Source organism: Harmonia axyridis, chromosome 3 (assembly GCF_914767665.1).
Source record: "Harmonia axyridis chromosome 3, icHarAxyr1.1, whole genome shotgun sequence".
NCBI classification, from domain to species: domain Eukaryota; kingdom Metazoa; phylum Arthropoda; class Insecta; order Coleoptera; family Coccinellidae; genus Harmonia; species Harmonia axyridis.
The window spans coordinates 35,146,463-35,218,551 of NC_059503.1; the positions used below are offsets into that span (position 1 = coordinate 35,146,463).

The 72,089-nt window shown below is 33.4% G+C and overlaps 1 long non-coding RNA gene across 1 annotated transcript; it reads right to left on the bottom strand.

The window, feature by feature from the left end:
* Nucleotides 1-6,281: 6,281 nt before the first annotated feature.
* LOC123674904 lies at nt 6,282-52,628 on the bottom strand. Its single transcript, XR_006746720.1, has 3 exons — nt 52,241-52,628; nt 18,657-19,064; nt 6,282-6,416 (listed from the first exon to the last, which is right to left on the bottom strand). It is a non-coding gene; the product is annotated as an uncharacterized LOC123674904 (long non-coding RNA).
* Between the last annotated feature and the right edge of the window lie 19,461 nt (nt 52,629-72,089).

Consider the following 72,089-nt stretch of genomic DNA (forward strand, 5'->3'; position numbering starts at 1 on the left):
CTGGAAAAAGTGAAAAATAAAAATAACTTAAGGACTAACTTAATATGTACCAGATGTTATCTTAAAATTAGAAATATCATTCCTACTATATGCCTAAAACAAAAACAACAAAAAGTTCACAATTGTACACAGTAATAATGTCTTTGTTCATCGTAATATGTTTTCAATAATTGGATAGGATTTTCAAGAATAATTTTTCACCAAAATTGTCCAGTTAGTCCAATACTGATGGTAAAGGTCTTCCAGATTGAAATTAAAGGTTTACATTCAGGTGAAATCAGAATATTGTAGTGGTACAAATTTTTAAAGATATCAGTTTTATAAGGGTATCAAAGAACACAAGTGGTTTGATAATATAAGCAATTTTTGAATCAATTTCTATTTCATTAATGTTGAGCAGCAAAATACAGAATACCTGAATTGATTGACAGTGGGAATACCTACAATGATTATTTTGTTTTCTTCATAGAATAAGTTTTTGTTATCGCATTTGAATTGTCTTAATGGAAGAAGTTTTTGATCGATACTCACATTTCTAGAACGGAATTTTTAGGTCAATTTACGACGGAAATAAATCATAATTATGATCTTCTACAATATATTTCATAATTTAAGTATTGACATGAAAAATCTATTGAATTTATCAGACTTTTGAAAGAAAGGATTTTGAGGTACCTACTGTCTGTATGAAATAGAAAGCTAGTTTGGTCGATCTGATGGGTTATGCTTAATCGTCAAATTTTGATGACTTAATAAATTGAATATTCATTTCCTCTCATAAATTTGGGTTATGATCGAAATGGACCATTTTCAAGTTTTTCCTGTTTATGATTCATATTTCATTTTCTATATTTCCCTCCGATATGATTCCTAAGCGATTTTCAACCAAATTCAATTTCAACATATTTAATTCCAACCATTTAAACGATGAGAAGTCTTTTAAACTGTTTTTTCAATACTGTAATGGAAAATGTAATGACTAAAATATATATAATTCTCAATTGATTATTTAAAGGAGAAGTTTGATATCAGTAATGTCTTTGAATCTTTTCATTCAAATGAGTCTATCCATATCAATTCAAAACTTTTGGATATTAAGGAAATAATATAAGAGATGTAAAAACAGGATAAATATATGGATCAAAATATTATTAATCAATAAAATATTTCACAATTAAATTGGAAACTTGGAATTGAAGAGAAAATCGACGATTAAAATAAAAAATGATTGAAATTTGAAACATGAGATTTGAAGTAATAGAATTAAAAATGAATTCATTTCAATATTCCTGAATTCTCTACAAATTGTTTTTCTAACACCGTCTTCAAAATTTCAATACTTAAAACAAAGGAAGGGAACGGCAGAAGGTTCTCAAACCAAAATCCTTATACTTTAGAATTTGTATCAGTGATGGATGAAAAACTCTTATTATTAAAGGATTCGAAAAATGGTTTTTGGAAACGAAAATGATAATATCTGAGCAAAGATATCAGTTGTGTTTGTTACTCACGAAATTAATAATAATGAAAGCCCTTTTAGTTGATTAACGTTAATTCAGCATCTTGAAATTTTCAATTTATTTTAATTGAGAGAGTTACTGCGAACTGTAGCTGTAACAAAAAATTTAAATTTGGAAAAATCAGATATATCATAACAAAATATGAATTGTACGAAATAAAAAATAATTGTGGTTGAAATGAAATGATACTTCGCTGTCGAAATCACGATACAATATATCCCTCTGGATTAGTCAAGATAAAAAAAGGGTGAAAAAGAAAATCGCGAAAACGCAAATATGAAAGCGTCAAAGCAGAATCACTTTAAACAGCATCAATATTAATCCAGATCTGTATCAACTGGAATAAAGACCGCATTAAGGGCGTCCCTTCAATCTGTTATCCTGCGTTTTTCACATCGTGAGGGTGTATTTAAAACGACGATGAAAAAGTTCATTATTCGCCTTTTTCCACGCAACAAGTAGCAGTCTCGTTTTCAACCCCCTCTTGGAGGGTTTTTTTCCCGAAGATAAATTGGTTTTCACGTTGATTTTTAGACGGCTTTCCGCAAAAATCCACTGAAATCTGTTAGGGAGGCGAGTGAAAATTGGGTTGTTAGCGCCCTTTTTCAGTTTGACTGGATAAAACGGGTTTTGTAATCAATTTGTGTCGGTTTTTGTTGAGGGGTTGAAGTGATTCTGTGGTGTTGGTGATTGTTTCTGTGTTTTTCAGCGGAAATTAAGTTTTTAACGGGTTTTTCAGGGCTGTTGAGTTAATGATAGGGTAGTGTTGATTGATTTAGCTTCATGGTTCTTCTTCAATATCATTGTTTCGATGGTTTTGGTTATATTTGTAATATTTTTTCTAGAATGAAAATATTTTAGCTTAGTGGATGAATTAGAATGCACCGTTTTTTGAATACCAGATATGTTATCAATGTCTAATTATTCAAAATTATAATCGCTCGAAAATTCCTACTGAAGTCAAACAAGAAATATTTTTTATTCCAATTATTTTTTTCGATTTATTCATAAAACTACATTTTATTGGGGGAAGCTTTCGTATATTTTCCATGGCAATAATTTTAAAGATTGGCTTGAAATTTTGTGACTTGCATAAAAAAGTCCAGTTAATGAATTCTCGAAATTTGTTTAAAATATCGTGATACGAAATTATTGGACCTTATAATACTTCTTATGTTACGTTTTTTTCATTTTTTTTTACTTTGATTGTGTTATCTTTTGAAACAAAATAGTGAAAAGAGAGAATGTCCTCTAGGTACATCTCAAATATTCTTCTCGAAGTAAAGAAGAATTTGAAATGTGAAAGATTGTCCTTCAGTTGGTTTGAGCTTATTTACCAGCTACTTTATGTCCGTTATCATTTTATAGTTTTGCTTTCAAGAATATAAATTTTGTATTTTTCTCAACATTGATAAGGAGTGAGTTCTTGTCCAGAATTGTTTTTTGTAAGTGTTGGTCGAAAAATAAATCATGCTATCACAATTAGTGAATACATCTATTTAATATGTCAATTTGATTTCTGTCAGAACCTATAAGCGTATTGATTATCCGAACTAATTTGATTGAATCCAAAGTAATAAACTTCAATGTACTAATTTTTCACTAGCAAAGAATTTTCTTCAACTTTAAAGATTAAATAAAAAAAAAACTTTTAATGCCTTCACTAAATTATTTACTGTAACTTATCTATATTAAGAATTTGGGATCTCCATCAAAACTGACATTTCTATTATTTGTACGTTGGTTATAGTTAGTTCATCCTCTTTTCGTATTATTGATTTGAATGTCGAAGGTTCAATTGGAAAAAAGACCGTAAAAAATATTTCTGCTTTGAATTTGTTATAATTATAATATGTTGCTAAGATTTGTATGTAATTGGATGTGAATCTCAACATTTCTTTTAATTAAAAAATAAAGTAAAATTATTTGGTCAAAATAACGATAAGTAACCTGACTGACATCATACTATAGACAATATATTTTTTTGAATTTTATCAAATTGTGATGAAAATTTGATTTTTCATTGAAAACTATTGATGTGGCGAATATTGAATTAATTAAGATAAGAGTTAATTTTGTTCCTTATTATTAAAACCCCATAGTGAATTTATTTATTATGTAGTGAATGTATTTTAAATATGGTCCTTATGTGCACCTGAAAATATTTCAACATCGAAATATTCTTACAATTTATTATTTTGTTTTTTTTCAATTAAAGTATTTTGTGGTATTTTCTGGTTGTGAATTCATGTGTTATCGATGCGATAAATAAATATTTCTAATTTAATATCGAATATTAAGTGAGAAAGGTGAAGTTGCAAAATGGTGAATGCGCCGATATCCAAAATCAAATAAATTTTAATAATATTCAATCGCTGTCATGTAAATATTTTTCGTTTTCCCGAACCAACTTCTGCTATCATTATTCATGAACAAATCCTGAACGATGCTTGAAATTAGCCGTGTGAAATTCAATTAGTATCGTTGCGAGTTACCAACGTTTCACGAATCACCCTCAATATGGAAGGAAACCGCACTAAATACTTGCCGAAATTGAGCATTTTTTCCCCCGACTGGTGGGTTAATCCTAAATTCTGCCGGACCTTTTTAAATTGCAACTGAGGACCGCTTGAGGCCCAATTAGGGATCGTTTACGGATTTTTGCGGCTTGAATCTGACGTTTAATTGACAGGAAAATTTGTTTGGTTTTAGGGGAGAAGTTTCGATAACTTGTCCCATTTAGTGAAATCAATTTTATAAACCGGATGTCTGAGTTAAATATTATTGAAAAAAAAAATTATAAATTTTTCTGTGAAATTAAATATAATTTTCTCAAAACCTGCAATCAGAGTTTATACCCAAAATCTATTTAGAGTTGAATCGTAATTTTCAAAATATTACTGGATATGTCTTTATAAATAAAGTTGGGAAATATCGGTCTCAGGAACAAAAAATCCAATAAGTCTTACTCCATTCTTTCACAACGGTTTTTTTTATCCATGTCTTGATGAAAATTTTTCAATCATAAATTCCTCTTGGTGTTTTGAATATCAGACAAAAAGAGATTATCATCATTGATGATGAAATATTATGCATTTAATTTATCGAAACAATGAAAATTTCGTGGAAGGAATTTTATTGTTAACGAGAAGTATTAAAAGAAAGAGAAAATTCTAATAATTAGTCCATCAAAATTAATCCACGAAGTACCATTTTTTATATGAAAATAAGGTCCCATTTGTTATTTTTCAATTTTTCGGAATTTCTGCATTTAAATTAGTTTTATTCCATCAGTTACTGAAGGGTCATGAAAAAGCATACGTTTTTCCCAATAGAAATTACAATTATTTTGATATCGATCTAAAAAACAGTCTAGATAATCAATATGAATTCTTATTTTCTTTATTGATTGACTTTAACGAAAAGAACTTTCTGGCGTAAATATCGCGTTTTATTATATTCTCAAATTATGTCCCTTCTAGTCGAAAAATATATTGATGGGAAATTATTTTTATCAGTATGCTGAACTACTCGAAATGTTCGAGTTCGTGTAATAATAATTTTGTGGCAACAAAAGTATTGCAACAGATATACATGTTCACAGTTTATATGTGTTTTTTTTGGAGGTAGATATCTTTTAAAACATGTATTTCGAAAATATTCCTGGCGTCAATTGAAACGTCATAATAAGAAATTACTTAAGAGTCAAAAAGGGGATTTAGATTAATAAAGTTGAGAATTATATTTTTTCATGAAGCCTTGTGATTATTGTCATTTCACCAATAAAACAATATTTGGATCTTAGTCGATTTAAAAGATATGATAGAAGAAAATGTACAAATATTCACTGTATTTTGAAGAAAACTTTGAATTTTCCGGTTTTTTCATTGAATTAATTTTGTTTTCAAGTAGTGGGCATTCTGTTTCAGTGGATGTAAGAGTTTTAGGTATATTTTTGGAACAGAGGGACACTTCAAATAATATTTTCTCAATAAGCGTTGAATAAATATGTTATTAAGATGGTTGGAAGAAAATATTATTTTCATGAAGAATTGATAAGATGTAACGATGATTATTTTTGAGTATAAAATTATCAATTTTGCTTTATTTTTTTTCTTTACATTCGTAATCTTGTTATCAATTCATTATTGAAAAAAAATTGAAATATTAGACTATCAACTTGTTTTAATCGGAATGGAAATATATGAAATTGAAATTTTCCTCATCAAAAATGAATGGATGAATGATTCACGTGAATTCTCGACAATTTTGAGAATGAGGATATTTCCTATAGACTTAATTCAAATTCGTTCAAGAATCGATTTGGATATGTCAACGAAGAAAAAATGTTTTTTAGGTTTGTTGTGAAGATGTTATAAGAAATATATTTCATTTCAGTTTATATGTAATCACAGTTGTCATTTGCTACTTGATGACATGGGACGAATAATGCATTTTAATTTTGTCAGTACTTTACATTACCTACTCAAACATTGGCAGGGCAATATGGACGATTCAAAGACATTAAAATTTTGTTTTATCGTTTACGTTTGTGTTCAGATATTATTATGTTGTCACTTAAATCTTGAATCAGCTGGAACAGGTTAAAACTCGAAAATGATGTTCCATTTCAAGGGAATGTTGTTGTATTCCTCAGTACCGAGTATGGAGAGTTGCTCAATGTGTCCATTTATGGTATGGTGAGTTATAGTTCATAATGGCTCATCCTGTAAGTGCATGTTTTTGATGGTAAGTAGAATCGGGGATGTTGTTGTATTCCTCAGTACCGAGTATGGAGAGTTGCTCAATGTGTCCATTTATGGTATGGTGAGTTATAGTTCATAATGGCTCATCCTGTAAGTGCATGTTTTTGATGGTAAGTAGAATCGGGGATACCTGAAAAATAAATATGTATGAGTGAACTGAAAAACTGTTCAATTATTTGGGGATATATTTTGTGTAAGGAATGATTTTGGTTGAGAACAAATATTAAATCTACCGACATGAAAGGTTGTAATGAAATAGAAAACAGTAGATGAAAATCTTTCACATTGAGGAATTAATATAGCAAATTCATGATTCATAAAAAAAATCCCACAATTTCATGAAATAAAAAATCGAGAAAATCTCTGGCTTAGCATCTGGAGCTACAGAAAAGAATACAGAATTGTTTTGTTGGTTTATTTCATAGAGATGAGAGGTTCTACTGATATACAGCGAGTAATTTCGAGTGATTAATTTACATACATGTACCTATATAAACTAAATGTCAACCTAGTCGAATCTGTGGTTATTTTTTAATTATTTGCATGAATTATTCTTGGTTCTTATAAGCATGAATTTTTGCAATTTTTTGCAACCTGAAATTGTTATTTTTCATCATTATTTATTTATTATTATTAATTAATTCAACACACAAAATTTCAACTATGTAGAGACGGTATAGGAGCTGATCTACAATTCTGACTATGTGATTGGCTCAAAATTTTGAGAGTTGCTTGAAATTTTCAGTTGATAAACAAAAGCGGAACCTCAATCCCATCGAATATTTTGTGAAGCAATGGGTATTGGGTATAATTGTTGGACATTCTTCTTCTCTCATTCAAATAATAAGAATTATTCATATTATAATATTTATTCATACATCTACAGTACAAAGATGATATACAGTGTGGTCTAAGAAAAACTTAACATCTCGATTTTCCGGCTTTGAAAAGGAAATTTGGAGAATCACTCGCATCCGTCAATTTCTGATTTGAATGAGAACAACTTTTCTGCTCTTAGCATCCCCGCAACTGAAACCCTCAAATTGGGGTGGGAACAACCCCTTGATTTTGAATGAGGATAAGTGGTGTTGCGATACTTCATTTTGAAGATCTTGTCGAGTACTATCTAATCCTGAATGACAGGTAAAATTGTGGAAGAGCACCAAATATTAAGGGACATATTGTACTCAATACGACCTTCAAAATTAGTTATCGCAATAACACTCATCCCTATACTAAATCAAGAGGTTGCGCTCACCCCTGTTAGGGAATTGAAATTACAGAGATGAAAAAAAACGCTCAAATCAGTCTGAGCGATTTTCCACAATTTCATTTCAAAGTCGGAAAATCGAGGTGCAAAGTTTGCGTTGTTTAATCAGGTGTACAGGGTGGGCAAATAAGCGAGTTGAGCGGCTATATCTCAGGATCCATCGTAGAGACTTGCGGTAAAAAATTTTAACACTAAAGTGAACAAGAAAACACACTGGAAATTGCTTTGAAGTTCATACCTCTACCGCAAGGGGGCGTTATAGCTACCGTCGAGTATAAAAATGAATTTTACTCCAAAATGTTTCATATGAAGCTGTAGAAAAAATATCATCACAGTAATCCTTGGAAAGTTCTCTATCTTTTTAAATTGTCACTTTCGATTTTACGACATCAAATAAGGATAGGTGAAAGGCAGAAATCTGACTGACTGAAACGCCTGTAACTTCAGTTTGGCTCAACATTTTTGAGCAAATTAGATCTCGTCTGGAAGATAATATCTTGTTGATTGAGGACAAAATATACTCATGATAAATTTGTTTTTGCTGCTTTCGATAGGGGGCGCTAAGTCAGAAGTTCATTGTTTTGTTCATTTAACTCCGAAATTTCAAATGTAATGATAGGATTTTCTTAACAGAAACAGAAGTTCCATCAAATTTGCATGAAAAAACCTGCAGGTCGCAAAGCGATAATTTCAGGCGTTCTGAAGTTATGGCCGAAAGAAGATATTCTTCAACTGGTGCACTGCGAAAAACCGAATTGTGTCTTTCGGTTCTGACAGAAACAGAAATCCCATAAAATTTGTATGAAAAAACCGGAAGGTCGCAAACCGATAGCTTCAGGCATTCTGGAGTTATGGCGGAAAGAAGATATTCTTCAACTGATGCACTGAAAAACCAAATTGTGTCTTCTTTCGGCCATAACTCCAGAATGCTTGAAGCTATCGCTTTACGACCAGAACAGAACCAGGAACAGAAAAATGGGTGGTGTAAATATCGATCAAACCATAAGGTATCTGTTCATTTCATTCGAATTTTTTTTCTTAAAACTATGACTATTTCTGTGAAATCTAAACCCATCTCCGTTCCCATTCAAAGAGTGCAAAAAAGATTAAATATTTTGTCAAGTCAGTGAATAAAAACTATGAAAACTCATATCAGAAGGAGAAAAAGAAATACGACAATTTACTAAGGTAGATTGAAAAAGAAATATCATAAAAATTATAAATCCAGATGATAAATCAAAATGGTCAATTTTCAGAGAGATAAAAGCACAAAATAAATAATCAGATATTAAAATATCGGATGACCTTAATGTTTTTGCCAGACATCAATTTGCTACTTCAGCCTGTAATCCCCTACTCTGTCAACCAAAGCAAAAACTTCAGCACAATACATATAACGTCTACGGACAAATCGGTACTCTTTGGCCGTACCAATGAAGTAGAATTCAATGAAATTATAAAATCAATGAGGCATAAAATTAGTTTTGGATTGGATGATATTTCCAGAACTATTATTAAAGTCATAGTTGAAGAAATTATCACACCACTTACATTAATTGTCAATAATTCAATAAAATCCAAAATCTTCCCAAATGGTCTGAAGCTGGCATTGGTAAAGAACATTCTCAAAAAAAGAAATAGAGCTGCAGTTGAAAACTACATACCAATCTCATTGCTACCAAATATTTAAGATGGTGTTTGCAAAAAGACTGACTATTTTTCTGAAAGAGGTAAGGACCAATTTTCAACTTGATTTCATGTAGGGTGAATCAACAAAGACAGCCATACAAAAAATTTTTCGCAATATATACCAATACCTCGAGAATGGCAATGTTATCATTAGTCTATTTCTGGATTTATCTAGAGCCTTCGATTCACTAACACATCAATAGATATACCCTAACTAAACTAGATGATTATCTTATCGATTATTATCGAATAAGATTGGATTGCTTCTGATTTTACTCGGAAAACATGAGACAGATGACCACACCTACAAAAAATGGAGAGACTGAAATGTTTGAAACAATAAGTGTAACTCTCGGAATATCCCAAAATAGCATATAAGGACCAATACTCTTCGACCTGTGCACAGTGCACAAATGATTGTGAAATAAGAGAAATTGTTAAATATGCTAACAAAAATATTACTTTTAAGACCGAATCATACCCTGATGCTGTCGCAAAAAAAAATGGTTATCTGTCAAGCAAATCACTGTGGGACAAATGGATTATTACTGAACAAGGGGAAAACAGTAGATGTTCTCTCTTCAAATCGACGTATTTAGTTTAAATTAATTAGTTAATTACACCTGAAAAAAATCAACTTGAAATCGACCACCATAAAATTGTGACCATCAATTTTTTCTTGGAATCTACTTGGACGATACCTTGAGCTGCTTCTACAGAAAGAAGTGTAAAAATATAGTAGTGTTGAATACTTCAATAAATTGCCATTCACTCTCGGAGGAGCACTGAATTTTGCGATACATAGGTATTCAAAGAGAATCTGTTTTCACTATTAGTGGAATTGGAACCATATCCATTTGAAGAACTCATGTACATTAATTTGTTATTTATTTTACGTTATTTCGTTACATTGATATTTTACTTTGTGAAATACTATTATTTTGAAATAGAGGTGAATAGCTAATAACGCTTGCTTTGGCCTCATTTTCATCTACTCTCCAACCCTGTCCAAGCTCGTTGATCCCAAGTGTGCGCGAGTGAAAAACCCTCTTCTTAGAAGTTATCTCCACGTTACAGTTCGAAACTCCCTGTTATTTACCCTCTATTCTATGGGCCCAACGTTCATTTATCTTAGCTTTTCCTAGGCAGAAATGTTGAATAATGCATCCCCTCATCTTTAATTCTGCGAATACCGAATTTTGAAACCCTCTAGCAAGGATCCTATATTGGGGTGGATGTTCGTGATTTCAGTTTGAATCATCGTTATTTTCTCTAGGGGGTTGCTGCTATATGAGGGTAATGCTTCATTTTGTTTTGAAATATCGAATTACAAATTTTTGATATTCTTTAAGGAAAATAAGTTTTATTGATTTTGGGTTCATCTTGTGTTTAATATGGGGGGATTAATGGAAATTGGCCTAAATTTCTGATATCCTGAAAATCAGCATTCCGATTTTGTTCAAATTTTGTGGTCTTGTTCACTTCATACAATTCCTCGAAACATTTAGTGTAATTTTAAAATTTTCAGGTCAGCAATCATATTATTGACTTTTTTCCATTAGACTTCGAAATTTTTTTACACCTTTCAGAGATATGTCATTATTGCCAAGAAAAAATAGATAATTCAGTCTAATGGATCCAATTTTTACTTTGAACTTTCAAACTTCAACCTGTATCTCGGAAACGAAGCAACTCCAGATATATGTTCATATATAGGACCTTTTTTCTTGAAAGGATTTAACGAATCGTATCGTAGTTATAAGTCACCAATCACCATGTGTAGGACATGCAGGATGGTCCTCCATTGGAGTAACAAAGAAAAATGTGTGATTCCTTGAATAATTTCAATAAAAAAAGTCCAATAACATAAGTCGAAAAAGGCTTTGTTTTTGAGATACAAGATGTTTTTTGTAGTCCTACTTTTTTGTGATGATTATACCAGTTTATCGCATCTCCATTAATCTTCGCTACATATCAGTTAAATAAGTAACAAAACATATAATTAATTCATTCATCACAGCTTACTAACTGGATCTTTATGATTATTTGGATTTTCCTGAGGATTACTAGAGAATTGTTTGAGTTTTTTGTCTCAAAATCGGTAGCAGGAACGACAAAATTCTAAGATGCTAAGTACATAGTAGTACTGGACCGAAGTTTATTTTCACATTTTTCTGCCAGTAGTTCACCAAAAAAGAGTTCTGGAGGAATGGAGCGGGCGCTGTTCCAGAATAAATATCAACCTGTAGATTTGCTTTCTTAATTAGCATATCACATCATGAACTACCAATTTCAAGTCAAATATATTATGAAGGGAAGGTGCTATAAAAAAAACTTGAATAAAAATCAAACTTTAACACCTTATATCTCAAAAAAAAAGCGTTTGCGAGCTCAGTCATGTTTATAGGATTTTGTTTTCTAAAATGATCTCAATTTGGGAACACTCTGTATTTTCATTTGGAGTTGAAAGAAATAAACTACTTATCCTTTTTGGAGTATTCGCTGAGAGGCGAATGAAAATAATGTTACGTACGAAAGAAGGTGTTAATAATCGACAACTGAACACGAAATAATATTGAAAAAGTGACATTTCTTAACTAAATAATGATCGAATCAATAACCTCGGGAATATCGTAGAAAATCGATCAAACTTTTTCGCCCTCATAACTCAAATTGGACGTGTTTCTCCTAGCATTCAAACCGTCCAAGTTACCCCCGTTTCAAGACAACAGGCCGCGATATATCTCTGTTTATCTTGAACCACGCAAACCGACAATTCTTCACCACCCTTCCTAAAACTCGCGAGTTGAGCAAATTTTAGAAATTCCACCCCGAGCAGTCGTGTTCCGAACCCTTTCGGAACAACAATTTAATATTTCACGTACACAATATAGGCGAACTAAGAAACTCACCCCCAACCCCGTATAATTCATAACTGAAATTGCGAAAATGCCCCATTAATTTCTGCAGTGATTTCTGGCGCTTCGGAGGGGGTGAATGTGCGTTAAGAAATATTCGCCACCTAAGGATAAAGTTCCGGACAAAAGCGGTTTGGGAATGGCCTTCTGCCCTAATTTATGCTCGAATTATTATCAGTTATTTCTTTATTAGAAATAATAAAATTGTTGTTCATTTTTCGTTGAACAAATGACTTAATATAGTTATATATAGGCTGATTTCGAAAAAAATTGCGTCATTTTTGTGTTTTTAAGATTGCTCCTTTTTTGAAATTTTATTAACTTCGTTCTGACTATCAGAAAAAGTCAATGAGTCTTTTCAACAGTTTGAAATTTATAGCACAGTTAGATATATAGTTCCTAATCAGCTAGATCAAAATGATTATATTTTCAATTTTCATAAGGAAATGTCAATTTCAATGATAATAATGAAAAAAATGTGAGAGTTTTCATGAAAATTGAAAAAATTGTATCATAACAAAAAACTTTCTTTATTATTGATGAATATAAAAATTTTTGCAATTAATATTCTAAACATTCGACGGAAAAGAAAAGCTTTTTAGCTGCAGAAAGAGACATAATACTCATTTTAAATTAAAATGAATAGTACTCAAATATTAAATTGAAATCACCTTCAACATTTTTTGTTACTTCTTCATCTATCAAAGCCACTTAAAAACAATATTCCTTTCTGATGCGATTATATCTCTCATTTAGCCTCAAAAAATCACGATTTCCATAAGTCACATTTGAATACCTTTATAGTATAGTACCAAAACTTATTATAGAAAAAACTCTGTAGGTGAATTCTTCATTTGAAATTCATTTAAAATTCGTCACAAAATACTGCAAAACACTGTTGAAGAATTTCAATGAAATATTCGAAATTATTATTATTCATAACTAACAAAATTTTGAAACAAGGAGATATAAACTAAAAATTAAAAGTGCTTTAAATTCGCTGATTCTCATACTTTTCAAATTACTAGATGGCATTCTGAAGTTAAAAATATCGATGGTATATAGCTACCGATATAGGTATTTCATTTCAAATATTCTTTAATGTGCCTGACAAAAGATATGGGTTGCTAACAAACAGATTTTTTATGATTTGATTATCCAGATTCTAAACATTTGAACACGTGAAATAGATGTGTTTATTTTGAAGGAATGAAGTGGTTTTTCTCCCCTGAACGATAACAAAGTTTGGAAAAACTGAACAAAATTCAGGGTACGAAATTACCGTGAAAGTATTATTCAAGAACGCTTCAATGAATTTTTAATTATGAGAAATAAATATTTTTAGCCGCCAAATACCACACTTAAACATCCTTTGAAATTTGCAGTGTATTTCAATAGAGAAAAATATAAAGGATGAAATATTCCATCCTAAAATATCATTCTTATTATTCCTAACCCTTCCAAAAAATCAATCCCCAGTCCAAGAACACTCCAAGCCAAAAAATCTCCCTTTCAACCCTTACGGAACGCAGCCGGCATGCGGGGGTAGGCGGAGGAGAATGCTCGCCACATTAGAAAACTAACTCACGTACATTCTTCAAGGGGTGCACTGGCAGCATCATTGATTTCTTACATGAGGCCACACCCTCCGACTGCTAGGATTTACCCCTCTTCACTTTCTCGGCGCTCGCACCCCTCGCCTCACCCCTCGTGGGCTTTAAGGAAGGTCCGACGCTCTTCCCCTTTCCTGGGACCCGCTTGGGTTGAATCCCCTCCAAGAGCAGAACGTGAGATCGGCGTAGTCTTGAGGAGAGTCGAGATGTTTGCTTTTTTTTTGAGTGTTTTTTTTTGGGAATTTGGATTGGGGGAGGAATAAGGGTTGAGCTCTCGGTGGCTTTTGATTCTATGGAAAATAATATGTATCTTCTTTTATATAACTGCATTTAAAGCAAACACTATCATAAATAGGACTATCCGAATAAAAATATCTATCGGAATGCGTATAGATATTCGAGATGTACTGAAATACTACTTCAAATTAGTCATAATTATATCTCCTTACTTTGATTCATCAGTACAAATATAGTTTATAGTGTGTTTTATTCACCAGGTCTTTCAATTTTAAATTTAATTTTTCCAATCTTTTGTTCAGTGAGTCGTCTTTTCGATACGATAGGTACCTCTGAAATGATGAATAAATTTATTTCGAAATAAAGATACATTCCAGTATTCAACAAATAATTTCCAATGAATTGTGATTCAGTACTAGGTACAGTTGTAAGGTTATAAGTGTGCACAGTTGTCCTTTGCACTGAAATGTCTCAGTGAGCAACTTATTAGAATGGCGTCGTCAGAAGCTAACGACATCAGTTTCTGCCGGGAGGAGGAAAAAACTCCTGATCTCCTGATATCAGAAGCCATCCCAGATGACAGAGTTCAGTTGAATTGTAGAACTGAAGTCGAGCTATAGATGGTACAGTGTTGACAACAACTCTGATGGGAGCAAAATAGATACTAAGCTAGCAGTGCAATGTTACCCATTACACAGTAATCAGTAGCCAAAATAAAAAATACGTCAACTCGATGATGATCATCTCAATGTTGTTTACACCCCTGAGATTGAGTGGTGAGACAGTAAAAAAAAAATTATTTCAACGGTATTTGGGGTTTGGAAGAGCGTATTGATCGAAAAGAAAATTTTTTGAAAGAAAGGATAGTAGACATCTTGCAAGAATGTCGGTGTGAAATAATTTCTGGCTGAAAACTCAACAAATCCTGAAGAAAACTACCGTATTCCATCGATAGGATGCCATCTACATATTCCAGAATTGAAAGAAGATAAGGATTTCGGGCTCGCATTCGCAGTAGATACTGATGACGAATTCTAGGTGAAATTTAAGAATGTCGGTCCGTCCTGAACCCCCTCCCGAACGAAACTTTTGAACGGAATGACGTAGGTTCTAGATCCTTAGTGAATTAAACCAACACGGTAAATCAAAATTCCAATCAATTTTTCCAGAATTTATCCATATTGAAATATATGAAATATTGGACTCGAAAGAATAAAGCTTATTACACCGGTTAGCGGTTATTACTGCAAAATCAGATTTTTTCAACGATTTAATATTTCAATCTGTATAAGCTGAATCTGAAAGCATCCAATTGAGTATCAGGAACGTACCCAAGGAAGGCGAATATTAAGGGGTAAATTCCCTGATAAACCAAGAACTGAAGATATTCAAAATAATAGTTAGTGATAATAGAAAGTGAAGGAAATGTTTATAATCAAATTTTACCGAAGAATTTGTGGAGGAACTTTTTATGATACTTATATTTCATGATGTTCGGATAGATATAGTGATTTTCTATACCTATACACCCTTGTTTTCATGGGCATACTAACTCAACTCATTCGAAACAATAAAAAACCTTCCTCTCTGGCAGCTTCTAAGAGTCCAGGTGCTGCTTTGACTCTCATCAATTTGATAAAAAACAAACTGTTGTCAAGTGAGATCTATGTCGTTTTATACCTCGATAAATCATTATAAATCTACCATTCTTCGTTTCTTCATTGTTTGCTAATTTAAAACCTCGTTTAGCACTCATGTTCCAAATAAAAACATGTGTCGTTTTTACACAATGGGCGTTGAGTCTTCAGGTGTTGAGAATTTATGTTCGTATCGGCAGGATATTTATGGGCGATGCAGGAAAAGAAGAATTGTATCGCATGTAATCTGATGAATTGGTTCGCGTCGAGGTATTTGAAGAGACGTACTGTATTTTATGATGAAAAAACCACTAGAAATTCCACTCGAATATTTTTCATTCTGCTCCATTCCCACTAATGAAATATTATATCTTCAAAACTATCAGGAAAATGAAATACTTATATTTTTAATTTTAACATACCTACTGTACCATTTTTTTGAATATATTGCTATTTATTTCTTTGAAATTCGGACACCGTATCCTCAGAATATTCATTGAAATTTAGTTCTCATAATACCCATTGCAATAAAGCTAAGAAAAGTTAATTTTGAAATTGGATTCTCTGATAATTCTAGAATATCGAAAATTTGTCAAATTTCTCTATCATTTTCAGCTGAATGATAACGAATTCTTCGACAAATTCCATTCTGTCTTTCTCTCCTGCCATTCGGGAACACGATAACTCCCGAACGTAAAATTTTAAAAAATTAAAATTTTCAGGGAAGGTTCGGATTATTAAATATTTCACTGACCACAAAACCGACAGAAGTAGATGGTTGAGAATATATATATATATAAAATAACATTTCAAGCGTCGTGTTAAGTTACGGGTTCGTCATAGAGTAATAAACATAGATAGAGGGAGTATAGGCAATTTTTACATGTCCCCAACGGCCCAACATGGTTAGATTATGTTGTCGGATTGCGATATATTTTCAAATCCACAATGCTATATCATTATAAATGTATATTATATTGAATGAAATATTTTTATTTGGGTGATTCTCAATTAAATATGCAAATTTGAATATTTGGAATCCAAAATTTCCCAAATTGTCCAATTTATGGCATGCAGAATATTTATTATTTTCTGTATCCACCTGCTGAAATCCAAGGTTTGGCAACTATTGCTCTCCTAGTGTCATCCGTAATTTCACGTCGCTTGAAGTTTGTTTTCTGAATTTCTGATATATTTAGGTATTCATCTCAATTTATTTCGAGATGATATGAAACGTTGATTCAGTGTGGGACCTAAGAAGGGCGTTCTTTGTGGAGAAACTCGCGAACTGAGTGAAATATCGTATCACTGATATGTTTCCATCTTCGCGCGCTTCATGTCAAATTTGATAGTTCATGTTGGGGACAAAATTTGTTTACAGAAAATGACATATGCTTCCTCTATCTATGTTTATTACTCTTAGAGATCCGTCATCAGAACCACTGAAAATTCAAGCAGCAATTCGAAATAAAAAAATAGTTATTTATGTATCAAGGGAGTTATGAGGGTTTTAACCACAGAGGGCAACAGATTTCAATCCCGAGGGACGTAAGTCCCGAGGGATTGTTGCGTTGCCCGAGGTGGTTAAAATCCAATAACTCACAAGATAGATAATTAATTTTATTTCATACTGCATGAAATATAAAAACCAAATTGTTTTGGTTTTCAGAACAAAACGAATTATCTTCATTGAGAATTAAGTAGGCATGGTTGCCATGGAAATGTCACTGACAACATTTTAGATATTTGTCATATCGTGTTTCTTATCATATTCAAATTTGTGAAAATGAATGCAAACTCAGAGAGAATTGAGATTTCAAGAAATTTGTTGGAAAAGGCTGAAAAAGCTCGTTCCGTACTACTACCGACAAAGTCGGAACTTAAGTACCTACAAAAAGGAATATGACAAATTTCTGCAGTGGATGGAAGTTAACCGTATGGATAGTAAAAACACGAGTGAAACTGTAATGTTGGCGTATTTTCAAGAGATGGTATCTATTCATTCTTTTAGTCTAATATGTGAATTGGTTTATTTTTCTTACAGTCTGAATTGTATAGTCCTGATTCGCTGTGGACAAAGTGGTGAATGCTAAAATTGATGATGAGAATACATGATGACATAGATGAAAGTAAATTTCACGAATTGGAAGCGTTTCTCAAACGCAAAAGTAAAGGCTATGAGCCAAAAAAGTCTCAAGTGTTTAGTCGGGAAGATATTGTCAAATATGACAACATTGAAGAGACATGGTGGATGGCGAAGTTCAACGGTGGCAGAAGGGTATTTGGCCGACAGCATGGAATTGAAAAACAAAACTGCAAGAATGTTAGCTGGCATGTCAGATGAAAGAAGGGAAACAACTTCATGTTTGAATACAGTCATCAACAGTGACAACCGTTTAATAGAAAATCCTTGCAATTCGGGTAACAACTTTAGTGGTAAATTCGACAACTGTCGGTTTGTTTTTGTGAACACTTTAGAGGGAGTTAAAGACCTATAACTGCCCTGTTTAACTCCCAAGGGAGTTATGACAATGTTTATAGTTACGGTAACTAAGCATTTATTCCTTTGTAATGTATCAGTATGAAATAAAATAATTTTTCCGTATTAATCAATTCAAAGTTCTTCTTATAACGTTTTTGTGCGGATAACGTAGTCAGAATCATAAAAAATGCAAGAAGAATGTATTAAAAAAAAATGACGTGAATTCAGGAACTTTTAATAGCTCGTTCAATCATGAGCCAATTGCGCCGTTGGAGACCACAGAATTGGCGCATGAATAAACGATCGATCTAAAGATCCTGAATCCACGTCAATGCAATTTTTTTTCTTGAAACATTTCGCTAGGTAAATCATCATTTAAAATTGCGAATCGAGGATTCATTGAATGGTTATGGTAGTATTTTCTTTGCAGAAAAATAGCCATTTCCCTTGGCCTTATATGAGAATTTTCCACCTGTATCTACATAACTCACAACTTTAAATAGTAAAAAAAAATAATACGTTACCGTTTCATGATGTTTGAGTATCTGGATGCTAATAGCCAAGTTTGTTCATTTCTTCGGTCTTCAGTGTTAATTAATTTTTCTTTGGTATATATTATTTTTTTGGTATCAAATTGATCCTGCTTCCTTCAAGTGATGTTGGTGTGGTATATTGTCCTTAAATGGTGGGATATTTTTCTTTATAATGTGTTTACTCAGCAAAACGTCTTTTAGAATTTCGTCAACTCCGTGTAATTCTGATCTGATGGGAATTCCTGTCGAAAATGGTTTTTTCAGGTGTCATTCAAACTAATATCATTTAAACATGGAGTTTGTACATTTTAGTGCTCGAAAGATCGATATAATAATACTCCAAAAGAATTTTGGTTGAGTCCGACCCTATAACACCGTGGCATGATTGGATTTGGTTAGCTGGAAGAATAACTAGCATTAGTATGTTTATTTCTATGGATTGCAATGAGAGAACTGGCATAATATCATCAGTAGTATATTGAAAATAAGAAGAAGATAATATTTATTATATAAATGAAGCAACAAAGTCTTAACAAGTGAGCGACAAAGTCATCTGAGTATAATCACGGCTTGAGTACGATGTTCATTTCAGTTTTGGCACATTTTCTGTATTTATGAAAATATTCAAACTCTCATAGCAACAACATTATTATAATCATTTTTTTTAGACGAGTTTTTCTTCGATTTTTTCTTTTATTATCCAGTACATACCTACTCGTTCTCAAATTTCTTCTTAAAATCACAAATTGTTGCTGATCATCATAACTCACCCAAATAGGCGCTATGAGTCTGATGGATTTTAATTATATTCATTTGAATTTTTCATATTGTTTTGTAATAACTGAACCTGTACTGTAATAATTACAATTCTCATAACCAACTATATTGCCTATATTTCAAGTAAAAATCCAAAAACACTAATTGGATCTTGGATCACCCTAAGTTGATTTTCTTCATCATACCTACCAAATACTCCTAACCACAACAGACAACAATCTTCGTAGGACGCGTTCCAACGAACATAACCTTAGTCCCAAAAATAACCCCACTTTTTGTACCAGTCCAGACCTCCCATCTACATTTCCAGCATAATTCCGTCGAAACACATCTAGGTTTATGCCATAATAAAAGCGGGGCAGATTAGTTGGAGGGCTAGGAACTCCACATCCATCATACAACAGATATGAATAAGTAAAACTGACGTAAAACTTTCCGGCAGCTAGCTCGGAGTCTTGAAGCTCAAATTTTAATTAGTTTTCGACTAAGTTCAAGTTGATGTGCTGGAAACTTTGGTAATATTAAAACGGAAATTAAAAGATAAGAAAATAACGACGCTGGTTGTGCTGTTACGCCAGCGCCATCTTATCGAGAACTTTAAGGGGATCGACAAGGGGTATAATTCAGATGAGGAGATGCCCAAGTCGACAGAGATTTTGACGTTTCTTTATCGATATCGACAGGATTATATTCCACTCCATTCACTTCAGAGAAATGAATGATTTTCTCTTGAAAAACTCCCTTGTTTATTAATCATATTTGTATATTTACATGAAGGAGGTAACTATGATAACTGCTTCGAAAAAAGTTCTGAATAATATTTCCAGGGATAACTTTGTATGGGGAGATGGTCCCAATCGAATCCGTGAGTTCGATACGAATTTGTAAAGTTTTTCGAAGCACTGTAATAAGGAAATAAATTATTGCAAAAAGACCAAATTTATAGATTCAATTTAAAAAAATTTTTCTTCATTGTGGGTCTTGGGCTTGTTTTATGTTCAGTTTCATCCGAAGTCTCAAAATGAAATCATTTAATATACTTAGTGAATATCTTTCGATGGAAATCTCAAGAACTTGAAATATTATTTTGAAAATCAATTATTGAACATTTGGGCGGTATTTCGGAAGAAATAATTTCCTTTCATTTCTGAATAAATAAAATGATAACTTAATTCTCATAAAATCATAATACATAATACGACACTTTCTTCAGAACACTGTAGCTTCTTCAAGCAATTACGTTTGAACTGATAAATAATAATCAGTTAAAACCTCGGTTCAAACCGTATTTTCATATTAAAATTGTAAAATTCAGGTAATTGATATTATGTCTATTTGAAAGGAAATTTTGTAAGGGTCGAATTCATCACAATTTGTGAATAAATATTAATATTTTTTTGTGTTTGCTCGATATTCATCAGAAGTATTATAGAGATTTAAAAAATATTGTGCTAAAATGCCAAAAAAAAAATATGAAGCAATAAGAGATACTGCATGAAAATTATATATTTATTATGTATTATTGCTCTAAAATATTCTTATACAGGGAGTTTCGAAATTAGACGTGAACCCTGGAGGACGTGTTATTATTTAGTGATAACCAAAAATCAAGAGATAAGAAGGAGGGCACGTACTTGTTTAAAGAATGGTGGAGGTCATTTCAAAAATAATTTATGAATACATTTTCCATTGGAATTTTCAGTTTAATTGATATAAAAATATTCAAAGCATTACTTTCATTCATTCTTTGCTTCTTTCTCCTTTCAAATTAAAATCTGCTCCAACAAAACTATAGTGCCTGCATTCTAACTGAAGCTTTTCTAGAAAATGAAGAAGGAATTTGGGAAGTTTTTAAAATAATTTTGTCATACATAAATTGCGGAATTCGAAAGTTGCAGGCAAATTGATATTAGAGATTTACTTTTTTTTTTATATACCAACTTTCAAATCATACTAATTCTCATTTAAAATTCAATACAGCATCGTTTTACTTTTTTTATACATATCATATTGTTTCCGATGAAAATAATTTAAAAATAAAAATTTAAATCAAACATGGTAGAAAAAATTGACAAGAAATGAAGTAAGGTGAGACATTTTCAAAAAAGCACAAAAACCCAAATATCTCGGATACTGTTGATTTCCGGTCATCAATAAATATCACTCAATCGACAGCAAATGAGTGGTACTAAGACCTCCCTCAAGGTTCAGGTCTAATTTGGAAATATACCTACTATACTGAAGAACCAGTATTTTTTATTTACATCTGATCCTCATGAGATACAAATATTGCCGAATATGAAATGATTGCTCTTCTTTTATTTCAGGATAGTTTCCAACGATTACCATCCAACCCTGAAACCCTCTACTCATGATCTCAAACTACGTAACTGAAGTTTTTGACATCTCTTAGCCCCCTGTGGTTAACAACCGAAAGGAACTCAAGGCATCCAAGCACGCCATGCTCCAAACATGTCGCAGATTGCCTTTTGTTTTTCAGGACCTCCTTAGGGCTGCAGGAAATACGAAGTAGAATGCGATTGTTTGGTCTGATTAATTCATCTCGAGACTGAGGCGACTACCTTACTTGATTGAAATGGAAATGGAAGATTGGATTTCGTTGTTCGAAATGCTGCAAAAGACGTCCATCAGAAAACAATCAAGAGAAAATTCAGATGCATTCCGAGGAAAGTTATTCACTTGAAGCTCGGTAATATGATTTCTTCATAATGTCCTATTTGGTATAATTTCACGTTTAGTTGAGATATCTGAAAATACTGTTGTGTCTACTGATAAGATTTTTTATAAGATAATTTTGGCGACTAGAACTTTGGATTGCCGGTAGTTTCCTTTACTTCCGTAGACGCTATTTAAGAAATGGTCATATTTTCATTTCATGTCGACCACACATTTGATGGTTTTCATTGATGGAACACTTCAACAATTAATAAATTTAAAAAAAATCCTCTGACTAACAGAAATTTAGGTTGAGAGTCGAACATACAAAACATGCTGTGATCGATAGGAAGTATAGGGAGAGATAGGTTTCGTTTTTTTAATACCTACAGTTTCCTCATGATATTTGTATTTATTGAATTCGAAAATGCTCTCAACTAACCAGAATCGACACAATGATGATGAATTAATGCAAATTCAATTGGGTACCTCCTTAAACATGATGACTCTCGAACCAAATTACCTTAGAACTTGAATATATATTTCGGGGTATCTGTGGCACTGTACCTTTGAGAAATATTGTAATTTGATGTTTCGTTCCAATAGATGTTTGTCACTGGCTGTTCTTGACATATTGGGATAATAATTATCATAATAAGTGAAAAAAATTTGCCACATTATTTCAGATAACCATACAAAGAATACCGCACTCTTTATTAGGGGAAAATTCCTCCTGTCAATTGGCTGATATGTATGCTTGGTTAATCGATCGTCTAGAGGTATGATTCGATTACCTGGCCTTTCCTCTTTGATCTTGACTTTGTTCGGGTTCGTAATAATTAAACACTTTTAATTATTTATATATATTTATAAAGCCACAATTACATTACATACACAGTAGATACGATACTGAATTTCGTCTTTAACTCGAGTGTTAATAGTAATTAAGAAGACGTGATATTCCAAGACGTTTCGAGTACGAAACGTCTTGGATTATCACGTCTTCGTCTTTAATTCTAGTTTCGGTCGTCTCGTCTTTAACTCGTTCGCGACTCATCTTAATCTAGCCCGCGAACCGTATTTACGTCGTAAGTCATAAGTTGACCAACCGAACTTACTCTTGACTCGACTTGGACTTAAACTTTCTACTGACCGCAACTTACTCGTCCAAGTCATTCCGAACAAATAACCAAAACTTATGCTATAGTCTAGTTTGAAAGATAGAGGCACTTGCAAACTCTCATTTTCCCTCCATTGCTAAACAATACAAAACGTTATCCTGGATAATTATCACTATTTTGTATTCCAGATACTTGCAATTATTCAAGTTCAATTATTGGAAGATGATTATAAAAATCACCTTAGCGACCTACAATAAAAAAATATTAATTTGCTATTCTATACCTTGTTCTACATCACATTCGCAAAAATAAACGGAGAGTATTCCCTTGAAATTAATATGCTCGAAAAATATTTTTCAATACGGAACATTTCGAACATAACCTTGAATTTCCTTTGGAAGGAACACTCCGTATATTTTTTCGAGTGTGATTTGGAAGAAGATGTTCAAAATAGGATTCGGTAACATTTTTTGATTGTAGATCGCTAAGGCGATTTTGAAATAATTGAACTTTTTTTTTAAATTTTAATTAGCTGAAACACACTATAAAATTAACCAACGGTAACAACAACAAAAAACAATACTTTTAATAGTATATCATTTAATGACTGTTCACATTTTGATTACTCAGAGTAGTGATGATTATCCAGCAGAACGTTTTGTAGTGTTCAACACTGGCGACAATTCGTTCAATTTGAGCCTAAAAATGGCGAATCATGTGGCTTAACCATAGAACATAAGAATACAATTGACTGACCTGAACTGACACTTTGTCAAAATTAAAATTATTGGCCCTGATAGTATTAGATTGTATATTTATTCAACTTAAGAATACTACAGTGCCTCGATAAAATTGGCCTTGCATTTTGAATAAATCCCAAAAATCAGGTAAACAGAGAATATAAAAAAATGCCGCCATATTTAGGCTCAGAAACCGGCAGCCAATCAAAAACGAGATCACACGTATAGCGACTGTGGTTTATTAAGTCACTGTACAAATGAGAGTTTTCAGTGGCCTCTAGCGTCAGAACTAGCCTATAGAAAAACTTTTGCCTATTGATCTTTTGAGCCTTTTAGTTTGTAATGACTTGGACCATAAAATATCAAAAATTCAGCCAATTTGACAGGAGACCACTTTTCCTAATGAAGTGTGCGGTATCCTTTGTATTGTCATCTGAAACAGCGTGAATTTTTTTCTCTAATTATGGTTATTATCCCCTTATACATCAAGAACAGCCAATGACAAACGTCTATCAGAACGAAACATCAAATTGCAATATCTCCTAAAGATGCAACGCCACAATTTCCGGCCATTTCGAACATCTCATATATTTCAATTCCTCTTAGAAGATCTCCAATCTTGATATAAGTGCTACGATTCGCCAATTAAGTTTCGGAACGTAGCTTCCAGCCTGTCTAGTCTCGAACTGTTATTACCCAGGTAAACGATAATAATAATATATTTTATTTCCTCATATTCGGCATTCGGCCGCATTCCTTATCGGTAACGTTCTGTGCTCCCGTGGGGTATTTAAATCGGTAGACGTGAGTTTCCAGTTCTGCTAACCAGATAATGTCAAACGTTCCTATTACCCTCCGCGGATTCGGGAACTTCCCTAAGATGGGGCGTTTTGTGGCATGTTTCCTTCTATCTTTGGTTCTCTTTCAAAACAAAAAAAAACGAGCAATTCCGTTGAATATTTACTATTTAGGCACCTTACTATGTTTGAAAGACATATGGAGATTGACACCGGAATTCAAAACTTATATTCTTATTCAATTAGAATTTTCCGGCGGCCCTGCTGCCGATGAATAATGCTCAAATACGATATCTTATTCTCACATCCATATGACACTGCTTACGAACGAAGAATTATTTCCTATTACACCACAATATACAAAGGCGGTAGGGTATGCAGAGTTTCAGTATTGCTTCGACAACTAATTGGGATTACAAATATGCGTTCCGTTGAAAACATTTGGCATTTAACAGTATAGAATGTAAAATCGTAGTAATTTAGCATGTGTTTTGAATGTGTTAACATCAGCTTCCAAATGATTCGAAAGCGAAGGTAGTGTTGTTTTTCGTCTTTATGAAATAGGTATATCATGATATCATTCATCTATCAATGAGAGTATTAGGAAGTAATGTTTATATGGTTGGGCTTCTATGTGTTATTTATTATACAAGCGGCTTAGTAAAGGCAGTTTCGAGATTTTTATTGCAATGAATGTTGAAAAACGGAGCGGAACAACCTTCTGTTGTTTTTAAGAATTAAAAATGAAATAAGATTATGAAATGCGACTTAAAACTGGACCAAAATGCCACCCCTCAAATAGGATCGCCTGAAACAGTCGTATTTTGATATCAATAAAAATGAATGTATTTCAACAGAAAACAATGAACCTTTTGGCTGAATCGTCAGATGTAGCTACTATGTCAAAAAAAACCTATGGAGATTGAAACCAGAATTCAGAACATATTTTTTCATTTAATCAAGGCAAATAAAGGATTTTCCAATAGTTTTATTTTGATTAAACAAAAAAGAATATATTTAGAGAGAAATCAATGGATGTTTATTTCATTATAAATAGGATGGTATGCCTTTAAAGATGGAAACCGATAACAACCAAATGACCGTTATCGTTCTTTCATGAAATTTTTCCTATGACCAATTCGTGCATTTGCGGCATATATCCTCTATAATTTCATGAATTCCATCTTTGAGGTCTTGAATCCATTGTGGAGCATTGGCATAGTCCAAAGAATAAAATCTAAAATGCCACCATTTTTGTAGCGAATTTTAATAATTCAAAAGCGTTGATGAAGCTTGGATCATTCCAATTTAAGGATTAGCGTAGTTTTTTCCTTGTCAAATGCCGAAAGATGATAGCTTCAAAAGTGACCACTGCCCAGATAGTGAGCTATTAAAAATTAAACCTCTCATTGAAAAACCCTTTATTTTACATCAGGAAATATTCTGAAAATTGTATCTGTTCATGCCGAAATATGTATAACAGGGTGTCACTAAATAAGTGCAAACATTTTCAGGAAGAAAATCCTTTTTGAAAATCGAGGAGGGTCTTTCATGTAAACATTTTTCCTTCGAAAAGTTGACAAAAATGAAAACATAAATAATGCTGTTCTTGAAATTGATGGAGAGTAGAAGGTATGGTATTTTGTGGGAATTTTCCACCAATTTGAAGATAACCTATATAATTCCTTTCAAATTTGTTATTATCTTCCAAGTGCGTGCAACTCATATTGCATTTTTTAACAGAACTTTTTACCGAAACTAAATTTCTCTATTCGAAAATATTCGTTAAAAAAAACGATTCATTTGTAAAACAATTATTTTCCTGTTGTTGTGTTCGTAAAAAGTATAATTCCTCTGTTCCTGATAAAAAACTGAAATACAACCTTTGTACATGTGCGGATCTATTGAATAAGAAATCTCAAAAATATTGTAGGTAGCGGTCACGTTTCTTTTTTAAATAAATTTATTGGTACATAATGCCCACAAAGTACCATTCCTTCAACTCATAACAATTTCATGAAAAACGAAATAAAGAAAATGTTTTCTCATTTAACGAAGCATGACTGTTTCTATTACAATAAACTATTCTATATATCTATGTAACTTTTCAAGAACCAAAAGGATATTTTTATATGAAAGACTTGTTATTTTGTATAAAGATGCACCTCTTTAAAACTTTCGTATTTATTTCGTACACTTCACAATAGTGTCGATCTAGATATCCCAATTTTCTGAGTAAAGAATTTTGTAGTTATCGCTGAATTTCAGCTAAACTATTCAATTACATAGCACACATTATATAATATGTTGAATTTGGAAAATCATTTTCAATTCATTTGTGTTCTTTCTTTAATGATCGTTTGTTGTGAAAAAAACGTATATTGAAATACTGATAAGTCATAATAAGTTAACTGATATTTATTTATATCATTACTCATTTATTATCTTTATCGGTCTTATGTCTTAGTAGCTTTCCTACTACACTGAAATTAGAACTTTTCATCATAATATTCTTTTTCAATACTGAGTGTTCTGATTTCAACATAACTTTGAAACATCCACCGTTTCCAACAGTTTAATACCCAATCCCCCATCTTAAAGCCCCCCTCGTCCCAACGAAAACTTGGCATCCATGGGCGTTAATTTGTTTTAAGTTGGCGACGTATAATTTATATCAGCGAACACCTCTCGACGCAGGAGTAGTTCATAACGTCAAAGGAAAGTTTCATTCTGTCTGGTAGACGATGACGACGAGGGAAATATATAAGGATCTTAAAAGCGCCCGCTTTCCATACTCGTTCAGGCGGAAAAGCATTCAGGCGCCCCGGAGAACTTTACTCCACGCCCATTCAGTCTCTCATTCGATGCTGGGAAGCTTTGTGAGCGACAAGACAGACTGGATTTTTTTTGTTGTTGCTCGACGAGTCAGAAGAGATATGGAAGATTAGGGAAGGGGTGAGATGGATTTTTGCTAGGAATATGGCCGTTTGTTTATACAAGGTGTTTCATTTTTAGTAGATTGATATGAATGATATTTTTTTGAGAATTTGAGAACTTTAAATAAGAATACAAGACAGAAATATTGTTCGATTTTTTTTTTCTTATTATAATCTGGTAGCTAATTTTGTGACAGTTATTTTTTAAATATGATTTCCGGCATGTATCCTCCGGTTCTATACGAGTTAAATGGTCCATTCGATCAGTCCATTTTTTTAATACTTTTTCCAATAAACCTGACCGTATGGCACCAATACTTCAAGAGTTTCTGGTTTATAGGCATGAACCAATGACTTAACATCACTCCATAAAAATTATTCGAGGGGAGTTAAGTCGCACGAACAAGGGGGCCAGTTAGGAGGATCATTTCTGCCAAGAAAGCTATCACCAAATTGATTTCGCAATAAATTGCTGGTTAAGCGTGCTTTATGGATAGTCTTGTAGAAACCAAATGTCGTTGATATTCAGCTGATTAATTTTTGAAAAAAAAAATTAAGTCATCATGACTCGCTAGCGCTAGCCATTTACCGTAACTTCATTTCTGCCTTTTTTCACTACTTCGCACTGCAGCATCAATATTCTCTACGGTACGCACATATTTGTTTTTTTGCTGATAATTTTCAATCGAGAAAGGTAAGATTAGATCGAAAACGATCAATAACTGCACGAATTTCTTGATCTCTTGGCCGATTATGTTGATAGTAAACTGTGTTCGAACTTCGTGAGCCGATTCATTTTTTTCAAAGCAAATTTCCACAAATTTGGAAGCGTTGTTTTAGCGTTACATGATTCATCATGATGAATATTGAATTGTCAAACCCTACACAACTAATATGTCAATACAGTTTGATATTCTCAACCTCAACTGTCAAACCATTTTTCCTGATGCAGGTCCTATTCCGAATGTATTTCAATGTAAATATGTGGTTTGAAGCATCAATAGAAATTATTATTACTATTCACAACAACCGTCGAAACTTCTCATTCAGCTAAAAAACACCCGTTATAAATGTATATTTTATCATTTAATTCTTTTCGAATTACATCCTTTGTGAACTACAGTTCCAAGAAAAGTTTTCAAACATTTTTCTTCTCATGAACATGAAATTTGAGCAATAAAGTGAATAAATTGTAAAATATGGATATCCATTTTTTTCAATTTTAGTCATATTGACATATTAGGATGCATTTTAATCAATACTGCTACTACATCAGACTATATTAGAAGATCAAAATTTGAATTCCAGTGAGTGCCTCTTATTATATACCTCCATATAATAAAGTAGTATAGATTGATGTGTGGAATAAGGAAAGAGTAAAAACACAAAAAATATACTTAAAATTTTTTTTATCTTGCTGTCTGTATGCGCTAATCCTCGAAACATAGGTATAGATTTGATTGTGGTTTTTAGTTGTTATTTAATATGTGCTTAAAGCATCATTAAGGCTTGAGAATTTTTCCAATGAAATCTGATTAAATTAGGAAAAACTTTTTCATTTTGAGATATACACTTCTACGTGGTCGAAGTCGCAAGTTCGAACTACTTCCAACTATATTCCATAAATGATTGCTTTATTTAAGGGTTTACACTACCTTTCACACTAGGTCCTTGAGTGAATATTTCTTTGATTCTATGCGTCAATCGCTTCATCGATTTTTAAAATTTTTTAGACAAATATTCGTATTGTACGAGCTCGTAACTTAGATTCTTAGAATAAACAGACTGAGTTTTTCCCAAAAAAATGTATAGTTTTTGTTTTATATCACTTTGAAAAGTGAAAGGTCTTTCAATCGTTCTTTGAATATTTCAAAGGTGAATTTCAAAATTTTTGGAATTTTTATATTCAATGACAAAAAAAAGAAATAATCTATATAAGTTTTGAAAAAATTTTATACGTTCCCGTATATTTCAATTTGAAAATTTAGAAATTGGATAAATGGAAATAATACCAAATAAGAACAGACCAATGGAAATTTTACTCGAAGGAGTGTTTCAGCAAAATTGTTTATTCCATCGACTGAAAAAATTTTGAGATTCAATATTGAAATAATTATGATATGATTATGAATGGAAGAACATTCAATTTTCAAAGTGATAGGTAGGTATAAAACAAAAGCTATAAATTAGTTAAGTTTACTACCATACGAAGAATTACTACCCAAAATCTAAAGAATCTATTAAGAGACCATTAAAGCATGCTGAATATTATACGAATTCGTAAATGTTTTTCTACAATATAGAATATTGCATCTTCCTCTTCTAGCATTTGAAATTTTTTTCAGATGATTTTTCTTCGTTCATATTCCATTCGAGACCCATTCGGTATATGATGATTCTATTTAAAATACTCCACCCTCCAAAAGTGGAATCTAGAAACCATGTATTTCGAAGTTGAAAACCAATTACAACTTATAATCCTCCAAAATGCAACATCATCTAAATTCATTGAACATAAATAATTCCAGCCGTTCCCAAAAAACATCCTTATTTAACTTGGGAACTTCATCCCTTCATTTCTAACTTCAACCAACCCCCTTGAGCTCCGTATAATAAAACCACCCTATTTAACGAGAAACTCGGCTCCGCTCGAAAACCACCCTTCCGTCGCCTTTCTCTAGAGTTAAAATCCGTCTGCCCCCTCCAAAGCCTTGCACAAATAAACCCCGTAGAAAACTCACCCCTTCAGTCCTTAGTGTGCCTTAGATTTTATTTAAGAAAGGCGCCCTTATGTATGATGGTATAAGGGCGGGATTTGTATCGTTTTTAGGCCAAAATGGCGCGGTTCATTTAATATAAGGGTTTGTTGGATCGCATTAGCATTCGTAAAGTTTGGATTTCAGATTTCGAGTCTGTTTGGAAGTTCAAGAAAGTATTAGGGGAGGATATTAGAGTTTGCTTCTTATGAGGCCTGGAGGGTTTCGAAATTAGAAGTGCAGATGTTGCAGAACCCACCGCTGGTAATGGATGGAAAGCTCAGGTGTTACGACGGCGTCCTTTCCGTTTGATTCATTTCAATCCTCCAGGATGATCCTATTATTTATTTTATTTCCATGATTATATACAGCTATTGCCTTGAGACTGATTTATTTCGATTTTTTTTCAATTGATTTCCTAATCTTCAACATATTTTCTTCCATTAAGATATTTTCGTATAGAAGAATTGCAACTTTCATAAAAATATCGTTCTGGAAAACTATCAAATCATGATTCAGTGCTTATAGTTAGTGATATTGAATACAATAAAACTAAAAAACTTTCTCTCAATCATCATTTACCACAGAGGGTGAGGGCACTGAATAGGCGAGAGTTTGGGAAAACGGTGAAAGAAATATTGGCGAAAAAAGCCTATTACACTATAAATGAATATTTGATAGATACGAACTGGATGTAGATTTAATTTTAACATTGTATATCTGCATTTTTTAGACTTATCCTATACACTTTGTGTCAAAGAGGATCAATAAATCATTTCATTTCATTTCATAATTATTTTGAATATGCAACAAACAAATTTAGGTTAGCTTCGTATCTATGAGTGCATAGGTATCATAATGAAGGAAAATAGTAATACCTATCAATTTTTTTATTCACTGCTTTTGTAATCGGGGCTCATATATAGGAAAACATATAGATACCTATAAATTTCATTTAAGTATGTGTCAGGATAGGAAAAATTGAACGTTACATCATTTCCTTTTGTCTAGTTAAATATACCTACTTTTGGAATATTTTGTGACTGAAGCTTCGATGAATCTTAATGAGTCTGATTTGTTGGGAACTGATAGGTATACAGGGTATTCAATCTCGAATGATCCACTCTGTATACATCTGATATTGAAATTATTTATTAACACACATCTAAAGATTTGTTTTGCAGTCATGTCCTGACATATTTCGAAACTTGATTAAGCAGCCGCTCAAACAATTGACATCTTAATTAATCTCACTTGAAAAATTAGCGTTCAGGTGAAATGAAAGTTATTTCGAAGAATCATATTTCCAAAAAACCGTATTTCTATCTTAAATGAGGACTTTTCATTATCTGAACTATTTCTAAAATTATTTGAATGAATACCAAACAGGTAATTCAAAAAATTGGCTTGATTAGAGAATGGCTTGACTAGCAAATTTACGATCATGTGATTACAAATCAGAAAACTAATGTTATGGTACCTATATCTTACGGAATCACATTACTTCTTTATCGTACGAAATAAAATTTTTGACTTTAAATGAAAAATTTCTTGATGCGATAAGAAAATAATCAGTTGGTACTGTGAACATCTCTTTTTTCCTGTCATTTTTTCTTGATAATTTCGAGATATTCGGATTCTTTTGAAGTGGAATTATAAACTAACGATTTCAAGCTTCATGCAATATTTCATATTGAATGTGCAGCCAGAACTAAAGAAATTCAGTAATAATATCAAAGGAAATATAATACCCAATAGTTCTGTCTTTCTGTGATCGATTTGAAATTTTGTTTGTGAATATAAAATATCACTCTCTATATTTATACAAAATTTGATATATCCGACTATTCCTACAGTATCGAAATACGCAAGTGACGCTCAAAAACTCCAGACGCCATAGTCAGAACTTCTCCCTAAATTTTAATAACCTCACTGATTTGTTTTTCGAATGTATTAAAATCATGAATTCGTTTTATCCGAAAGGATTTGTCAGTTACAAAAAATATATTATCATATTTGATAATATATAATTCATTTCGTTCCCTTAAGATTGGTTAGTAATTAACAAAGATGTAACATATGGTTCTTCTTATTATTTCAAGTATAGGGTTTCCAATAAGATATTTTAATTGTTGTATTGAAGATGTAGGAGTATATTTCACTAGAAATCAATAGATGTTCATTCCATTGTAAGGAGAAAATAAATATGGAAAACGATATCAGCCAAATGGCCTACAACTACGGTTGTAGCACCATATCCTTTTGATGAAATTTTCCAATTCGCACATTTGCTGTAGTATGTCCTCGATGACTTAACGAATTCCATCTGTAAGGTCTTGAATTGTGAAACCTCATCTTTCACGTGGCCTCGAAGAAAAACATTTGTTGGTGTCAAATCACATGACCTTGGTGGCGTCCAGAGGATATTATCTACTTCTTCGTGAGGCCAGGAAACTTTTCTTGAAAAATTACGATAGCTTTATTGCTAGTGTGGCACGTAGCGTCGTCTTGTTCAAATTAAATGTCGTCCACAACAATATCCTCCAATTCCGGACATAAAAATCGACACTAATTTTTTCGACAGTTTCCACTATTGCCAACCGAGAAGATGTTTCACAACGACCCAAAAGTGCCTAGAATTTTCGAACTGAGGTTTATTGTAAAACTCTTCATTTTAATTTATGAAATGCTATCAATCAACTCTGGAAACTTCATTCATGAATCCGTTTTTTGAATTCCCAGATTTCATCATGTCTTCAAAGTTACAGTTACTATACGGTGGTGGTGGTGGTGGAATTGGTTTTTCTTCATGAACCCATCAGAAGATTCATCTCAGCATAGCTGATTGCCGATACATTCCCGCGTCGCCGTCACAAACGAATATTAGTCCTCAGAATAATGAGGAGAACACAGAGGAAATTCGGAGCGCACAGAACTCGTTTGAAAACGGAAAATAATTATTCAGCGAAATTTGCAATTCGTCTATAACTATCTTCATTGTGCTGAGTTATTCCTTTATAAATTATGTTCGCAGGAAGAAGAGACTGTACTAACGACTAGGCAACGGTTGATGGGAGGAAGTAACTAAATAAATGAGTTGGCTTTGATGAATAACTCCCAAGGAGGAAGGAGGCCTGGGCTTTGTTGCAAAGATTAATTTCGTAATGTAACCATTCGTCTTTGTTTTCGACGCGAGGACTGTTCGACGTTTCGGAATTTATTTGTCAATCTGCCTCGGGGAAAGACGCAATATTCTAATGGGATTTTCCCTCACCACGCAATTAGTAGGTATCGTTAGCAATGAAAAAGTAAAATTGAACGTATTATAGAAACTTGCATGTATTGTAAAACTGAAAATAACATTTGATTCTATGATGAAGGCTCACTCCAGTTAAATATTCATTTTGATGATCATCTGGAGGTACATATTTTTTTGATACCTTTAGTGTTCCAAAAGATAATTTATTTTCTAAAGATTATATTGTGTAAGACTTCAATGTGAATCATAATAACAATGAATAAAAACAATTCATGATAACAATAAAAGAGCACCGTGTTATTCAAGTATCTGCAAATAGTTGGCAGATCGAATAGTAGAAAAATAATCGGTTTGCTCTAAAAAATTTTATCGGTAGTTATAGAATCGGAGAATGTACCTACAGGGTGAACCAAATTCGATGCTGACTGAAAGCATCTCGAGAAGTATAAAACACGAACTCTCCTCTATAGATATCTCTGAAACGGTATGTACTCAATTTCTATGATCTGTTACGAGTATCATATAAACCACAAGAATTACTTAAAAAAAATTTTTTTTCCGAATATCTATGACAGAAACTAAGATACCTACTATTGAATATTTGAAACAATCCTTTTCAAGATACGCCCTGTAACTCGATATCTCATTATTTCGAAAATAGAGATCGGAAGTCCTTGAAGGTGCTTTCAGAGAGCATCGAATTTGGGACATCTTATACACACTTTCATACATACAGCATGTCAAAAAAGTAGGGCAATAAGCTTATATTGTACGAAAGAGTAGTAAAATTCTCGTACTCTCCGACTTTTATCTTCAAAAGGAAGTTAAGCTATGCATATTTCTGATTTGGTATTTCTCCTTTCTTTACACCTCACTTTTTCTTTAAATGCGATACATATAATTGTGAAATATCAAATGAAAAGGTATTCGATTATACATTCAGTAGTGTGATTAAAGGGAAAATTGATTTTCTGAACGAAAATTGCTTATTTCGTTTTTTTATTGGAACATGTGGAAGAAATGAACAATTTGTGATTGGAGAATAGTGCAATCAGGCCACAATCCTTGTACAAATAATAATTGACGAAAATCCTCCTACCACATCGATTTCATTTTTCGAAATTTAGTAAATCCGTGCATTTTTGAAATTGAAGTTATTAATTTTATTATTAGATCGTATGGAGTGAAACATGTCTATAAAGATTTACAACCCAATATTTAAAATCCTGTAACTTAAAACCTTCAGAATAAGAAATGCGCGTTGATATATTGTTTCACTTGGAAGCTATAGTTCGAATTCCAGGATATTGTTTCTCTTTATGTCTCCAGAAAAAGTGTGGATTTTTTAATTCTCGAATAACAAGAACCAAAGCCAAAATTTTTGTAAGAAACACAGAGTTCTGGAAGCATTAATAGCTTTGAATTTTTGTGATAGAATTTGATACTATCGTCAGTAGTGACAAGAAATTCTAAAACAAACTTCGTTTGTAATTTGGAAACATGTTTCTCTAATTCTGTGGTTATTCCGTTCATTCTTCCACATCTTGTAGAACAAAATCGTGCGAGAATATATCAGAAACGCACAGTTTTCATGGTTATATTTTATTATTCTATGTTGGCACTCCGAACTTTCCGCTACGGCTTTATCTGTCAATTCATCAAATCGCCTTAAAGAAATCAGTTCTGCCAACCAACATTTTTCAATGCAAAAATCACTAAATTATATTTATGGAAATATTTCATTAATTCCAATGAAAATGCAATGAATTAGAGAAAATAATGTATAATACTCGTACAGAAGGCTCATTCTACCACTCGTTCATTCCAAAACTCGCCACTTCGTGGCTCGTTTTTGAATTTTGAACTCGTGGAAGAATATCAATGCCTTCTGCACTTGTATTATAAATCACTATTCTCTAATTCTGTGGTTATTCCATTCATTCTTCCACATCTTGTAGAACAAAATCGTGCGAGAATATATCAGAAACGCACAGTTTTCATGGTTATATTTTATTATTCTATGTTGGCACTCCGAACTTTCCGCTACGGCTTTATCTGTCAATTCATCAAATCGCCTTAAAGAAATCAGTTCTGCCAACCAATATTTTTCAATGCGAAAAGCACTAAATGATATTTATGGAAGTATTTCATTAATTTCAATAAAAATGCAATGAATTAGAGAAAATAATGTATAATACTCGTACAGAAAGCTCATTCTACCACTCGTTCATTCCAAAACTCGCCACTTCGTGGCTCGTTTTTGAATTTTGAACTCGTGGAAGAATATCAATGCCTTCTGCACTTGTATTATAAATAACTATTCATCTTCTCTGACACAAAACAAATCATTTGTACGAAACCATGAAAATTCGAATCTAAAATACTACAGCACTAGATAAGGTACCAAACCAATATCCATGGGAATATTTTGTATATAAATGAACAAGTAGTCGGATTTTGGAGGTCATTTTTTAATGAAATTGTTGTTGACTGTTTTATGATTTTGGTTAGGCTATAATCATGAAATTTGCTCGAAACTGTATGTTGCTTTCTCACATACAAAGGAAACTTTTCAATCATCCGCGGAATTTGAGATTCAAACCTATACCATAACAATTTTAAGATCCTAGGTCTTCACATTCGGAAATTATTATCTTCGTGGTTGAACACAAATACTTGAATTTTACCACGGATTCATCATCAGTGAGTCTAATTTCATATTTTCAGACCATCCCCGGCTCAAAAATTACAGATATTGTTACGAAATGAAGAACACTTTGTTCTGCAAACGATCGATCGAAAATGAATCTCTAGTGACTATTGAGATCATAATCCACCAGATTGTCATCCATACCCACCCCCCTCTAATGCCCATTGCCCAATCAACCTCAAAATCATCCAACAATACATCTCAATATGTCCCAATGTCCGCACGTCCGTCCTACCCGCATTTTTCATCGGCGTCACAACACGGGAAAAGTCAGAAAATATGTCGGCGGATAAACAGGCCGTAACTCAGACGATATATCACATTTTCCGAGTGATTACGTCGCCAACTTTCGAGCGTTACAACGTAATAAAGTGGCAGAAAAACAGAGCGCAGCGCCGAGCAATTTGGTGCTGCTTAAAATTCACTTAAGTTGAAAGTATTCGGCTATTTTTCATCCGGAAATGAGGCGAGGGGGCGGAGGGGACGGCGTTTTGTTCTCTTCTGCTTTTTAAGCCGTCAGTGGCGTCCGCTAGGGTCAGGGTTGGACTTGGGCTCCTAAAGACGAGAATTAACCTTCAAAATGTAAGGTCATTGTTGATTCGATCTTTAGTTGCATGTCTGTTTGTCCTTTATTTATAACTGGGTCGGTTATCCTATTGAAACTTGGGGTAGTAGTATATAATAATTTCGTTAAGGTTCTTCATGTTCAGCAGTATTAGAACAAATTGTTTTGAAAATATACTCAAAGAAAGACCAACGCATTCACCATTTTGTCAAGTTTAGTCCATTTCGACATAGATAGAATTTGAAATGTTTTCCATCTCCATAGGTTCCAATAAAAACGACACAACGTAAATTTAATCTTCATAACCTTCACAACAATACTTAATGAATTCCAACGAATTTAGAATGATGGGAAAAATAGGTTTCCAATCCATTCACAATGTATTTGATTGACTTGGTTGGTACTTGGTGGAAATTCAGAAGCTACTGTGTTAACGAAACAATTGTTGTTTGCATAATAAAATAGAAGAAATTAGAATAACTCCTATTCAACACCTGGTATGTACTTTAACAAACCGAAGTGATTATTACAATCTCATTCAAATCAATGAGATAGTGAATAAATATTTACAATTATGTAAGAATGAATATGTTCAACAAAAATTAAATACCTCAAATTCAATTATAGTTATAGTTTTCAAGAAAGTTATTTCAATGGAAATTAAGTTCTCGTGGATTACTCACAATGAAAAACACATTCAAATCCTTTTATGAAATGCTTTTTTTTACTGTACAGAAACGTTGATATTTTATCTCAATTGAAAGATTCAAATCCATCTTTTTCTGAAATTCACATGTAAGGAACGAAATATAGGTAGCTTTTATATAACTTTCTGGATATGCAGTTTCGAGATAATTTTTTATGAACAGTGGGTATTAACTAAACCAACTATGTCCATCACAAATGGCAACATATAATATTGTAATATTATATTATAATAACCCTGTGTAATTTAATGGGAATAAGGTAGCGATAGAATAATTTTTGAATGAAAATAACCAAATATTTGAATTATTTGAGATTTTGCCAGATACCGAAATGTACAAAAAAAATAATTTGCAAAGGCTGAAAGACTTTTGTGTGCCCTTTTATGATAGACGAAAAATATATACGAGTAAAATGAATTTTTGGCAACGCAATATGCGAAAAATTTGCTCATTATCTGAAAAGAAAGTTTCATTGTAAGGTATCCTTAGAAAACGTTAATTGTTAATGTTTTCTAAGGATACCTTATAATGAAACTCTCTTCTATGGATGATCTCCATAAGATAAATGAAGATAATAAACCAGGAGTACTTTGTTGTATATGGATTGCCATATAGTTTGTTTTGATCAAACTGAAATATTCTTCAAATAGAGAATACATGAATACTGCAGGAATTATGTTATCAATCTTACAGAAAAAATCATTTAAAAGTATCTGAAGTTCAACTTTTTTCATCGAAAAGGAAAATCATGTGTTTGAGCTGATTCCGCCCCTGCCTATCCCTTCTTTCCTCGGCACGTAATTTTTCATACGTTGCGGCCAACCGCTAGAAAATTAGCACTTAGGTCCACTTTTATCAAATTTTCCTGTATTCTCCCCGAGGAGAGGAAATGAAAATATGCTCGGGAAAGGCTTGTTTTCAGGTTTATTTTCCCTTGTATCCTTCCAGTGGTTGTTATAAATACAGCTTGAGATGAATGAGACTGGTTTTTGTTATCGAGAGTTTTACTGTTTGTTTCAGTGTTATTCTTCATGTTGGAAACGATGAAGCAGAACTTGCGGGAGTCAACAGAAATATGAAATTGCAGAACAAGTTTTCCAGATTGCTCTGATCCTTTTCATTCGAGGCAACAGTTTTTGTAGGAGGATGTGTATATTTGATTTGATTTGAGTCCTACAGAGGAAATTTATTTTTAGGTACATATATTCTTTTCGAATATACTCTCGATTTGAACATAAATTCTCGATAACAATTAATTGGATCATTGAAGAATTCCTTGGATTTGATTTAGAAAATATTCAGCAACCTTTTAGTTTTTTAGTTTTTATAGAAAGTCAGTGGCATAGTATGTGATTCTCAAAATATTGAAAAATAGTTATACCAATCAATTTATTTTAATAATCGTATGAACGAATTGAAGAAAAATTTCTATGGTAGACCGACAGAACAATTTGTTTGGATTTTGATATTTTATTCCGAAAAATTTGTCTACTGGTAGATTGGTTATGTTATGGCCCATCCAAATTTTTATGAATTCAATATTTATATGAATGCTGATAACCATGAGTGCAGTAGATGAAAATTAGATCTAAAACAACCAATACCAATTCTTATTACGAATGAAATAAATACGCACAATCAAAATAAGTACAAAGGCACTATATCAAAGAGTTGACAACGCAAAGTTTATAAATTGCTCGATTATATGTGCATTTTCAAGGTGGATACACCATCCGCAAGGTTATGCCATTGCTAAACCCGTCATATGTTACAATGATTGAGAAAAAACATTCAAGGGAACTCATTGAGATATTGTCTGATCCATATCAATTTCCACAAATGCATTAGAAAAGATCTAATTCGTTCCAAAAAGCTAAATGAAACTAAATCTTCTGCTTCCTCTTTAGCAGCACCACATCCAGCACCCTTCTTGAGGTTCTTCCTCTTCACAGGGCGATTTCAAACTGAAATCGATGTGCTTTCGAGAGTCCAGCCTGACTACAATGTCAACTGTACCAGTTCGTTCAAGTTTATTATCATTACGGCATTGTTTTATGCCAAGAACCTTATCGAAAATGTAGTGAACAATTTCCTAGAGTTTCAATGGGATCAGTTAATTGATGTAATAATGTTATAAGGACAAACACATATATATTTTTTCTATACATATATATATATCGATTGTTGTTGAAATCCAAGTTTTTTTATCTCATTTTATCCTTCAAAATAGTTGCTTAAGCTTTGTCAATGAGATATACATGGCATAAATTCCCATTTGTGGAATTCTGAACACACCTCGTAAATCCAGAAAACAATGGTGACGAACTCCGGGTCCCTAGCGAGCCTTGAAAACCGTCAAAGTGTACGAAACGTATGTACGAATCAGTCGCAGGGAATTTCGTAGAAAGACAATCCCAAATTAGATTCGAAGACTCTCCAAAGGAACCGGCTAAGGACAGAAGACAGCTGAAGCTGGTTGCACGCCCGATCTAAGTTGGCTTGGCCCACAGCGGAGCCCCTCTGATTGAATTAAGCAATTTGTGAGAGCGTGTCTTGAATAAATTGACAATTGAAGTCGATGTAAATACTGGCAGGGCCTTGGGGTTCTATGAGCCTGGGAGATAAGAATTTTTAAGGAGGTATACATCTTGTTGATGGATGTCTTATTTTTGAGTTTTTTATTTGCAATAAATACCCACCATAACATTTTCCAAATTTTTTTTTTCATAATCTTCCCTGAAAAGTTCCGATTTACCGGAACTGGAAACGATTTCGGAGTTTTCGATTTGTTTATATAAATCGGAATCGAAATCGGAACTGAAATCGGAATCGGAGGCAAATGGAGGATGTCTTTCAAGTTTAAAAATAATATGAATCCAAATTACTCAAACCTTATTTTGTCTCTTCAATTTCAATAAAACATAAATTGAATTAATTATTCGAAATGATCTAAGAAAAAAACGATTTTAGGTGAGTTCTACGATATTTTGAATTTTCAAATGTCATTCAGCCCTATTCTGTAACTTCAAATCGAATAGAGATGGTATGGATCGAATAGAAATGCACCAGAATTGTTTCGAATTGGTATTCTGTAACTCAAATAGAATTACTATGGATATCACTTACGAATTACATTTGGCAATAGAAGAAGAACTGGATACAAAATACGAAATTTGGACGCGATTGAATCTGAAATATTCTGAATTCTCAGATTACGACCCGATTCGTCCGTTTCTATTCGAGTTACAGAGAGGGCTGATTATGTATTGATGATCTTTCATCAATCATGCCGCTGTTGTGTGTAGTTTTTAATAAATATTAAGATCAATTGTTGCAATCATAAATTCTGATTCAATGAATTTCACTGCTTCGAAAGTGGAGTTGAAAAAGAGAACCAAATTAAGTGGATTGGTTAGTTTCAAGGTAACTTCATTCACTGTTCCAAGACACATTTATTCTCGAAAGTATGCTTATCTACTGAGTTTACAGCTTTGGTTTTTCTTCTCACAGACTCCAAGACTATAAAAGGAATAATAATTTTAATGAAAACGTAGATGAAGTGATAGCAAACGATATAGTTTTTACTGTTTAGTGGTCCTCGGAATGTTTATTCTGTAGTGTTACTTTAATAAGTATTTCTCCTGACTTTCTAGTATATATTAACACTTTTTTCTTAGAGTTTACAATCTGGGAATAACTGACTGTGCTGTTCATAGAAGGAGGTACAGTATGATGATGAATGAGTACTTAGTGGCTCTAGAGATTCATTCTCACAATAAGTAATTTTTTTCTAAAATGCAAGTTCACTCAGAGAACATAAAAGTATTATCTTAAAATTTCATGAATATTGCCACCGAATAAGAAGGGAAAAGAAGTATATAAGAGTGTACTGATGGTAAATAGCCGAAAACAATTTGCAAACTCTCAACTTGTGAATGCTATGCAATAAAAAGATTTAAAGAGCATTTGAATGGCTTATTAAAAAAACAGATATGGCATGGCATGCACCCAGAAAAATCTAACTTATTGCTTCCTTAAAAAACGTGAAAACCTTACATTTGAGATAGAAAAATACAATGTTACCAAGCGGACAATAAATGATATGTGTTTTGATCCACGCCCGGATCAAACTTGAAACGGAATTTTCATGTTAGGAACAGTTAGATCAAACTTTTACAATACTTCACGCAATAGTGGAGCCAACTGGTGAGCAGAAAAACGATAGCCCCATTTCAATCTGAAGTTTCTACTCATCGGAATCGGAATCGAAGCTCGGTAACATCCCTGGTTTTTAGTAATGTCGTAGTTTTTACTTGTCAAATGTCAAAAGATGACAGCTGTCAAAATAGCAAGATAGTCAAAATGAAACCTCTTATCGGGGAACTAAACCCTGTATAATGTGTAACAATTAATTGTTTCATGAAGATGAGATCTACGGCATCAGAAATAGCTCATAGAGCTCTTTCAGGTGTACCAACCAACTCTCGGAATCTTGCCAACAACGCCGTCTCCTCCGTCGACTCATAAATAAGGCCGGAAATTCGCACGCGCTGGAGAAACTTCTCACAGATAATTTTACCAATTTTGCGAATGTAGGAAACTTCAAGGAGTTTAATTTTACTTTGAGCGACATTCATTAGAGCGGACCGACTATGTAGAGCGGCGTTCTCCTTTGAACTCGGCTCCAGTACCGAGAATGGCGACTTGGCTCACAATGAAATGCACGAAGGCAAAATTTGGAACTAAAATGGCATCCCATCTATCTTATTTTACCCGTTCTTCGAGTTATTAACTTTTACGGGAATTCCTCTCGCTAACCCCGCTCTGAAAGGAGGTTTGGAAGGGCTGAGACTTCCTGGGTAATCGGGAGCTTGTTCGATCATGAGACCAGCTCGGTTTTAACATCTTGTAACTTGTTACTTGACTGATTCTGATTCATTGTCTTGTACGAAAGTAAGCGAATTGCATTTGAAAGTTCATTAATTTTTTTAATTAAATTCTTTTGAGAAGACACCGAAAAGGACATTAAGCAACAGCCTAATGGAAAAATTGTTACCGGTTAATTTTTCTGAAATTTTTTATGTTGTATAATGTGACCTCCTGAACAACAAAGTCCATGGGTCAAACTCAATCATATGATAAGTTTTAGAGATCCAGGGTGACGACGTTGAAAATTGTCATTTCTTAAAAAGAGCATTTCTCGTTGTCAAACATTATTCAAAATGAAATACGTTTATTTCATAATTGACTCATAATGTCGTCCGTAGAATCTTCCAATTCAGCATCGAATTTGGGACACCCTGTACTATGTATTTCATTGTACAATGATAAAATAAGTAAGTAAACGCCAACGTGACTCTTACCGTTACTTTCTATTCAATTTTCATTCAAATTTAAATTCGAATTCATTGTATATAGGTATAACTTTTTGACAACTTTTATAATAATCGACGCCTCTCTTAATATATTACCCTATGTATCTGACAAAATGGTAATATCACATCCAATACTGTTGGGCATTATAATAGTGTAAGTACTTAGGAATTCATTAAGCCAAGTAGCTTGACATTTTAAGCAACTATTTGACTTGAAAATCAAGCTCTTGAAGTATTACATATTTGAGCTTGACTTGACTTGATTTTAGATATTTATTGCTTGACTTGATATAAAGCTACTTGATATTACTTGAGTTTGATATGCACGCGTCGTACGGCATATATTTCTGCAATCTCGTGCACGCTTAGACTAAATAAGGGGATTACTCGAGCGCCAAGAGCCTGAAGCATTCGCCAGTGTGACTTTATTAGTAGTTTTCTCACTTTTTATATGAAATTCACTGGGAGATTTTGGTAGTTTCAGAAATATCTTTCCAAACTTGGCCAAAATGTCCAAGGATTTTTTATCAACGCCAGCATCTTCACTTTTCCAGAACAGAGCTGCTCTTACAGTTACAGAAACTCGCACTAGGTTAGTTGACAAATGTATAAGATGCATCATGTGTCCTGGATGGAAAATTATGAAATCAAACAAAGCCTAGAGGTTTCTCACTATTAAGAAACTTTATTTTTTTACAATTTTCAATTTTTTATGATTTATATTGATTTAATTTATGTTTCTAATTCAAAAAAGTTGATATTTTCGGTTCTTTTATTTTCTGCAAGGTTCCTTCTCATTTCATCATTTTCTTATTGATGTGACAAAACAATAAAACTGCTAAAAATCAAGTAGCTTGAAAATCAAGCCAATCCGTGAATCCCCAACAAAAAATTCAATAATCTTCCATAGAAAATTTGGTAGAAAAAAAAGTGAAAAAATTCATTCAGTCGAGTCTGTACAGATTTGGTTTCATTTTTTTTTGATATCCTAATCAGTGCCTGATTTTCCCGGAACAAAGTAAACATTCCTAGAATAAACACTAATTTCCTTATCAAATTGCCAGACTTATTTGTAGAAGCTTCTCAGACGTTTTGCCTGTGATGAGATACATAAAATGTATTTTCCTTGCCTTAAACTTCTTGTTTGTATAATTCACCAGAAATAAACGAATTTTCCGGCTTGTTTTCCTCCTTATCTAACTCGCCTTTGGGGGTTTCTCTCTTCGTCGACGGCAGTGTCGTAGGTTTTGATCTGGACCGGGCATGAGGCATAATTTTCCACGAATTTCATTCTATGATCGTTGGAATTATAAAGGCAACTTTTTCATATTTTATTTATGAAATCTGTATTTTTCGAATTTTGAGGATGGAATGGTCTCGAATGATAAGGTTGACAAACTGATGACGAATTCGTTTTTCAGTGAACACATAACTTTCAAATGAAAGAACCTGAAAGCATGAATACGACTAGTGGTTCGTTCATATAGCCCTTCGATTTTCCTTTAAAAAAGTTCATTTCAAAAATACAAATTTTATGGAGACGAAATTTTGCAATTATAGATGTGTTTCAAGCTTCTTACAGAATTTCATGTTGATCTTGAGGCCAGAAGCATACAAAAGTCCAGAAGAATAATAAAAATTCAGAAAAGTATCGGTGAAAAATACTTTAGTGATAAATGATTCCATACTACTGAGATTTCGCGTGCAGATTCGAAATAAAAATTTCAAGCTTCGTGCAAAATTTCATTTCGATCCAGCCATCAGAGTAATAGAAAATTCAAGCAAAATCAAGAAATGAACAATATTTGAATGACAACAAATCTTACCTATTCGACATTTTTTCTGTGAATGTTTATAGGTAGGTACTTACTTCAATTTCTTATCAACCTACATAGATTATTTGATCTGTAATGAGTTTTCCATTATTCAAGCGTCTATTTTGCGATGAAATTTTTCTATAACTTTATATCCTCTATTTTTTGTTATGGATAATTTTTTGTTGAACTTATTGTACATTCTCCATTGTCCATAGAAACAAAAAGTTGTAGAAAATGCTTATTTTTATTCTGTTAGTATTTTCTTATTGTCCGTACAGATTGTTGGTAAATTAAATATACAGATACACGGTTCCTGATACTTTATTATATGTTTGAATCTCACAATATGCGATAGACGATGGTTGGAGAAATGTTCAGAGTTGATGACGACAAATTGTAAATGCATATAATTATTCGAAAAAAACATCATGATTGATGAAATGAAATCTTTGAATCTTTCGAGAATATTAATTAGGTATGCTTTCATATTTTTCTTTTGTTGTTAGAATTGTGATCCAACATCTTTTCTACCAATTTCATTGAAAAAAAAATTTGGTGCAAAAAGTTGGAAGATAACTTATATTTTTCTTCTTATATGGTTGTTTAACTCAGAAATGCTGAAAATTGTGGAGTTTGATAGAAAACGAGGCTCGAAGTTACGCCACTGCCATGTTCTCTGGTTATGTAAGGAATTAAAATCGTAGCAGCAAGCTTTATAAATGAGAAACATTAAGCAAAATGCTAGCACGGCATTATAAACGGGATGCCATAGGAAACTCTGTCCTATTTCCACCACTCTAGGGGTGCTTTTACACGACTGTTGACTTGGCCAATAGAAATCTCGGGATTTTAATTGCATCTTAGGTTGCTTTTGTTTCCTACCCTTAAATTATATAGCATCCAACGTTCCGAAATTACTTTGCTTTCTGCTGGGAGGGGGTGCAGCCACCCCCTGTGTCTTTCGCCCTTTCTTATGTCACCCTCAGCCAGGCAAAATGGAATATTTGTACGGCTTTTAGAGTACGAGGGTGGAAATGTTCTTAGATTTATGTCTTCTTTACGAACCTTATAGGCTTCAATTCTCCATGAAATAATGTTGAAATATGACAGAGCAATTACGGAATGAACCATCAGATATTTGCAGTTTCATTGTATCGATCAAATCAAAAAATTATCAAATTTTTATGATACCAGGAATAACTTTTTTTTGTCAATTTTATAATTTTCTCACATATTTAGAACATTCAATACCATTTGAAAAAATTATTATAAAATTGAAAATTATGTCACTCATTAAGATTTTGAAAAACTTTGAATATGCAAAATCATTGGATATAGCTTGCGGGTTATGAATCTCACACAGGATGTTTTGGAGAAACAATAACGACTGAGTTATTCAATAAAATATATCAAATTATGTAGTTGATAGCACTATTGTACACAATGAATTATGACCTTTCATATTTAGACTAAAATTAATCGAACAACAATCAATTTATTTTAATATTCGAAAAGAATTCCTCTGAAGAAATACTCAGGTATAACATTCTAATGAGTTGACTTTTAAAAAGGATTTTTTTAATGGAATAGCATGAAGTATCTATGTTCATCATCTTTATCATCGGTTGTAAACGCAAATTATACTATTCCCAATAAACTGAACAATCGACTATTTATTTTTCGGTTCTATTCCTGAGGAATAGAAAATAAATATCTGATGATTCTAGTGGCCTACTACTTACTCGGTTCTCAAACTATTTTTGTGTTATCTTTCCACTCGAAATGTGAGAGATATCTTGAGAAGTTTCAATAATCGAAATACTTGATTTTTTTTCATTCGAAAATATCCCGTAGATATCTATTCGAATCCCGAATTTTACTTCTATTATCAAAATCTCAAGCGTTCTTCAAACCAAATATAATACAGGGTTAGAACTATTTAGAGGAGCACTACAGTTATATCGCAAACCGTTAAAAATACAGGGTGGCTTAAATTGGAAAAAAGTTACGTTATTTGACAATTCTGGCATCAGCCTACTACTACTAAAAAATGAAAAGGAAGTTCAAATTTGCATAGCTAGACTTGATATTTCTCTAGAGTGTGATACATTGTTGAATTCGTAATGTTTTTCTTAATCACCTCATAAGTGGAACCAATGGCGTTCATAAGAAAAAAAAATTGACCACGTCTTTGAAACAATGAAAAACTGAAAAAATATGAAGACTTTATTAGAATCGCTATATTGGATAATGGCTACAAACCCAATTTCGTGAAGTTATCTCAAAAAAAAATGGGAAAAACAGAAAATCTCGATTTTTAGGTTTTTGAGATATCTCGGTACCTATTGGAGATACTTTGGATCTGTTTACACCAACACACTCATTCCTGAATAGCGCAACTTTTTTGTATTTCAAGCCACCCTGTATTTCTAACGGTTTTCGATATCCCTGTATAGTGCTCCTCTAATTAGTTCTAACCATGTATATCGTGCAGCCAATAATAAAAAACAATAAAATCGTTTTAGATTTATAATATCTTCTTATAAATAATTTTCCATCCCTCTCATTAATGAAACTATCATTTTCACCAACAACTCGCCCCTTCAGCCCTATGAGTAGTTTGGGGGTTGAGTAGGCTTTCAAGACGTCGAAAATTACACGGCGGTGGTTAAGAACCCTGCCGTGTCTAGGGGTATTAATATAAAATTAACGACTAATAAGATTATATATAAGAGCGGTGAAAATTTAATCAATTTGTATTAGGGCTTATAGGAAATCGTCAATTTTCTCGTAATATACACCTATACGATTTGAGGAATCGACTTGTTCATGGTATGGGTTTAAACATTATGCGAATATGTTTTCAAGATTTTTTGTTGGGAATTTCTTTCCACAATTGAATTGAAAAAAATGCTGGATGTAATAATTTATCTTGAAAATATTTCGGAATCAGTATAGCATTACCTACAAATGTGTCCTAATTTGTTGTTGAAAATTGGTATTTTCTTTTGCGTGTAGATTTTACCTGATCCTCAAGATCAGCCGATTTATGATCTAATGATTTTTATTTTACATGCAAATATCAATTGTTCATCAATCCTGGAAGCATACAGGGGCAAATAGCATTATTGCTTTTCCCGAATGAAATAATTTTGTTTATTTTATAATGATGCCTTTTTGAAGTATCCTGTTTCAGGTGATTCCATATAGAAGAAGAGCCCACTGCCCTACGAAGGCCAGATCTTAATAATTATATGGAAGCAGAAAACTTTTCTGTGCATTTCCCCTACATGGGTAAATATGACCAACAACTATAGAGTTTGGGTTGTGATTACTTTAGCAGGTAACAGATAGTGAAGGTGTTTAAAATAGTACCCACCTTGAATTCGTTAAAATAACAAGCTCAATTTTTTTAAATTTCTTCGGGATAACTCAAAAAAATTTATCATCCATTGGCAGACACCTATGTCAGTTGCCACCCTCTTCCAGACACCCTAAAATTGTAAAAAATCTGAAATTGGTAAAACCTTCCAAATTAAATCGAACCAAATTCCACGTAGTGTAAGAGGTTCGAATTGTCGATAACTCAAAATAAGATCTTTCAGCTGTTTCTTTGTCCCGGACTTCAAATATATGGATCATTAATGCCACATAAATTGAATGGTCAACACGGTTTTTAAATTTGTCTTTCAAGGTTAAATACGAAGTTATTATGATCTTATATATTTGAACGGAATAATTCTTTGGAAAATATTTGGTAAATAACACTAAATGGCTTTCAATTCCCTCAACTAAGCCCATCTGTGAGAGATCAATTGGGAGAATGGATTAGAAACATAAGGCAGTATCGATCGGGGACTCAAGGGAGTCAATAGTAACGGAAATAGTACGTTGGTCGCGGAACCGGACTAAGAGTAAAACAATTTTTTTTAAGAATCAGAGTAATTTTTATTAAGGGCAAGGAACTTCAAGTATTCAAGAAAGTAGATAGAAATTGTTTTACTTTAAGAAGGGACGAGTTAGGTCAGACACAGAAGTAGGAAAACAGGGGTTTTTGATAGAGTTTCAATTTTGTTTTGATAAAGAAATAGATTGGCTTTGAGTGCGCGATTCGGGGATGAAGTGAATAAAAAAAGAATTACACGTCTCCTGTGAAAAGTTGAAAAGGAGTTTATTAAAACTGAATATACCAATCTAGCCCAGCGGGATAAGGGCAAGTAACAGTTTAACGGTCTTTTTGATGTTTCTTTTTATTTTTGTGTTGTTGAGTAGTCCTGATTCTACCAAATTCAACGTTCCATAAATAATTCTGTTTCGTTTTTGTCGTGTAGTGGATCATTTGAGAAATTTTTCTGTATTGAAGTTTTTGGCCGTTGAGTCAAATAATACAAATTTTGTGAATATTATAATTTTGGTTTTTGTTTTATTATATTAAATTTTAAAGAATTAATTGGAATAGTATACAGCAATAAAAAAAAAACCAATGTGAAAATGAAAATAATGTTGAAATAATTATGGATTTAATATTTTTGATGATTCATTGTTAAAAGTCACTTCAAACCACTTTCAGGTATCCAAGTTCCCAAAAACTTCTCTTTTACTTTGAAAATTTGTGCAGTAAAACTGTCTGCGCGAAAATTTGAAGTACACGTCTCAGTTTAGTTTTTAGTGGTGTTTTCGAATATTAAAACAGATTTCCACAATTCCGATGTACAGGGTGTTGTTTCGAGGATTCAAACGATTCATAATTTTTTGTTAACCCGGACCTGGATTTTCAAGGCGGTTATTGCACGTTTGGGCTCTCAATTAGGAACATATTTGCCAAAAATGAAGATAATATACCGGGTGGTTCATTTGATATGGCCTCAAAAAGAAACGGGCGAAATTCTTAAAACACCCTGTATCTTGGCTACGAAGAGAGTAAGACCCAATAAATGGGGTATCTCCAGAACCGCCTTGGTGCCACCTATGCACTTGTGAAGTATTTTCGTTTCCCAATGAAACACCTTGTATAAAATTTGGCTTTATACTATAACGAAAGTATGAGTGTAATTATAAAATTTCAGGGGTGTCTGGTAGGGGGTATCAACTGTCATAAGTGTCCGGCAATATTATGCCGAAGAAAATTAAAAAAAAAGAGCTTTATACAATTAATATGAGGTGCTTTTATAAACACCTTTACCTACTACCTGTTATCTGCCAAAGTAACCACCACCGAAACTCTTCAGTCGGTGGTTGTCTTTACCTGTGTAGGGGACATCCACAGAAAAGCTTTCAGCTTTTATGAGATGATGAAGGTCTGGCCGTCGTGAGCTCTTGGGGTAGCAGATTATGGAAATTTATAAAGTTATTCATTTTATAAGTATTTCATGAAAAAATTTCGAAACAAAAGCTGTCACGAAATATGGTTTTTTTTATGTGTTTTTTAGTTATGTGTTAAAATACTGCACTTTGGTTAATTTGAAATTATTATAATATGAATTGTATTTCGGATGTAATTTGTGAATTACTCTTTATGGGTTGAAACACCTGTTCGTATGTCTTCTGTTCGTGTTTCTTTTTTTAATTGATGAAAATTGAAAAAATACCCTGGGATCTACTCGGTGAAATAATTACACGTACAATAAATCCACTCTAAGTAATGAAGGGTTGAAAAGTAACTATACTTCCACCAAGTACCGAGCCAAAAATTCATAGGAATATGTTTCCGGATTAACTTTCCTGAAAAATTGTATTCGTTTCAATTTATCCCTACCTATATTAAACCGAAATGAAGAAATTCAAATGCATTTCCAGTTTCAATTTGAATTGCCTTCCTACTTATTGCTGAGCTTTTTCGATTTCCACTGGCGGGTATCAAGATAAATATTTCTTCGCGAGAAACTGTGATCTCTACAGAAACTGTGGCGAAAACCTAATAAAAATCTTCCACTTATTCTAGTAGTGGACAAGCGAGTGCTGACTTTTCACTAACAAAGTAATCATTGTTTCATTTTCTCACCGTGATTTTACACTACGTTATCATGCTATTCAACAAGAATACGAATCTCATAGAATTTCATTCGAAAAATTAAGAGGTTTAAGGATTTGAACTAAAGCTCTCTATACCACAACAAGCTGTTCTGAAAAATTTTCAAACTCATTACAAGTAAGTAATTATTGGTGGTTCACTCAGACGGTTATGTAAAAGGTTGCAAACAAGAGTGAATAGAAGCGTAAGTTAAAAACAAAAATGATTTTTCGAAGGCTGTGCATAATACGAATTCAAAAAGTGATATAAGGAACAAAAATTTATCTTTTGAGAGGTCGTTCCCTGAACAGATCACTCTATCATTTCGCCACGATGACAGTTTGTATTCTGCGATTCCGTCCGGCCACAAACACTAAATAACTAACCTAGAAGCTCCTAATTTTCAGGGAAGGCTCAGATATTGAATGTTACATCAGAATAGAGGTACAGAAAATATAGCAGTGCGAAATTTTGTGTTAAGGGAACTAGAGGAAATGCAAAAAGAATATAAGAAAACAAAACCGAATATTTTAGTGATAACAGACCTAGTTAAATTTTCCGAGACAATATTCAAGTTTGAAGCATATATTTTCGTTGGTCCTATTAACAAAACCATTCAATTAGGGAAGAATATCGAAAAAAAAAATAATAACAGATACGACCGAATTGAATTTGGATAAACAATAATGATTTTAAGCTGTACACAAAATTCCATATCGTTCGCGCCACTAGAACCATGTAAAATTCAAGCAAAACATGAAAAAAACAATAATTCTGATTAGATTGATATGTAGTTTGCCTATATAACATATTTATGCTATCTTATCATAAGAACACCTCATCGAGATTAACTAACCGACAACAACTCATATAATAGCTATGTTCAGTTGTGTGGTCTCCAAGAGGGCAATTGGATTTAAAAGAACGTTCAGAAGTTTCTGGTGGCAAGTTAGAGTTTTTCTTAATTTTTGTTTACCTTATTACACGATGTATCAAATAGGAATTCAGGTTTGAGATTGCAAGAGAGAAGGTCAATTTAGATCCGATTTCTATTAAAGAAAAGACTTGTTTTTTTTTCATGAAATCAGGATATCTATTCCAAAAACATTCTGCATATCTCAATAATAAAAAATGCACTACTTAGGTACTTCTGAAAAATGCTTGAAATAATTTATTATGTTGTTTCAGAATGAAATATTCAAATAGGAGCTAATGTAGAAAGATAGAAATAACTGTGATAATTGTTGACTTGATTACTTCATGAGACTCCGTATAATCACAAAAATCCATCAGATTGTTATCCATGAAAATAAATCACAATCAACTTACAGTGAAATTCCGGAATTGGTTTTTTCTTGAAATCTTCATCCAAACTTGTAACTTTTTCACGACATCTTAGGCTTTTTAAAAACTCATGATGGTCTTGATTTGGACTCCAGCCAAAACCACGGTGTTACAACCACGAAATCAAAGATCGGACTGACCATATCAACTGCGACGATCGCTAAAGTAACCGAAAAATCGAATACAACTAACAAAACTCGAAAATCAGGTTACGAAAAATGGACAAAGTGAAAAAAGGGTATCAATAGTAGCCCGATGGACCTCGACCGTCCTTAATCGTCTACTCGATAGGGGTGGTAATCGCGCGAAGGGTCGGTACTGACCCTTTCTTGAACTGCATTTTCTCACACGGTCCAAGGTGCTCAAACCTGTTCTCGAATGACCACTGTTTTTTTCGTCCCCTTCGATTTTGATAGTAGAGTATTTTTTCGTTTTTAAACAGGGGTTGATGGGAAATTGCGATTCGGGCTTCGGAAAACCTGTTCCTGAAGAATGGTCAGTTGCATAGGATGGACTGGGAATGATATGTGCCGGGATACAATTATTGTCCGGTTTTAGAAAGGTTTGTGTTACCGTTTCGGTTCGTTTGCCTTACTGGGTGTGAGGTTGAAATGACGATACCTAAGATATATACAGAGTGTTAAATTGATTTTCTTGGTTAGTTTTCGAGTGCTCGTTGGCTAAACGGATGACTATAATTGTCTAAAATTACATGCATCGTGACGAAAGGATATAAATTCGTTCTCAAATTCAATTCTGTCCGGCCGTAAACGCGATAACTTCAAAAGGGAAAGGCCTAGATATTTGAAATTTTCTAACTGAGTTGACTAGGGATTCTAAAATATTGCCGTTATAAATTTTGTTCTCCTGAAAATTTCCAAAATACAGATTGGATCGGCATCAATTGACACATTTCGATATGAAATAACAATTTCAAGTTTCATGCAAAATTTCATGTTGATCAAATCACCATAACCAGAAAATTTGATATAGAAAAAAATTCACCCCATATTTCCGTCATAAAAACCTAGTATTTTCGAGACAGTACATACATCTGATCGCGTTTAGATTTTGTGAGTGTATGAAAAATAAAAATTTCAAGCATTCTTCAAAATTCTGATTCAATAGCTTTATCAGAACCATGAAAATGCAAGTAGAATATCGAATAAGAAACTTAATAACGTAGGTCTGTAAAAAAAAATTGAAATATCAATTCGGATTTGAAAAGAACGGTCATTCAAGGATTTGTCATTCTAATGTTGATTAGGTTTACGAAATCGATTGCGTCGTCTTGGCCTATGAATTAGAGCTAAGAAACAGTGTTTATAACTCAGTTTCACAGATTTTTAAATCCCAAATAATTCGACTTTTTGAAAATCAAAATATCTCATGGCGAGCGACATATCTTGCAATATCAGTAGATGAGGAATGTTTACAATGCCTAAACCTAAATAAATAATAAATCTAAGAAAATAAAACTAGAAGACCTATGGTGTCTTTTATAAAACATTTATCGTAAATTATACCATGAGGGCATTTAATTTTTCCGAAAACAATCGAAAGAATACGTTGCTAAGTAATATTTGGATGAGTGCTGGTTGCAACAAAAATCAGAGTCGAAGATGAGGAATTTGCACCTACACGAATGCTTTTTGTTGAGAAAATATAACTTTGCTTTGTGTTTTTTCAATTTTTTTTCACAGGAAAAATTGAATGCATGAATAGTATTTGACAAAACTATTTCATGAGACCATCAAAAATACTGGTTATCAAAGTTAGTGTAATTTTTGGCTTTCAAGCTTTCAAGTTCTGCCGCGGGTAAACTCTGCTGACAGGTGCGGTCATACAGCTTTTCCATTTAGAAATCAATTTGTAATTAAAAATTTAGCGTTTGTGGTGGAAATTAAGACGAGGAATATAATTGTGGTTTCCTCGATTGAATCATTTGTTCTCTGTTCAATTTAATTTCATTTTTGACACTTCCATAGTTTTCAAACTTCAATCAACTAGTTGATCGGTCAATCAAAATTTTATGTTTATTTATTTAACATAAGCAGGAAACCTAACAGGAATAACCCAATTACAAGGATTCACCACAAAAAAAAATTACAATTGAGAATGAACATAAACTATTGGATAAAACTCTCAAATATCAACAATATCACAAAAAATAAATAATTCATTATTTTCTACATAGATACAAATATAATTTTGATTGGACATAGGGTAAACCATTCAATATGAAGTGTCTAGAATAAATTTGGAAAGTTATTCAGAAGACTATTACGGTGCTTTCAAGGATACAATTTTCAGAGAACTAAAGGGAAGAGGCGTAGAGTATCGAATATCGAAAGAGAAAAAATGTCTAAATTGTAAATTCATGCAAAAGGCCAAATTTACTGATATACCACAAATGCACACAAGGAATTTAAAATCTTAATTTCATTCCGAAGCTGCTTTTCACAAATGACTTTCAATGAAAAGGGCAGTGAAACGACAGCCAAAAAAAATTTGTTGGCTTATTAATAAATAGTATCACTCACCCCCTAAAACGCATTCATGTGATGGTTGCCCTGTTGCTTGAGCGATGATCGTACATAAATTTACAATCACGGTATGCCACCCTCAAAATAAAAATTGACCTGTCGCGGTATTTCAGAAAAAAACTCATACTGACGGATATATTCAGCTGGACTGTTTTATATGGACCACCTGGTATTTACTTTGCTGTGGCAATATTATTGTAGTGATCAATCTGTGTGCTCAAGTTTTTACTGATATCCAAAAAATATTTTTCTGTTAAGGATAGCACTACCTGATTTAACGCCTTCAAAATTAATGATTAGGAAATGCTTTTTATATAAAATTCCAAGAAATTATAAGCGAGGAATGATTACAATGTGCGTGGTGGTTTCAAGAAATTATACCTTCATCTGTAATAATAAAATTTTGTGATGGTGTAGATATTCATTATCAAATTAAATATTGTCGTTTCATAGCACCCTACCTTATGAAAAGAATTCAAGAATTTTCCTATATTCAGAGTAGGTCTGTGTACTTACCAGAGTAGTATAGATAGGCCTAAATTGGCCAGAAAGTTTTCACAGTTGAAATCTACTTTTTTTAAGAATTACCGATCCGGATGAATCAAAACTCAACATGCAGTTGTGGAATAATGACTCAAAGCTTCATACAAGATTTTGTAAATATTTGAACCTATAAACTAGCATAAATATTTATTTCTTCCGAGTCAACCGGGACAAGGGGAAGCACATTTGGACATAACGAAGAGGGTAATTGAAATTCTACCTTCGGTAGCACAGTGGTTTGGGAGACGGCTGTGATGCTGAAGGTACCGGGTTCGAATCCCGGCTAGGTCATGGATGTTATGGTATGATGAGGTCACATGTAAGAGTAGCTTCAAGCTAAATGTCGCCTTGTTGTATCTAATTGAAGAATAAAGTCGTTAAAAAAAAAAAAATTAAATTCAATTTAATTCCGATAATGATAATGTTTGATAATTGATATATTATCCATACTATATTTCAAATTTAAAACCTTTGAAATTTGTCTGAATTTTCAAAATACCCAATATCTCGAAAACAAAAATCCTCAGAAAACTTAAATGTCATTTTCAATTTGAACATATCCCCCCTATCTTCAACTGAACTTTTATCAAATGGCAACTAAACACACGGTGTTTCTCTACTTATCCATACTATATTTCAAATTCAAAACCTTTGAAATTTGTCTGAATTTTCAAAATACCCAATATCTCGAAAACAAAATCCTTAGGGAACTTAAATGTCATTTTCAATTTGAACATATCCCCCCTTCCTTTAACTGAACTTTTATCAAATAGTAGCTAAACACACGGTGTTTCTCTACTTGTAAGTGGATATCTACATTATGAATTAAAATAAAAATAAAGTTGTTACTATTTTAAACTACATACATTGCAAAATTCATTTACTAAAAGTTGAATCGTCTTCTACAAATGAAAAAAAAATTGATCACACAACCTCCTGAAGAGCAAGAAAGCATGGAAATACAAAAAGAAAGACAAAATCATTCATTGACTACCATAAGAAATACCATAAGAATTGAAAAGCTCCATCTTAAAATTTGAATGCGTATTCAAATTCTTTTATAAAGAATTAATGTCCTGGAAGATCGATAAAACATATATAAGGACATCTCACATCCTCGATAATTAAGCAGAGGCTATTGAGCAGAGAGGATATTAGGTGTACCCAGTGGTCACTTCATGAATATTTTTTTTTATGTTGGTGATCCTGAGGGGTTTCGAAAGGGAAGTGACCATATAATGACCAGGAATGAAAAGCTTGTTATTTTCATGCTGAGATATAGAAGAAGTAAAACACGTGCATTCGAAGGTGATGAACTTATTACCGGTAGCTACTGTTGGAGGGATAGTTCATTGTTTATGGGTCTTGCGCATTTGTTGTAAAAGAAGGATAGGACATTGAAGTAGGATCAAGAGAAATCTTTCATGCTTTCACAATTTTGTATGAATCGCTCATTCGTCTGATTCATTTAAATTCTGCGAAAATTTATCAATAATGATGAGAGCCATGCATTATTGCTCGGCGCTCATCATATACAGGGTGATTACAAAGAAGCCTCTTTTTTCAAGAGTTAGTGAAACTCTTCAAAATTCATCAAAAATCGCCCATATGAAATACACAAAATCACGAAATTCAAAAATATCTTTTATCAAATAGATCCCAATGTGTTATTTTCAACAGAACTGAAAACACGTATTCGTCTTGCAGTTAATTAAATGATATATAAGATAGTAATCTGATGCTAAAAAGATTTTGGTTTTAGTTTTGTAATGGGAAATATTGGAAAATTTTATATTTTGTAATTTTTTACTTCTTGAATTTCTTCATTCTGATAACAGGAAATGAAGATGTACAAAATCTCATGAACAAAATTGTTTTTCTCAAATGGTCACCGTTAATTTTTTTTTTTGGCCAACGTGAAAATGACTGATTACAAGCACCAAAAATAAATTCAGTTCAACACTACCTGCAGAGACACTTTAAACGTTATGTGTTACTTCTTCAATATTATTTATTCACCAGTCCTGCTGGATACCACAAAGAAATTGCAATGATTTAAATTCGAAAGTAATGAACATATTATATAAATCTGGATGTCTTCTCGACGGATATCTTAGGTACTGTGATAGTGATGATATTATTACTTGTGATAGAATTTTGCGCACTCACCATAAACCTGAACCATATCTACAACTTTCAGATTTGAATTTTGAATGAAATATGAATATGTGATTCAACTGATTCCTAAAATTTAGCGGAATTGCATTCGACTTCCACTATTATATATATTTTATAGGCGATTTTGGTGGAATAATTTATTAACAGTATGAAAATACGTATACATCACATGTAAAAGTAAAAATAATAGTGAAGGTAAAAATATTATAAAAGTATAGTTATTTATGCAACAAGTGCAAAAAGTGAATGTTTATTTCACTGAAATTGTCCGACGAGGCCGTTAGGCCGATATGGACAACACATCGAGTGCAATAAACAATTGTTGCACGAGTTGCATACAACATTTTTTCTACGTTCATGCAAAAAGCAAAAAATGAGTTATTGAGGTGCGGCACTAGGTGTAGGAAAATGAAAAGCGCAACTCGAATACTTTATTATTAATATCGATTTACATTGAAACAGGAACTAATACGTTACGAACAATTCAACTAAAACTTTATTTTTACCCTCAATGTTGAAAGTGAATGAACAATTGGTGCAATTTTCAATATGAATATTTCGTAGTGAAGTACTTTTTAAATAAACTTCTTGATTCGTTAGTGCTGTAAACGATCTAGTACTTAGTAACTGTACATCGTTATTTTCTACAGGCTGAAATATTTGTTTGTCATGATGACAGCACGTTGAAGTAGAATGACAGATGAGTGCAATAAAAACTTTATTGCTGATTTCCTATTAGGAATTATTGTGTTGCATTTTGACAGCTGGTTCATTACTTTTGTATTGGAAACAAGATTTTGCTAGTTTAGGGTAAGCTCGGGTAAGTGATCATCGTGGAAGACTGCAAAGATGAGAATTGGACATGGTGGAAGAGGTAATCAACGTACATTATGGTGTTGGAGACAATTTGAGTTACCGAAGAGCTCGAGAGTGAAAATGATGAACATTTACAACTTACAAATTAAAACTAACCATCTTCCTTTCAATGAATACCATTCCTATAAAATCGATATTCTATATTAATTTTTAAGTTGATAGTATTAAGATTTTATGTTATCTGCATATAAGTTTTGCGCCTTTGCATGAGCTCAGCGCATACTGTTTGAAGGGTAGGGTCATGTGGACATACCCTCTAGCTTCCTTATTATAAGTATTTGTCGGAGAGTTCTCAGCCAATTTTGAAGGTGCTCCCTCTCTCAGAGGATTGAGGCGTTTCATCCTAGGAACCGTGATCGAATTATCGGTAAATCATTCCTTGGTTTAATCCGATGCGCAACCCACGACGCCATCTCTAAGACAAAGAAATAGTCACTACACACTCGCCTGTCAGTACCGACATCACCCCAGAGGAGGAGGTATAAAAATACGAGGAGAGAGAGCATAAGCGAAATGTGAGGGCGGGAGAGCAAGGCTGAGAGTAGCATCGGCGCTGTTGCTGCAACATGTTGGTCTCTTGTGTCCGATCAAAACGCTCGGAGCCTTAACGTTGAGCAGGGCAATGGATCAACACAGCGCTATGCAACGAGGTCGCAACTTTCCGTCCTTCATTTTTTTTTCTTCTTTATTCGTCACAGCATAAAATTTCAAATTTCCCCAGATATCGATCGTAGCTCGATCTCACCACAAGGGATTCACGGCTTGGCTTGATTTTCAAGCTACTCGGGTTGAGCTTGACTTGATTTCAAGTCAAGTAGTAGTTTTTTAATCTCAAGTGAACAATTTATTCATCAAGTACTCGAATCATATCAAGCTACTTGATTTTAGCAGTTTTACTGTGTAGTGTCTCATCAATAAAAAAACTTTCTTTCATTTATTAAACTCATTGTATAAAAGAACCAAAAATACATATCAACTTTTTTGAAATGGAAACATAAACGCCTATAAGCCTGCTTCCTATTATTGGTAAGATTGCCGAGCTGTTGGTCAGTTCGAAGCTATTATCGTTCTTTGAGCGAAACAACATTATTCCTGGCGATCAGCATGGTTTTCTCCCAAGTAGGTCAGTCATAACCGCCTTGCTGGGGTGTATTGATGAATGGACTAAATCAACAGATCGAAATATCCCGATGGATGTTGCATATTTGGATTTCTCGCATGCATTCGATCGTGTGCCGCATAGAAGACTTCTCCACAAGCTCGAACATTTTGGTGTCAGGGGTGGACTCCTACGATGGATTGAATCTTTTCTTCGGCATCGCCAGTTTCAGGTGAGGGTGGCAGACGTTACTTCCCGTAGTTTCGCAGTTGGTAGTGGCATGCCATAGGAATCTGTTCTCGGCCCAATCATATTCCTGGCTTACGTGGCTGATTTGCCGACGAGCTTGATCTGCCGTCACTCTTCGTACGCCAATGACATAAAGATCTTCGCTGATGTCTCTTCAAGTGTTAACTTGCTGCAGGATTTGTATCGCATATTCTGCAACGATTTTGCACGCTTCATTCCATGTTACGCTACTGGAATTTTTGAAGACGCGGTAATTTGTCAATTAATCGTATCATATCGTGTACTATCGGTCGGCACGCAGATGCGCGTTTCTGGAGAGAATCTTCTGAAAGATTTTCAATGATTATTGAGACTTCAGCAAGAATACGTACATAAGATTCAGATTTCAGTAATTAATAATTTAATTTGAGACTCGGAATCTTATTTATCGGCGAGAATTGTGTCGGGATTCTCGGTAAGTGTTGACATGAATATTTGTATTCAACAAGTAATAATCTCACCAGAATGAATCAATTTAATTTGAAACAGTAGTTTTTTTTTAGAGTCATCCATCTTGTCGAAACGTATTTCAGGTTTGGTAGAATTCTTTTTGTGTCAAATAATGTCAGCAAAACTCCTTCTCGGGTTTATTTGATAATAAATGTAATGATTTCTTTGTAATTTCTTGGTTAGAAATCCGAGAAGGAGTTGTAAATTCAGTTAACATATTCTGATATCATTTTTGTTCATTTTCTCAAAGCACCTCCCGTGGGATTAGAACGAAGAAACCTCCCGTGGGATTAGAACAAAGAAAACCTTTCTTGGGATTAATAGATATCAAGAACTACTTCCTTGAGATACAGAATTTGGAATAGTACGTATGTTAGACCACTTTAGTTCCTGAATCTGAGAGAATACTTGCGAAATACCTGGCATTATCACATCAACTTCGTTGAATGGGGATTGGAGTACTATAGCTTCCTGATAAGAATTGGTGTTCAGAAGGCTGAAGATAATTTACAGAAGAGGTTCCATCCTAGTAGCAGAGTAACTCATTTAAAATCGTTTTAAGTTAAGTTTCTATTTTATTATTTGTTTGGAGTGAAAAGGATCGATCATTGTATATTTTAATTTTATTAAATTTGTAAAACCTGGGTAGGAGTTTTGTTGCCAAATAAGCCAAACCACCCCTAGAAATTAGTCCTTAGAGTCTCATGGGCGATTGTAACGTTACAATTCGAATGGTCGAAAAGGTGGATCTTGCCTTTAAATATTGAAATATGTGCTATTATGCACTTGGGGAGAGGAAACCCTGGTCACCAGTACTTCATTAATGGGCAATTGGTGCGAGTTACCAGTTCCCAAAGCAATCTTGGTGTTGTGGTTTCTGATGACCTCAGTTGGTCTCAACATATTGATTATCTAGTGACCAAAGCTAATAGACTCATATATCTCATCAAGCGATCATTTCCTCGGTGCTCAATGGAGACCTGTAATAGTTATTTATAATACAAGTGCAGAAGGCATTGATATTCTTCCACGAGTTCAAAATTCAAAAACGAGCCACGAAGTGGCGAGTTTTGGAATGAACGAGTGGTAGAATGAGCCTTCTGTACGAGTATTATACATTATTTTCTCTAATTCATTGCATTTTCATTGAAATTAATGAAATATTTCCATAAATATATTTTAGTGATTTTTGCATTGAAAAATAGTGGTTAGTAGAACTGATTTCTTTAAGGCAAATTGATGAATTGACAGATAAAACCGTGGCGGAAAGTTCGGAGTACCAACATAGAATAATAAAATATAACCATGAAAACTGTGCGTTTCTGATATATTCTCGCACGATTTTGTTCTACAAGATGTGGAAGAATGAACGGGATAACCACAGAATTAGAGAAATTATTTGACACAACCTATATACGGCCCATACTAGAGTATGCAGGTCCTGCCTGGGCGCTTGTTCTGGTTCGAGATCGTGAAACCCTGGAGTCTGTCCAGCGAAGGGCTACCAGGATTCCATTCGGTATCATGCGTCCAACGTACGAGAAGAGGCTCAATTTGTTTGGTCTGCCATCTTTTTCAGACCATCGTGCGCGAGGCGATCTCATCGTGACTTATCGCGCCCTCCATGGGCTTTTCGGTTGTGATATGAGTGGATTGTTTGAGCGGGATCGTGCGGGACGGCGTGGTCATCATCTTAAGCTCTACCGCTAAAATTTCAAGTGTACCGTTTGAGAGCATTTTTTCTCTAAAATCGTGTATTCCACGCTTGGAACGCACTGCTAGTGAAGTTGTATGCACCCGGTCAATAAACGCTTTCAAAAACCGTCTTGATAATCATTTGACTGTATCGTGATTTTCAATGTTAATTTGTTTATGTTTTTTTTCTGCCTTCTCTTTTTGATTGTATTGTTTTGAAGTCCTCGCTCACGAGCAATGTTTTTTTTCAAATTTATTTGTACCTGATATATATAGGCTTTTGCCTCCTCTCTTATTTTCAATAAATAATGAATAATAATAACAATTTGAAAAATAAAGTTTCTTAATATTGAGAAACTTCCAGGCTTGGTTTGATTTAATAATTTTCCATCCAGGATCTAAGACACATGAGGCATCTTATAGATTTGTCGCCTAACCTATTGCAGGTTTTTGCAACTGTAAGAGCAGCTCTGGAAAATTGTCTTTCAACAGGATCTGAAGATGCTGGTGATAAAAAATACAAGTTTGGAAAGATATTTTTGAACCTACCAAAATGTACCAATAGGTTTCATAGAAGAGAAAACTGCTAATAAAGTCACACTGGCGAATGCTTCAGTCTCTCAATATCTCAATCTCAATTGATATCAAGAAGCTTGATATCAAGTCAAGCAATAAATATCTAAAATCAAGTCAAGTCAAGCTCAAGTATGTAATTTCTCACTAGCTTGATTTTCAAGTCAAGTAGTTGGTTAAAATGTCAAACTTCTTGGCTTGATGAACCACCAATTTTGACTTGTGTGACAAAGACAGAATACAATTTTCTCGGTATAGAAGGAGATGACAATAGCGTTCTTAAATTCGGACAATTTTTGAAGGGAAGGTGACCATCTCGTTGTCACCTCAGGGTGATAACTTTTCTAATCAACATACTGCATAACAACAGGGCATTGTGTACAATCAGTTGATCACGTTCAGTCTTAGCCCGTAATTCTCAAGAATATCAACAAAACCGCTCAAATAGCGAAACAACAACCGGAACGCGCTTACCTCACATTCAGTATTCACCAGAACGATCATAACCCCCCTAACAACCCCTCCCAATACCCCCTCATCCTCGTGCGCAACCTCGCGAATCAATTTCATCGCCATTCGAAAACTTGGCATAGTTTAATAAATGCAAGAAAGTTACCGCACCGAAATTGTTTAAATTTTCGCAGCTCGCTTTTGATGTAACGCTGGCGGTCCGGGTATGCGGGGCAGAGGGGTGGAACTGTTTCATTTATATTATATGCTAGTGCGATATTAGATATGCAAATGAACCGGAGCGGCAGCGCCTTCGGCGACGGCACACTACACTAATTGGCAACTTCTTAATGTCGTTTATACTTACTTTGCCAGGCTAGGCACGTCTCTTTGATAAGTTCACTCTATTCCGGGTATAATTGTATGAAGAAGACATTGTAAGAAGGGACTACGTCACAAAGATGATTGGAGAAGACGAATTTCGTTATTGCTCTCCTTTGTGGCTTGTTTTACCGGTGGTAGGGCTTTTAGGTTGCCTCATTCTTCTCTATTTCCGATAGAACACGAATATAAAGGGGTTTTCCAATAAGAGGTTGATATTGAAGAAAAAAGTATATTTTAGGGAATTCGATGGATCTTTATTTCATTGTAAAGATGAAGGTATACCATGAACAATGGAAGACGATACCCGCCAAACAGCTGCCACGGCTACGGTTACAGCGCCATATCCTTTTGATGGAATTTTTCATGACCATTCGCACATTTGCGGTTGTATCTATGAGGTCTTGAATCAATTGTAGAAAATTATCATAGACCTTATCTCTCATGTGGTCCCAAAGAAGTCTTAAAGCGACATCGGTGCTTTTCTTGCAAAATTGCGATCGTTCCATTGTTTGTATGTCACGTAGCTAAGAATAAGCTTTAAGACCTCAGTATGTATGTAGAATACGGTGTGATGTTTGTGGAATGACTAATTCACAAGATCGACAAACATGGGTTTCACATCACTAACATATCCAAACAGCTCAAATTCTTGCATCAGTTCCTCTATTGTCGACCGAGAAGGTGCTTCCCGCCAATCCAAAAGGATTTTAATTTTGCGAACTCTGAATGCAAAATGTTTCCCTTTTTTTGTAATGAATTTTATCTGTTTCAGTTTGTTGTTGAAGTATTTATCGTTGTGATAAAAAATTAAACTATAAGGCGTTCAAAATGGATATGAATATGGGAATTTCAACAAATAAAAATTATAAGAGTGAGGAAAGCTATCACGTGAAGTCTGCTGCTTTCAAGCGTTCATTCATGTATGTTACTTTTTGCGCCTTAGAAACCACATAACTGTATAAAGGTTTTAAAAAATGCATTTGTAAAGATAGGATATTCAAAATTATTCGAGACAAAATATTTATGGTCCAGTGGAACAGTGCAACAGTTAAAACATCTGCGTGATACTAATAGAATAAATGAGTGTCCTCTTTCAATGGCGAAGTGGGGATGACAACACTGTGTCTTGTTAATCGATGTCCAATTTTAGTCGCGCTACAATATGCATGGGGACCATTTCGATTGAAAATAAATATAACAATTTTAATCCATTTCATGCGAGAAATTCATTTGCGACAATCAATGACAATAATTTCCTCTGTGAAAATGAGGTTTTCGCCATAACTGGTTCGAAAATAACATATTAAAGAAAAATAATGGAAACAAATTCTAAAAATTGGAAAATCGAGGCCGACAAAATTGAATCAAATGTTCAAATAATCCACCTTTTTGCTCCAAACAGTGGCCAAATCTATCATGAAGAGATAATCTCATATCTGTTCGCAGAATCCGCCTAGATATGTCGGTACGAAGTTGAAATATTTTGAATCTCAAGTCATTAATATTCGTCGCTCTATCAATTACTTGCTAATAACATATCTGATGATTTAGCGGGTTATTTGATCGTGCCATTTGCAAAAATGGCAAGGTCCGACAAATCATCCGACAAATATTTGTGACTACTCTTGTGTTGGGACTTGGACAACCATCCTGTGGAAGTCAGACATCATCTAAATTGAATGGTAGCTTTTGAACGGTCTGAATAATTTTATTATCTAAAAACTCCAGATATTTGGCAGCGTTAAGGTTACGATGAATGGAAAACTACCCTATGATGGTATTTCAAATATTCCTGTCAAAAAATAGTGTCTGTGTTCATACAGAAATACTTTCGATGCTTATTCTTTCTAGACCAATATCTTACTATCCCTATCAGGGAATTTTGATTTTTTTTGTATCATCTTAACACAGAATTCCATACGCTTCATTTTATGGCGAAAAAGAATCTGAAAACTTATTTCATAAAGGAAAGGATTTGTGTCATCCATTGTAAAAAATTAATTTTTCGCATACAATAAAATGAAATCGTTATTTCTATTTTAAACCGATATAACTTTATGACCCATTTCACGGTAGGAGATCAACTATTATTCGATTTTTCGACATCGACTATCAAGACACTGTGTGACTATCCCCACTTCGCCATTGAAACAGAACACTCTTTTATTCGATATCGTATCATGCAGATGTTTTGAATGTTGCACTGTTTCACTGATCCATGTGTATTGTCTCGAATAACGTTGAATGTCCTATCTTTTCGTATGTATTTTCCAAATTTGTATGGTGTATAGGTATATACAATAGTGTAGTTATCTCATGAATTGACGAGCTTTCGAAATCTGATCTCGCGATCAAAACGAACTTTGTTTTATACCTACACGCAAATTCTCAAGTCAGATACTCACCTAGAAAACACAATACAGCTATGCATTTGGTATGACGCAATTAAGCATAATCCCTATTCACTTTTGAATTGCTTCCTGGAACGCAAATGGCCTTCCAAATCATAAATATGAATTACTTACATTCATAAACACATACAATATAGACATAATGTTGATATCAGAAACTCACTTCACCGAAAAGACCGTTTTTCAATTACCTAAGTTTAAAACATACTCAACGGAACATCCTGATGGTCGAGCACATGGAGGCTCAGCAATACTTATTCGGGAAAGTATCAAGCACCATACCCTCACTAACTACGTAACAACTACAAGCACCATACCCTCACTAACTACGTAACTAAGGAGATACAGACATCAAACATTAGAGTATTTACAGAAACGTGGAGCTTCGACATATATGATATATATTCACCACCTCGACATAACATATCAGAGATTCAATATAAGACATTTTTCCAAAACTTTGAAAACCGGTTTTTAGTTGGGGGAGATTGGAATGCAAAACATTTTCACTGGGGATCAAGACTGATTAATCCAAAAGGACGCAACCTAATAATAATTATTATGGACAAAAACCATGAAGTAATCTCACCAGGCACACCAACTTATTGGCCAACTGACCCAAACAAAATTCCTGATATATTAAATTTCTTTGTTTCAAATGGTATCAGCAATAATTATATCAATGTAGAACCAACTTCAGACCTATCATCGGATCATTCACCCATCTTGTTAACTATCAGTACATCAGCAAAATTTAAGGACCATGAGCCTACACTCGTAACGGGCAAAACAAATTGGGAAATGTTCAAGTCAATATTAACTAGAGACATCACACTAGATATCAACCTACAACAACCAGAACATTTGGAAGCTGCTTCAAATTATGTAACAGAAATGATCCAGAAAGCGGCCTGGGAAAGTACACCGCCTACGACAAGAAAAAATACTTTCGAAGCAGAAATACCTTTAGAAACCAGAGAATTATTGAAAGAGAAAAGGAGAGCGAGAAAGAGATGGCAAAGATCCCGTAATCTCATCGACAAAACTATATGCAATCAGTACTCTAGAAAACTTCATAAAATACTCCAGGAACATTTTAACTCAAAATTTGAAAATCATCTCCAGCAGATTGATGATAACAACGATTATAACATCTGGAAGGCTACAAAGAAGCTAAAGAGACCCACAATAAGAAAACCGCCTATCAAAACACTGAACGGTGATTGGGCAAAGTCAGATGAGGAAAAAGCGAACACTTTTGCTGCACATCTTCATCAAGTTTTCTCCCCAGATCATCCACAATCGAGCAATATTGAAGAAGAAATAGAATCATTTCTAATGTTGCCTGCCAAATGTCTCTTCCCATTAAACCATTTACCTCTAGAGAAGTATGGCAAGAAATCAGAAAAACTGAAAAACAAAAAAGCACCAGGATACGATCTTATTACTGCAGAAATTTTGAAAAAACTGCCAAAAGAAGTAATATCTCTCCTTACAAAAATTTTCAACAGAATGATGAGCCTATCATATTTTCCCACTATATGGAAATATGCTGAAATAATAATGATACATAAAGTGAATAAACCCGAAAATGATGTGAAATCTTATAGACCCATAAGTCTGTTACCTGTAATTGGAAAACTATTCGAAAAACTAATACTGAAACGACTGAAAAGTGACATAAACTTGCATGACATAATACCAGACCACCAACTAGGATTCAGACAAAACCATTCAACAGCACATCAAATTCATCGCATAGTTAACACCATTTCCACTAGTATCGAAGAAAACAAATTCTGCTCAGCTGTATTTTTAGACTCGTCTCAGGCATTCGATAAGGTGTGGCATACAGGTCTCCTGTATAAACTGAAGAAGCTACTTGCACAACCATACTTCGTTATGTTTAAATCCTATTCAACTAATCGACATTTTGCGGTCAAATACGAAGGAGCGATATCACCTCCACTTCAAATCAGATCAGGAGTTCCTCAAGGAAGCATACTTGGACCAGTCCTATACCTCATTTACACATCTGACTTACCAACACATCCCAACAGTACGATAGCTACCTATGCAGATGATGTAGCAGTACTGTCAACTCACGAGAATGCTGAAACAGCTTCGGAATATCTTCAGCAACTCCTGAATCAACTAGAAGGTTGGTATCGAAAATGGAGTCTCAAAATAAATGAAACTAAATCAGTACATGTTACATTTACTAACAAAAGAAGCCTATGTCCTCCGGTCAAAATAAACAACGAACAAATTCCAATCAGTACTGAGGCGAAATATCTTGGCATACATCTAGACCAACGTCTGAACTGGAGGAAACATATTCAAGCAGAGAAACAACAGATCAATCTGAAAATCTGCAGCATGTACTGGCTCATAGGTAGGAAGTCAAAATTATCCCTTAAGAATAAAATACTAATATATAAGGCAATAATCAAACCAATTTGGACCTACGGCATTCAATTTTGGGGTTGCGCAAAACCATCAATCAAAAACATTATCCAAAGAACTCAATCAAAAATACTTCGCACTTTAACAGACGCACCTTGGTACGTCTACAATCTCACCATCCACAATGATCTGGGAATTCCATTCATCGAAGAAGAAATCAGAAACCGTTTCAACAAATATCAGCAAAACCTACAGGGCCACGAAAACAACCTAATAAATCCCCTAGTTGAAAGTCCATTCAATATCAGAAGATTGAAGAGAACCTGGCCAGTTGACTTGAATTGAAGAATAATGAAGGAGTATTAATATTTAATATCTTCTACATGTCTATAACATTCATCATGTTTGCCTAATACTTCACAGAAGTAGATTGTAAACCTCAATAAAAAGTGAATTATTATTTCCGATGAACTTCAAAATTGTTCTGAAACTTTCCAATGAACTTTTTACAGTTTCCCAGTATATTTCGAAGTATTAGACGATCAGTTGGTAGGCCCCCAAAACGTTGGTGCGATAGCTGGACGTCAACATCGCAGGAGGCTGAATGACAGAATTGACAGGACTCCGTCCTATTACAAGAGGAAGAAGAAGAAGATTTTGAAGTATAGGGAAATCTAAGAACCGGTTGAAAAAAATCGGACGTTCGTTCTGTCCTTTTCATGGAAACTATAGAATTTATTGCAATAATTACACTTCGAAGCTTCATTTCACTTTGATCACTTCAGCACAATCAGAGAGAACTCAAAAAAAATCTCAAATTTTTATTCATCACTTGGTTTGTTGACATTTATAAATTCAGATGATATTTTCTATTTGTTAATTCAACTTACAACACTTCTGTAATTCTGATTACACTATTGACACGAGATTTTTCAAGTAGCTTCAAATGGTTTTTCTATTCATACAGGCCAAATCTCAACCAGATTAGAAATTTTGGGTATTCATTTCCCGATAATCTTCTTAATTTTTGTATGATTCTCATTAAGCAATCGAAAGGAAATTTCTCAGAACGATTGAAACGGTTGTTTTATACATACAAGTAAAACATAAACTCGATCGGATATGATGACACAAAAATATTGTGTACTTCTATATATATTCTTCTTGAAATTTTTATGGTTCTGATAATAGGATCAGCTTGAAATTTTGATATAGAACACCATTCTCGAGGTATTTGAGGTATTTGAGGTATTGATAGCTCAACCAGAACCATACAAAAATTCAAGAAGAAAAAGAAAATCGACAGAAAATTACTTGGTTTTGATTATGTATGTATCAGCTAAGATTTCTACACGGAGCTTGAAATTGGTATTTTATATTAACGTCAGTTTTGTTTGGGGTCACGGAAATATTGGGTCTATTTCTTTCAATATTCTTTTAAAAAATTTTTCTGATCACGTGATTGACCGATCAACATGAAATTTCGCACGATGCTTTAAATTGTCATTTTACATCCACATGCAAATATTCATTTCATCTTACATCTAACCTGCAGATGGTGAATTAAAAGGGACACAAAATTTCGAACGGATAACCATTTACGGAACCCCTAGTCGTATTTTGACCATTAAGGAACTAAACATTCTTGATTCGAATCTACTCTGAAAATTTCAAGTTTCTAGGTCTGTTCGTGCATACGTTTGACTAGAGGGGCATATTTGAAATTGAGGACGAATTGGTTATGACGAAATGATAGATCGGTTCTGAAAATCATCGCTCAAAAATACATATAACAACTTCTATACTGGTATATGGGTATGAACGAATCCTCATGACTGCTATAGTACTCGCTCAACTACAAACGAAAGAGCACTCTCGAAAACGTTATGAATATGAATTTCTGAAGGTATTCAATTCTGAAATATGATAAAGGGGATCGTTAGTCCGTCCTTGTATAATGTCAATGAAACGATACAAAAGAGTGTCCGTCGTACAGTTGCGTATGTCCCAGGGGAGGCCTTCTTGACCCGTGACGTGGCGTTGTATCTGATGGGTCTAGTCCTGAGTGTCGAGGTATCAGAGCCGGATGTAAGGGAGAGTATTTAACAATTCATATCGCTTGTTTGAATTAGAATCAGGATGGACAAGGTGTTCTACAAGCTGTAATTACAATTCACGAAATGTCAAATTTAGTTCTATGTTTTCCGGAATGCACAAAATTCTTCACTCAGTTAGAAATTGCGGTTTTTCCTTAGTTCAAGTTTTTCCTCGATAACTCTTAAAGTTTTTATTTTAAGTATACGGTTTGCTTAAGTAACCCCCTTCTTTTTACACGTAGAATTAACTGAAAGAATATAAAATTTAGGTTGTAATTTGAAAATCATGAGTTTCGATGAAATTCTCCAAGTTATTGATCTCCTGATAAACAATCTGTTAATCCTTGGTCCAAACCGCAAACATTCTCATAATACTACATTGCCAGAAACGAAAAGTATTTTTCAAAAAAAAAATTATCATCAAATAAGCTATCTAATGATGCAATAATAATATACTGGGTGTGCCATTTTGAATAAAAGCGAGATAGTTTATTTTCGGTATAATTGGAAGTTGTAGAGGTCTGGAAATATTTTAGCGAGGAAGATCATTGTCTCAAACCTCAATATGAAAATTTTCAGAACAAAAGTTTTATATAAACGTCTGATGAGCCGTCGTGGTGAATCACCCTGTAAAATAGATAGGTAATACTTGGGAGGTTTGATTTTCCGTCAACAAATCATGGAAGAAGGTCTTACATCATTCTAATTTGTCTATTTCGGACGAGATGAAAACAATTTTTCATTGGAATTTACAAATTTTTTGAAAACTATGGCTACATCTTCTTTTATCTTCTTGCATCTTGGCATTTCTTCAATCCTCCCTGCAACTAATCGATATAATTCTGAATAAATCATCAAACAGTGCTCTATTTTTTTTATTCCTTCATCATGTACCTAGATGCTGAATTTTCGTAAAATTTCAGTGAATTGAGATAAAAAAATTATCTCCTGAAGAATCATTAGATTCTAATTTCTGGATCATTAATCAGAATCACAAATCGAAACAGGACTCAAAATTCCATCACTTTATAAAATATCAATTTTTAGCTTCACCTAGTTGAAAATTGGACTTGCAACTTTGGCACAATCATTTATATTCTTGCACTACATATGTTTTTCATCGAAATCATTCAGTGCTTAGTGAAAAATATATTGAAAACATCCTTTCAATCTCAAAATATGCTATACTCCATAATTTTCAAAATAGATAAATAGTAGGAAATGCTATATCAAGATCTTTTTTTTAGTATCTCGCTTGAGATTTCTTTAGTTTTGCGCGAAGCTTGAAATCATTATTATTATCATATATTTATAATATATATTATGGGATAGTAGGAAAGGTAATTTTCAAGATTATGGGACTTTGACAATTTAACAAGGGGAAATTTTATATATTTTGTTTCATGTTTTTTTGGTTTCTATCCCGACTCCCCAAGCCTCTGTGAAACCTCTGAGAAGCTCACTGCTTGTACGACTTGGAAGAATCGGTTGTGTACTGTGAAGGCTTTGTTTCTCTTTTCAATCGTCACAGTACTGTTAATTTTTTATCCAACAGAGAATATTCTGTTCTGGGTTTCGTTTTTCTTTCCTCAGAATTCAATTAACTTTGTTATTTCAACTGACAACGAAGATTAGACAAATTTGTTTAAATAGATTATGATAGTCAATTTAATTTTTGACAATTAGATAGGTGCACATGCAAAAGCAAATCTCAATCAAGGAAATATTGTGTTTTACTTTTCCAATACTCTTCATGAAATTTCTAGGTTTCTGGTAATAATAGCACTGAAAAAAAATCGTTCGCAATATTATTGAATACTTTGTCTATGAAAAACTTAT